This window comes from Pinus tabuliformis, chromosome 1_2, assembly GCF_031772625.1.
Source record: "Pinus tabuliformis cultivar Carrire ecotype Pingquan chromosome 1_2, CPIR1, whole genome shotgun sequence".
NCBI classification, from domain to species: domain Eukaryota; kingdom Viridiplantae; phylum Streptophyta; class Pinopsida; order Pinales; family Pinaceae; genus Pinus; species Pinus tabuliformis.
In genome coordinates this window covers 824156438-824228526 of record NC_142298.1, presented here as the reverse complement: position 1 = coordinate 824228526, position 72089 = coordinate 824156438, and positions in this window count along the sequence as shown.

Below are 72089 nucleotides of genomic sequence, written 5' to 3'. Positions count from 1 at the left end.
TTTGAGCTGGTGGAATTCGAATTTGTAGCAGTGTTTTCTTGGTGTCGAAGTTGAAATGTATTTCAACGGATTATGATTGGAGTATGCCCTTGAAGGAAACTCGAATTATATTGCATGGAAAGATAGGGTGGAGGCGGTGTTAGATGAAAATGGGTTGAAGGAGTTCATAGAGGCTGAGGTCCCAAAGCCTACTGATGCTGCTCACGTTGAGGCTTGGCAAAAGAAGACATCAAAGTGTCAAAGGATTCTGTTGGAGGGCGTGAAGGATCACATTGTATCCAGTCTGCATGGAAAGGCTTCTCCATACTTGCTATGGAAAGCATTGACAGATTTATTCCAAAGCAAGAGCGACCAGAGGAAGTTGGTGCTCAAGGATAAACTCAGAAACATTAAGTGTGAGAAAGGAGATAGTATGCCCAAGTATCTCACGAAGTTCACCCAATGCCGGGATGAGCTAGGAAGTGTGGGGGTGACTGTAGATGATGAGAACTTGGTGCACTTGGCTCTCCTTGGTCTTCCAAAGAGTTGGCATTCCTATCAAGACTCTGTCAAAGGTCGGGAGAAATTGCCAGGATGGGAGAGACTTCGGTCTGATCTTGTGCAAAAGGAGATCAGGCAGAATACCAGGGATGGATCTTCATCAAAGGCATCTGATGAAGAAAATTGTGCTTTGGCTGCCAAAGCAAAGAAGGGGAAGAACAATTAAGCTTCTCATTCTGGTGCGAAAGGCAAGAAGCAGGACATGTCCAAGGTGAAGTGCTTTCCCTGTCACTAGCATGGACATTATGCCACAAATTGTCCGCAAAAGAAGAAAAATAAGCAAGCTGCTGGATCTGCAGTGGGAGAGGCCTTAGCCTCGCAATTTGAGCTGGATTTTTTGCTTATCACATGCTTGGTATCAAGTGTGATGGGATCAGTATGGTTCTTGGACAGTGGTGCGTCTTTTCACATGACAGGAGATCGAGATTTGTTTTCTGATCTGGATGAGAAAGATCTTGGAGTGCACATCGAGATAGGCGATGATGGTAGATACAGTGCGACCGGTATTGGTACCATTTCCTTTGAGAGGGAGTCTGGTAAACCCTTCGTATTGAAGGAAGTGATGCATGTTCCAGGATTGAAGAAGAATCTTATCTCTATGGCGATGTTAGAAGACAAGGGATATGATGTTGTTTTCAGCGAGGGAAAGGCTTTCCTGCACAGTAAGACAACTGGAGAAACCCGGAAGATAGGGGTTCGAGTCAAGAAACTTTATCAATTGCATGTAGATGGCTGTGCAGAAATGGCATGCAAGGCAGTAGGATTGGTGAGCAAGGATGATGGCGAGCTGTGGCACCGGAGATTGGGCCACCTTCACCATGGAGCTTTGAAGATACTGCAACAGATTTCTACTAGGCTTCCTAAAGGCACTCTTGTGCAGTCATATTAGTGCAAGGGGTGTACTTTGGGAAAATTTGTGAAAGCCACCTTTCACGAGAAGGATAGCCACGCCACAACGATCCTTGAGAGAATTCACACAGACATGTGTGGACCATTCTCTGTAGCTTCGACAACAAAGAAAAAGTACTATGTGATCTTTGTTGATGATTTCTCTCGGAAGTGCTGGATCTTCTTCATGCAGAAGAAGAGCGAGACATACTCAAAGTTTTGTGAGTTCAAAGCACTAGTCGAGAAAGAATTGGGGAAGAAGGTGAAGGCTCTTAGGAGCGACAATGGTGGTGAATTCATCTCTAGCGAGTTCAAGGACTTCTGCAGGGCAGAAGGGATTCGAAGAGAGCTCATAGCTCCCCATAACCCACAGTAGAACGGGTTACTAAGTGGAAGAACAAAACGATCATGGGTGCTGCACGGGTGATGTTGCATGATCAGGGCCTACCCATTCACTTGCGGGCGGAGGCATGCAATACTGTAGTATATGTGCAGAACCGTTGTCCTCACAGGATACTTGGCATGAGTACACCCATGGAGGCTTATTCTGGTAAGAGGCCTGATCTTTCCCATTTGAGGATTTTTGGTTCTCCTGTTTACATGCATGTGACGAAGGATGCGAGGAAGAAGCTGGAGCTAACCGTAGAGGTTGGGATATTTTTGGGGTACACTGATACACCCCACAATTATTGTGTGTATTTGCCAGACAGTCGCAAGACTTTTGTGTGACGGGATATCAAATTTCAGGAGGAGAAAGCCATGAAGTGTTCGGTTGAGAGGAAGCCACACTTGCATGCAGATGAGGAGCTATTAGTTCCTAAGGATGAGCTTCAGGATGTGGAGTAGCCACATGATGAAGTTCATGGAGTGGAAGAGACCAGTCATGCAGCACCAACCATCAGAGGGTGAAAGCGCACTACATAAGCTGAGCGACTGGCTCAAGATGCAGAGAAGGTTGTAGGACCACCTATAGCGCAACACAAACAGAGACAGTCACCTGATTGGTACACTAGATACATGACTATTGTGAGAAAATGTTTCGTGACTGAGCCATCCTCTTTCGAGGAAGCTGTGGAGGATCCTGCATGGGTAGATGCCATGGTGGAAGAGTATGATTTGATTGTCAGAAATAGTGCATGGGAGATTGTCCCAAGACTGTAGGGGAAATCAGTGGTGGGTTCGAGATGGATCTACAAAGTGAAGCAGGTAGCTGATGGGAGTGTGGAGAAGTACAAGGCAAGATTTGTTGCCCGAGGCTTCTCACAGATAGAGGGGATCGATTATGAGGAGACCTTTGCACCTGTCACAGGGTATTCTTCCATACGAACGATTCTTGCTCTCTCAACATAGATGGGATGGCACATCCATCAGATGGATGTGAAGATTGCGTTCCTCAATGGAGTCATTTAGGAGGAGGTGTACATAGAGCAACCCGAAGGTTTCGAGATCTTCAGCAGCGAGTCGCTTGTGTGTAGGCTCAAGAGAGCACTGTATGGGTTGAAACAAGCACCTCGTGCTTGGTACACATGGATAGACAGTTATTTCACCAGACTTGGATTCTCCAAGAGTGAGGCATATCCTAACATATACTAGATTGTGGTGGAGGGTAAGTTGCTAATCATTGTACTTTATGTAGATGATTTGATTTTGACGGGAGATGAGCTGTTGATACTTTCATGCAAGGAGGATCTTGTTAGAGAGTTTGAGATGAAGGACTTGAGCCTCCTTCATTATTTCTTGGGATGGACTATTTGTTTCTCAGGGTAAGTATGCTCGGGAGATACTGGAGAAGTTCAACATGCATGGCTGCAAGCTTGTTGATACTCCTCTTCCTGGAGGTTGGAGGAAGGAGGATGCTACTTCAGCAGAGGTAGTGGATGCCACTGTTTATCAACAGTTGGTGGGGTCACATATGTATCTGGTCAATACACGACCCGATATATGCTATTATATTAACCAGCTTTCACAAGCTATGGTTAAGCCAACCAAGCTCTTCTGGAAGGCAGGCAAGCATGTATTGCGTTATCTTAGAGGCACATTGGGATATGGATTGTGGTACAGACATGAGGATGAGGTGAAGCTATGTGGCTTCACGGATGCAGATTGGGTAGGGAGCCCAACGAACAGAAAGAGCACATCTGGAGGGATCTTTAGTATCGGGTCGATAGCAGTTTCTTGGTACAGCAAGAAGCAGAGATCCGTGGCACTTAGTTCAGCAGAGGCCGAGTATATGGCAGCAAGTTTGGCTGCATGCGAGGCTATATGGATAAGGAAGATCCTGGTCGGGTTGTTCGGGTCACAATTGGAGCCTACTGTGATTTATTGTGATAACCAGAGTTGCATTAAACTCTCAGCTAATCCAGTATTTCATGATAGATCCAAGCACATCGACATTAGGTACCATCATATCAGAGATTGTGTGCAGCGGAGAATGATGTTACTTTCATACATTCCCATGGAGGATCAGGATGCTGATATCTTGACGAAGGTGCTCACCAGGAGCAAATTCGAATACCACAGAGGCAGGATAGAGGTTGTAGATAATCCATATCTTGTTGAGAGGGAGTGTTGAAAATGCAACAAGATGATGGAGCTTAGTGAAAAGAAGTCGCCTTCACTAAGTGTGCCCGCAGGCTATTTTTGGCGCAAAGTCTATTTTTAGACATATGGATCATGGTCTATGAATTGCAAGATGCTATTTATGGATTATTGGTCATGTTGGTAAAAATAGATGGACCTCTATTTTTAGACATATGGGCAGAGTCTATTTTTAGACTGCCAGTCTAAAAATAGAACAGTCGAATATTATTAGCTCTTAATAATATTTGGACTATAAACATTATCTTATCCTCTTGCATCACTTCAGTTCGAGCTACGGATGTGGCACATGCAACTGCCAGAAGGAAATACACTTTTCTTATGGGTTAGTTGAGCTATTGCATGATGGACTTCAATTAGAACTCAAGTGATTGATTTTGGTGGAGTTGATTGAGGAGTTGATGGAGTTGTGTTCAGTTTGACTTAGTTGAACTAGTTGTATCTAGTCTAACTGTCAAATACACTAGTGATGAGTGATGTGAATTAATTCAGTAATTATTAACTCATAAATCAACTAAAGAATACATCAATTAACTCAGTGCATGGACAATTCAGTGGAGACAAGTGTTAGAGGTGGGTGAAAGGGTGAGACTACTATCAGTTGTGACTATAGCTGTGCATGAGATTTGCACAATCATTGATTGGGATTGCCAATGAGGATTGTGTAGTACAAGCCAAGGGAAAACGAGCTTGGATCAGATCTATTCTCAACTTGGATTGCACAGTAGAGGCAGGCAAACAGTGGAGGAGATTTGAACTTGTGACTTGTTCAGATCTGAGTTAGTTTTTGTGTAGCAGGTGGAGATAGTACTGAGTACTTGTGAGGAGTATTGTACTATGTATTGTTACATGTTCTCTATCATTATAATATACAGATAGTTCAGGGTTTTCAGCTGTATGCTTTCCCCATTACATACTATGTTGATATGTGCGCATGTGTTTGATGTTTCATTGTTTTTAATTCCACAAATTGATGATCAATGTATAGGAGGTTATGTATTATGCATGCATTCCGTAAATAATGTATAATCATGATAATCTCTGTGAATAAGTGTTATATTATTCATAATTTCTACAGAGGATTTAAGTGAAAGTTACAGGTTGGTCTTTCATAGTCTCTTTCTTATCTGTCACTCATAGGAAAGATATTGAATTGCTTTAACTATTGTTTCTAGGTTAGCTACCAAACCTAGAGGGTTAGTCATTCGGCAAGACACTAATTTTCCCAAAAACAAATTGGCGACTCTGCTGGGGATACCAGATGATAGTTTTTTGCTATTTTTTGTTCTATGTTGAATTATATAAACTATAGATAGAGTCTGAAGATAGCCAGGAAGCCTTCGAAGTGCTCTTGTTATGCAATTGCCTAGTAGATAAATGCTGCTTCAGTCAATCTCTAGTTTAGTTTATGAATTAAACATTTGACTTGCAAACACATCTATATGCCCTTTTGGTAGCTCAGTAACCTCTTAGGACATTCCATCATACTTTGCTTATCATTGTTCATCAAAACCAAGCTTGATCCATTGAAAACTATTGCAAATTTGAGCCAAAACCATTTTAAGAAGTGCTCCCTGACCATCACACTGTCTTCCACTGTGACTTGATATGCATCTCACTTCCCGAGAATTTTCATGCATCTAAATATCTTCCTAGGCCAGGTGTGATGATTGACTGAACTCAATTTCCCATCTAGGAGTTGAGGGTTTTTGACTAGTTTTCAAACTTGTTTGGTTGTTTGCTGAATTTGAACAATACCTCATCACTGAAGCTAGCTTACATCACTTAGATCAGCCTGAATTTACATTAGGATTGGTAAATGTTTTTTTGTATTTGTTTTTTCATTTACAATCCATTGTAAAAAAGTAGTGTTAATCGATTGTCGCTTCGATAGAAAAAGTGTCGTAAAGTCTTAAATTTTCGTTGAAAAAGTGAAATTTTGTTAAGATCCTCCTTCATAGCTAATCGAATATCACTGGTTAATGGTGTGTCATGAACATGATCTCCAGAAGTTGATGACACAGGATGATGTGAATGGGAAGACCATTCTTCTAAGATATGAGGAATATCAAGACAACTTCGAAGAAGATGGTTTCCCGCACAAAGTTTGCATGGATGTCAAAGTTTGTGAGGCTTGACGGGTAGTTTATCATCATATGTTGGATTCAAAGCAATGGTTGCTTGGTTGACCCTATGCTAAATTTTCTTCTTCTTCTTCTTCTTCTTCTTCTTCCCTTTCTTCTTTTTCTTAGCCACCTGGTTACTAGTACCAATACTTTCACCAAGCGAAGAGGAAGAAGGGGAGGAAGAAACAAATGAGGAAGAAGGTAAAGGGTCAACTAAAGGATCAACTGGAAGTTGATTTTGTCCAGTTGGAGTTGTACTTGATTGCAGAGAAATCACGACATTTTGAACCAAGGAGTTTGAAAACAACCAGACTAGCAAGCCAATGGTAAATCCCGGAAGGGACAATGTAGCCATATAAGGAGCACCAATATTTCTGAAAGAAGGAAAAGGACTAGGATTCCCATCAAAAGGAATTCCTTGATCGGTGGATTCCGGATTTGTCGTCATATGTTTCAACGTAATATCAACTAAGGAATAGGGATGCTATTCGTGGTCAATTAATTTTAGCGACACTTGGACACAACTTCACTTTTTCAGTTTTAAAGAGTTGAGAAAAAGCTAAAGATGACTCTAGTCACCTTCGATTTTTAATGATCCTGAAAGGACAAATGCTTAGATGGACCTTTTCTTTTAAGGAGTCAAAAAGGAACGAAAGTGACTACTCTGGAGAATCTAGACAAAAAGGGTTACTAGACCAATCACAAAACTGCAATATACACATTGGTGAAAAATTAAAGAGAAATTACCAAGGACTTTACGTACGACAGTCAATCTTCCTGAATGTTGTGTTCAGTGCATTGCGATCGATAAGGCGGCAGACCCAGTTTCCTATGGATAAAGGATTTAAGCCTAATGGGGTCTCCCAATATATATGAAATGGTACGGGGAGCACAAGTCCATGCTAGCTCTTGCCGTATCAAATAGGAGGAATCACCCAACCTTCAATGAAAACAATAGCCACTAGGTTTAACGACGCCAAAACACATCTCTAGCCTAGACCTCTAAATGTGTTAAATTAGATTCTAAAGCATTGTTAAGTTTATTGAGTTTCATTTTAAGTTGATCTTTATTAAAAGTTCTCCTTTAAAGGTTCACCAGGTGATATATGTTCGCAATTCCTAAAATGCAACTATCATGATAAACAGACTTTTGATTTAGTTTGAACGATGAAAACCTCAGCTACTAAAGGATAGAGCAATTAGATCTTGGACAAAGAGCAAAGAGCACACCTAATGCAATTTCCCTAGCTATTCCTATCAAGCATTCACAAACCTTAATATGCACAATGCAAAATGCATGTATTTGTTTTCAGTTTTCCTTAATGTGAATGATTCAAGAAGGAAAACTAAATGCAGCGATGACTCAAAATGTTCTAGACAAAATGACAATTTTCAACAATTTTTGCTTCAAAGAGAGAAAGGAAGACTCAAAATGACACTTTCAAGATTGAAGAAATATCTTTTCGACACTTTGAATGGAAACGAATCAAATCAAATGCACAAAAATAGATTGATCATTTATCTATGAAGGAGGACTTTACGACACTTCACTTTTTTCGATGAAAATGGAAGACTTTACGATACTTTTTCTATCGAAATGACAATCAATCAACACTACTTTTTGACAATAGATTGCAAATGATAAACAAATACACAAAAAACATTCAACAACCCAGTCTATGTGAGGCCAAACTAAGGAGATTGGGAGGCTGATTTCAGAAATGAGACGTCATTCATATCCAACAAGCAGTCCAATAAATAATGAAAATTGACAAAAATTTAGTTCCTAGATGGGAAAATTGAGCTTCAGTCAATCATCGCACTTTCCTTTTGAAGACAGTGCTATGCATAACACCTTGCCCATTCAGGAACTGAGATGCATCTCAGGTCACAGTTCAAGACAGTCAATCATCGCACTTGCCCTTTGAAGATAGTGAGATTCATAGCACTTTTCCCATTCGAGAACTGAGATGCATCTCACTTTACAGTTCAAGACAGTGTGATGGTCCAGGGAGCAATTTCTGAAAGTGTTTTTGGCTCAAATTTGTAGCAGTTTTCAATGGATTAAGCTTGATTTTGATGAACAATAATAAGAAAAGTGTGAGGGAATGTCCTAAGAGGTTACTAAGCTAACAACAAGGGCATTTTGATGCTTTTTCAAATCAAATGCTCAAGATATAAACTAAACTAGAGATTGATTGAAGTAGCATTTATCTACTACGCAATTGTGTAACAAAAGCGGTTCAAAAGCTTCCTGGCTAGCTGTAGACTCTGTCTATAGTTTATATAATTCAACATAGAGCAAGAAATAGCAAAAAATAATCAGCATTCACCTTTGTACCTATCTGGATGAAGCCAAGAAAGTGTTGGATAACTATCCTGCTTCACTGCAGCGACTTCCATCTGGTTACAGGAAACTTTCCCTAAATCCTTCACTAGTTGATAATTTGATTGACAAAAATCAACCATCAGTCAAATCAACTCTCTTTGAAAGTGAATCATATGAGTCTATGCCTGACCCAAATCAACAAGTCGAGGTATTAATTGACTCGATTTCACCTTCAGTAAATCGTACCTTTTCCGAAGAGAGTGAACACGATACCATTCAAGTTCTTTTTGTTTCTTTAGATTCAAATGAGCTTGGGGGAAATCCACCTGTTCCATCAAGATAGGAGAAAACCCTCCAGTTCTCATAACTCAAGGGGTTAATTCTCCCGTTTCTATGGTATTCTTCCAAGTAGTCTAGTCACTTCCTTTGATTGGAATCGATTGGCAGGATTCTGCCTTCTTTCTTATGTGCCTTTCCAGATCATAGTACATGTTTGTAAAATGATTGTATCTGGCACTATTATAGATGAAGGTGCATCAGTGAGTATCCTTTCCTCAACTGCTTGGCCAGCGCTTGGGTCACCACCGCTTGTGCCGGTTACACAAAATCTGTTGGGCTTTAACAGAGAAACCAGTTGACCATTAGGAATCCTTCCTCAGTTACCTATTACTTTGGAAGGGAAAAATGTTTATCTAAACGTGATGGTAGTTCCAGGACCATTAGATTACAATTTACTTCTTGGGCATGACTATGTTTATGACATGGGAGCTATTGTTTCAACACTCTTTCGAGTGATTTGTTTGCCACATGAAGGTAGCATTGTCATCGTTGACCAGCTTTCATTTCCTAGTCCAAATATGGCTCCTAGTCAACCATCTTCCCTAAATGGTCCTTTTGTACCAATGGTATCATCCCCACCATGAGTTAATTATGTGGCAACCTGTTCCATACCTACATTGATTGACGATCAATTCAGTGATGTTGTACATTGGAACCAGATCTCTTCTTCACGATTGTGATCAAGTCCGAGGATAGTTCGTTGTCTTGTGTCAAACTTGTTAAAAAATGAAACAAGGGTATCCGAGGATGGTTCGTCATCTTGTGTCAACCTCATTAAAAAATGAAACAAGAATAATCCAAGGATAGTTCGTTGTCTTGTGTCAACCTCGTTTAAAAATGAAACAAGAGTCTTCGAGGATGGTTTGTTGTCTTGTGTCAACCTCGTTAAAAAATGAAACAAAGGTCTGAGGATAGTTCCTTGTCTTTTTTCAACCTCGTTAAAAAATGAAACCAAGGAGTATGAGGATAGTTCTTTTACTGTGTCAACTTCGTTAAAAAATGAAACATACCCGAGAATAGTTCTTTGTCTTGGGTCAACCTCATTAAAAAAACAAAACAAGGGTGTCCGCGGATAGTTCCTTGTCTTGTTTCAACCTTGTTAAAAAATGAAACCAAGGAGTATGCGGATAGTTATTTTACTGTGTTAACCTCATTAAAAAATAAAACATACTCGAGGACAGTTCCTGGTCTTGTGTCAATCTCGTTAAAAAATGAAACCAAGGATATGAGCATAGTTCCTTGTCTTGTGTTGAGCTCGTTAAAAAATGAAACAAGGAATTTGAGCAGAGTTCCTTGTCTTGTGTCAAGCTCGTTAAAAAAATAAAATGAAACAAGGTCCCAAGTTGAGTCTTTGATTAGATTTCGTAAAATCCCAGTTGAGTCTTTCACCCGATTTCATAAAATAACCTTCATTCCATCCACCTGATAGCCATGAGTAGTCTACTTAGGTGAATGTAATGAAGCTTGGGGGTCATGCACCTAGTTGTAAAGTTAAGCTTCCCTGTATGTTATGTGAAGGGAATCACCCAATTCACCTTTGTCCCTATCTGGACAAAGCCAAAAATGTGTTGGATAACTGTCTTGCTTCACCACGGTGACTTCCATCTGGTTACACAAGACTCTCCCTTTCATCATGCTGGGGGCATGCAAACCATTTTCAAGCATAGTTTTTCGTTTCGAGCTTGTGTAAAAATGAAACTGAATCCAAGCATATTTTTTCATTTCAAGCTTGTGTAAACATGAAACTGAATCCAAGCATAGTTCCCTATGGTTCAATCTTGTCTAAAAATGAACCCATTTCCATTTTAACCCTCGTGATTGCCATCTTATCAGCCTCTTTTATCAGATGAGCCTTGATTGTTTCATTCCATCACCACCATCTCTTTGGCCGATATTACACTTTCACTTGGTTGTTTTACCCTTTTTTGAGGAACAATTGCAATGAGTGGTCTTATTAGCCAGCCTCTTCACATAAATCAACATGTTTTGAGAAGTTCCAACATCACCAGAACTAGTTGCTACCCTAGACACCACTCGTTCCTCAAAATGGAGTCATCTTTAAACTCTTTTCAGACTCTCTAAATAAGAAAAGATTGTCGAGTGCTTGTCTCTTCCAGCTCATTAAAGTATTGGAAACGACATCCCTCTTGTATTATTTTATCCCTTTCGGACCTGAGGGACTATTTTACGAAAAGAACTTATGGAGTTTTCTTTTTGTCTCTTTTCAAACTCTCTAAACATGAAAAGGACCAAGTTATCCTTGTCGTTAAACTCATTATGATAATAGCGACAAACTTGTCCATCTAGACAAGACTGAGTTTCACCATCGCTAGACTCGTTAAAACATCAAATAGCGATGGGTTTGCCCAAAGGACGAATTATAGAACAAGAATATGTTATCCTATTCAAGCTTGATAAAAAATAAATAGGTACTGGTTAGCAATGACTGGGGAAAAAGGGGAAAAAATCTTGAAAACTTATGGTAGCGAGTTTCTCTTGAACATGACACATTCACTTCATCACCATGACTAAACTAGGTTGGGTTATTTTGTTTGATGGTCATCATACCGTTGGTCTATCACACCATCCATCATTCTTATTTTGGGTCAAACACTACCAATTCATCTTAGTGTCACCGATATGTTCAAGAGAAGTCATCCAGTTAAAGTCTCATATGTTGCAACACTACAAACCTTCATTTTCATGACTGCCATTCCTGAACCTTGTGTCGTCAATTCATTTTCACCTCCAGAAATCATTTGCTTCGTTTCGTGTTATAGATGTGGGATACATCAAGGCCCTCCTACGACGAGTCGTTTCTTGTCAACATCAGCTCATTATTGAAGAATTTGACTTAGAGACGCCCTTCTAGTGCTTTGAAGCTTGTTTACATCAATGGAAAGTTTCTCTCTTCTGGCGACAGGTTGACATCAATGGCCTTCGACCAAAAGATTTTATGTGTTGTTTGACATCGGATCATGCATTCACACCACGTGAAATGTACTATAGTACCTTGAGGATCATTATCATTATCGGTGATCCCTCTCTGATTTATTGACATCTCACATCATTGGCTGGTAATTAGGCAATGCCTTTCCATGTTCGACCTCAGAAAATCTCTTCTCATGGTTTGACTTGTACATCAAGTGAAGATTGAACAATTTTGAAGACCTCAGATCTAGTTTCATCCATCCGGGTTGCGATATATTCAGGGATACCAAAACATCAAATGTACAAAGGCTCTACACAGATGGTCATCCTAATCATGGATTATGACTCTATATTTGTAGAATCACAACTCTATATCTGCAGACGACTATCTGGTCTATGTACATGAAATGAAAATTTATAAAGCTGAGCATGGGAATGCCTTCCTCAACTAGTTCATGAAAAATCATATTATCATGATGTATTGTGTTGTAATTTATGCAGGTCACCTTCTAGTTCGAAACTTCCAATCCTCATGATAAAGCATTTCACCCAACATGAACATTTATGACCTCATGCTTTAAGGGGTAACTGCTATAGGCATATTTGGGCACATCAACCCCAAACTCATATGTCGATGATATTAGGGCTCATCAACCCCTAAAAGATTTGTTTTATACCCTAAAGAAACTTAGTCATCTGAAGGTCTCATTCCTCAAAAGTTCCATATCTGAAAGCCCTGTGTTAGGGTGAGATGCATCTCACTTGCTATACTGTCTAAGTGAGATGCATCGCAGTTTGACCCTTTAGTAAGTGCGATGGGCGAGGATGGACAAAATTCTAGGACAGTTTGTTAGTTGGTTGCTCATGGAATCTTCTAGAAACTTCTCCTATGACACTTGCCTCTCTAAATTCGACCAAGGATGACCAAGGGAACTAGGAGACCATCTCCAATTCCCCTCTCTTGTTGAACTAATTTCAGCAAATGGAATGACATTCATCATCCCTGTTACACAGTAATTTGTCACCGTTTTTCACCGTCCCTGTTACCCCTCTCCCACACTTTGGAGGACTCATTCCGGGACTTGTGAGAAGTGACACAACTTGAAAACACTTGCATCATATTCCCCTAAGTATGGACTTCATATGCCCTGAAGACATCTCCTGCAGAATACCCTTAAAAATCCCCTTTTTCCATTTGCGCGGTTTCCCAATGTACTGCTCGCGCTAATGGGGGAAATCCAACAAAGAGGGCGTGCCAGTTGGCGCTCTGTCTCAGTGTCGGACCCGCGCCAACCAAATTTGGTAAAGTTTTTAACAAACATGCACGTGAAGGTTCTTTCCAACTCATGAACTCTATCTGTGAATGCTTTCCAAGGGTAAAGCATCTCTCTCTTTGGTTACAAGAATCTCCTTACTCCTTGCAGCAATCTCTTGATCTTCTGAAAGTATGATTCTCCTTCTGCTAGAAATGGAGCTATCACTATCACTTACTAGCACTATTACCGCCACTATTACCATTAGCCTGTCAAAGGCAATAGAACAAGCTTTTATAGATAGGGGAAGGAGATGGGATTGGCTTCATCCTTAAGGAGATAAGATCAGTCTTGCATTTTTGGTTTTTCTTGTTTCGCTTGCTTGATCGGCCTTCTGAGTTGATTTCTTCAGCTGTCTCTTACTCCCTGGTTTATCTAAGTACTGTTACCCAGGTCCTGGGCCGCTTATTTTTATTTTTGACCTAGCAAACTCGGTTAGCGCGCTTTTTGGCCTGACAGTCACGCCAGTGGGCGCATGTTGCACACAGGCAACCCGCGCCAATCCCAGAATAGCACGAGTTGCAGCCTGACAGTCGCGCCAGGACTGTCAACTTTCCCAGTTTGCATGTTTGTGAACTTTCTAAGCCTGGATCTTGTGCCTAGATACTTTTTCAATCACCTGGGTGTGTCAGAGCTTTGTTTGACTGGTTTTTGGCCCTCATCCTTCGGGTGTTCGCTTGTTTCCATCGATTTCACATTGTAGCCCTAGGGCATCTAGTGGCTTTGTGCATCGAGCCTTCCACAGGAGTTTCGGTCTTCTCTTGGTCCAGTCAACTTTTTGGTTACTCTTTTGCACCTGTTTGGTGGTTGTTAAAGCTTGTTATTGGGTTATTCGAGCAATTTACTTCTTTTTTGCTTGGATTCCGTTTGGCTTCGTTTTGAGCCTAGATCACATGGCTCATTGAGGTCTTTGGCATTTTTCTTGGTTTGAAGGACTGCCTTTCTGTTCAGGGATTTGATTGTGTTCCCATTGAGTGAAATTTTCTTTTTGCTCTTTGTTATTGTTTCTCAAAATTTGTTTAGTGCGCTTTGCCATCAAAAAGAAACAAACAATCTCTTTTGCTTTGCATTAGTTAATGGAAATTAAAGCTTTTCGTTGTTATTAGTGATTAGTAACCTTGGAGAGAAGTCTTGTTAATTGCCATTAGCTGCATTAGAGTTATTGTTGATTGTTTTTGGTCATTTTGTTTGTGTGAAAGCTCTCAACTCTTTCGTAGCTAGCGTTCATCGAATGAAATGATGTATTTTGGCATATAGCTTGCATTTAGGAAATTGTGAGAAATTACATATGGTAAGGCCTGAAAATCGAAACCTAATCCAAGATCAACCGTAAAATGAACTGAATAAATCTAACAACGCATTGGAACTTAACGCACACATCTAGAGGTCTAGGCTAGAGACGTGTTCCGGCGTCGTTAAACCTAGTCACTGTTGTTTCACATTAAGGTTGGGTGATTCCTCCTTTTGTGACTCAATAGTGGTCTAACACGGATTTGTGCTCCCATGTACCATCGAGTATATGGGGAGACCCCACTAGGTTATCATCCTTTATCCACAGGAAGCTGTGTCTGCCGCCTTACAAGCTGTAACGCACTGAACACAACATTCGGGAAGATTGACTGTCGTACGGAAAGTCCTTGGTTTTCATATGATTGCCAAGGTGTATATGCTGTTTTACGGATTTGTTTGGTAAACCCTTTGCCTAGTTCTCAAGAGTAGTCACTTTTGATCCTTTTTGGACTCCTTAAAAGAAAAGGCTCAGCTGAGCATTTTGTCACTTCGGGCTCATTAAACATTCGAAGGAGACTAGAGTCATCTTTTTGTCCTTTTCTCGACTCTTAAAAAGTGAAAAGGTCAAGTTCAATTCCTTTGTCTTAAAATTTATTCAGCCGCGATTCACATTTACCCGGTTAGATCTTGTTTGCGTTATCTTGAGTAGGCTTCTTTCTTCGATGGCAACCTTTCTAGGGTTCACCAACCCAGGGATCCCCTCTGATGGAAACCCTCGTCATTTCGCTCCTTTTGGGAATGTTGGTGCTCCTTACATGGCAACGTTGTCCCTCCCAGGGTTAACTGTTGGGTTACCTGTTTGGTTGTTCCCAACCTCTTTGGTCCCTGCCGTCTCAAATTCTGGTCAATCAGTCCCTCCACCTGAACAACATCATGTTGATTCTAAGGTGGACCTCTCCCCTTCTTTGCCTGCTTCTACGTCCTCATCTTCTACCTCGCCTGGTGAAAGTCTCGATTCGAGTAACCAGGTGGCTAAGAAGAAGAAGAAGAAGACGAAGAAGAAGAAATATCCTAAGGGAGAGGCTAAAAGTGCCGCTACTCCTCCGAGTACACCTGAAGTCGGGCCACCTTCTACTCCTCCGCGGAAGGTCAAGTTTCCTTGTAGATTGTGCAAGGAAGATCATCTTCTTCATGATTGTCCTGGCATTCCAAAGATCTTAGAAGTATGGTCTCGTGATCCGGCTCGCCCCTCATCGTCCTCTGGAGCTCACGACGATGCTACCTTATCGACTCGCAATGGTAAGGAGAAAGGGAAGATTCGAATCCCCTATAGACTTTGTGAAGGCAATCATCCCCTTTACCTTTGTTCGCTCATGGATAAAGCCTCTGTTGTCTTGTAAAGTCTTACAACTCCCTCACCCCAACTTCCCGTTGGATATCGATGTCTCTCTGCAACCGCAGATCGTCCCCCTGTTGACAAAGAGATTGACTTAGATTCTTCTCTTGTCTAGGATCCTCTTCCCAAACCTGGCTGTGCCACACCCATTCCAGCCCAACCATTGGTCGGAAAGAGTGTCGACTCGAGCTCACCTCCCGTCGATCACTCTGTTTCGGGAGAGCATAATTCCCATGTTCTTCTCGTCTCCTCAGATTCTCCTGCGTCCAGAAATGACTCTCCTATCCCAGCTACTCCCGAGAGTCCTGCTTCGGTCCCTTTAGAGCAGGGGGGCAATCATACAATTCCCCCACCAAGGATTTGATGTCAGAACTATAGTTGTATTCTTCTTTGTTGATTATCAATAATAGATGACTATCATTATGGTTCCACTCTTGTCGTTCATTGTAATGATGTTTGAGTTATGTCTTTTCTGACCGATAAAGCCTCTGTTGTCTTGGAAAGTCTTACAACTCCCTCACCCCAACTTCCCGTTGGATATCAATGTCTCTCTGCAACCGCAGATCGTCCCCCTGTTGACAAAGAGATTGACTTAGATTCTTCTCTTGTCCAGAATCCTCTTCCCGAACCTGGCTGTGCCACACCCATTCCAGCCCAACCATTGGTCGGAAAGAGTGTCAACTCGAGCTCACCTCCCGTCGATCACTCTGTTTCGGGAGAGCATAATTCCCATGTTCTTCTCGTCTCCTCAGATTCTCCTGCGTCCGGAAATGACTCTCCTATCCGAGCTACTCCCGAGAGTCCTGCTTCGGTCCCTTTAGAGCAGGGGGGCAATCATACGATTCCCCCACCAAGTAGTTTAGTCGTTTCCTTCGACTAGAGTCATTTGACCACCTCCCGCCTTCCATCCCATGTGCCTTTCTGGGTCACGGTACATGCCTATAATAAGGCAATACCTGGCACTGTCTTGGATGAGGGTGCATCTGTCAGTCTTATGCCTGCCACTACTTGGCAAGCTTTGGGTTCCCCACAGCTTGTGCCGGTCGCACCGAATCTGACGGCTTTTGACGGAGGAACTAGTCAACCATTAGGGATCCTTCCAAAGTTCCCATATTACTTTGGGAGGCAAAACCGTCTATATAGACGTATCGGTTACCCAAGGGGCTTTAGATTTCAGTCTTCTCCTTGACCGTGACTATGTATATGCCATGGGGGCCCTTGTCTCTTCACTTTTCCGTGTGGTTTGCTTTCCACACGATGGAAGAATTGTAACTATCGATCAATTATTGTTCGTTCGTCCACGGGTCCCTCCTGCGCAGTTGTCATCCCCTCCTGGTTTTCATCCCCCAGTTGCATCTGCCCCACCACAGATCAACTACGTGGCCACTTATCCCATGCCTGGATCCAGTGATGCCGCCGTTGTGCATAGTGTCCTGGGGGCATTGGACCCTGACTTCTAAGTTGTTGGCCTTCCATCGGGAGTGGTATTCTTGGAAGAACCAACTTCCTATTCATTATGATGAAGTTCAGTTGGAGCATAGTTCGTCTTCCTGTGTCAAGCTCCTTAAAAAATGAAACTAGGTGTCCGAGGATAATTTTGATCTTGTAGCGACCTCGTTAAAAAACGAAACAACGTGTGTCGAGCATAGTTCCTGATCTTGTGTCAAGCTCGTTAAAAAATGAAATAAGGGTTATGAGGATAGTTCTTTTACTGTGTCAACCTCATTAAAAAATGAAACAACTCCTCTTTTCCCAATCGAGTCTTTGATTAAGATCTCGTAAAATACAAGTCGAGTCTTTCATAGATCTTGAGAGTGAACCTTCATTCCATCCACCTCGTTGAATGCAATGAAGCTTGGGGGGCATGCACCTCGATTTGTGTTATTATGCTGGAGGCATGCGAACTTGTAACAAGCATAGTTTTTGTTTCAAGCTTGTGTAAACATGAAACCAAATCCAAGCAGAGTTCTCCATGGTTCAAGCTTGTGTAAAAATGAACCCATACCTGATTTACATCTTGTGATTGCCGCCTATCCGCTACATTTTGCTATATGAGCCTTGGTTGTTTCATTCCATTGACACCATCTCTTTGGCTGATCATATGCTTTCACTTGGTTGTTTATCCTTTCCTGAGGAACCGTAGCGATGAGTGGTTTTATTAGCCAGCCTCTTGACCATTACATGTTTTGAGCAATTCCACCATTGCTGGAACCAGTTGCTACCCTTTATACCACTCGTTCCTCTAGGAAGAGTCTCCTTTAAGCTCTTTTCTGACTCGTAAAATATGAAAAGATTGCCGAGTATTTTTCCCCTTTTTGACTCGTTAAAGAGAATAAAAATGGAGGTCTACTTTCAGCTCTTTTCCGACCATTTAAAGACGAAAAGGTTTCCGAGTTTTTTCTCTTGACTCGTTAAACATAAATAAGAGGAAATCGTCTTTAAACTCTTTTCCGACCGTGTAAAAAACGAAAAGATTGTCGGGCCCTTGTCATTTCAGGCTCGTTAATGGTTACGAAACGACGTGATATCAATCGCTTTTTTACTTTTTTCAGGTCGACGTCACTAACCATGAAAAGTACTCCTCGATCGTAATGGTTGGGCGGTTCTTTCAAGCATTGTTTTATACTTTTTCGGGCTCGCGAGACACAACTTCACGAAAAAGGACACCCCTGGAGTTTTCTTTTCTGTTGTCTTTTCAAACTCTCTAAACATGAAAAGACGCCGAGTTTTTCCTCTGTCAGACTCGTTAAAACTTGATGACATTGGAGTTCGTCGAGATGACGCTTCACAAGCATATGCTATCCCCGTCAAGCTTGTTAAAAATAACTGGGGTACTCTCCAGAAATGGTGAGGAAAATGGAACCATAATTATTGTCGTGTTGGCAGTATGTCGCTCTTGAACATGGCACTTGTTTTCATTCGTATCTGGGTGGGGACATCTCATCTCGTTTTTCACTTGCCTCCATGGGTTTGGGTGATCCTGTTTGACCTCTCATCTGCTCATTGCCTTGTCACCATGACCCTTGATCCATTGATGTCAAATACTGCCAAATCCACTATCGTGCCGCCGATATGTTCAAGAGAAGTTGACCTCTGCACAATAACAACCTCCCTCTGCTATCTCACATAATCCTGATTCATAATATTCTCCCTCTGTCTCGTGTTGATGATGTGGGAAACACTATGGCCCACCTTCGATCAAGATCACTTCCTGTCGAATTCAACTCACTATCCAGGAAGCTGATCTAGATACTCCTTTCCGGTGCCTTAGAGTCTGCATGCCTCAATGGCAGGTTCTTCGTGTTTGACGTGAGGTTTTCATCATTGACCTCCGATCGAATGATTCTACGGGTGTTCGATGCTAGCTCACTGATTCACACGCCGTAGATTGTACCTATAGTACCTTGAGGACCATTGTCATTATTGGTGGTACCTCTCGCGTCTGTTAACATTTTTCATCATTGGCTGGTAATCAGACGATTTTCATGCATGTTCGACTTCAACTCCTGTATTTGCATGCTTGAAATTGTACTTTTGTTCGGGTCGAGATGGAGCGCAAGACCCTGGATTTTGTCTGTTAGAATCCAGGCTGCGATTTTGTGGATTATCATGATTATTACATGACTCATTTACTGGATGGCTGCAACCATGCCTAAGTCTATTCATCGATCCTCACCGGATGGCTGCGCCCATGCCTTGGATCTAGATTATTATATACTCTGTTATGGATATACTCTGCGCCCATACCACATATATCATGTACTTGAGATATCAGTTGTACTTCTCTATGCAGGTTCTCCGACGACAGCATTTTCAGTTGCGCATGTTCCTGTAAAGCATTTCACCCCTCTCTCTCTCGGGCCTCATGTTTTAGGGGGCATCTGTTACACAATAATTTGTCACCGTTTGTCACCATCCCTGTTACCCCTCTCCCGCACTTTGGAGGACTCATTCCGGGACCTGTGAGAAGTGACACAACTTGAAAACACTTGCATCATATTCCCCTAAGTATGGACTTCATATGCCCTGAAGACATCTCCTGCAGAATACCCTTAAAAAGTCCCCTTTTTCCATTGGCGCGGTTTCCCAATGTACTGCTCGCGCCAATGGGGGAAATCCAACAAAGAGGGCGCGCCAGTTGGCGCTCTGTCTCAGTGTCGGACCCGCGCCAACCAAATTTGGTAAAGTTTTTAACAAACAGGCACGTGAAGGTTCTTTCCAACTCATGAACTCTATCTGTGAACACTTTCCGAGGGTAAAGCCAACTCGATCGATGATAGAGCCAACTCGATCGATGTTGTCGTTGATCTTATCTCCTTAAGGATGAAGCCAATCCCATCTCCTTCCCCTATCTATAAAAGCTTGTTCTGTTGCCTTTGACAAGCTAATGGTAATAGTGGCGGTAATAGTGCTAGTAAGTGATAGTGATAGCTCCATTTCCAGCATAAGGAGAATCATACTTTCAGAAGATCAAGAGATTGTTGCAAGGAGTAAGGAGATTCTTGTAACCAAAGAGAGAGAGGCTTGTTCCCCATCCCAACAAGCTTTGCAAGGCATGTGTACCTGATCACCCAGCCAAAGGAGGATTTGACGTCAGAACTATGGTTGTATTCTTCTTTGTTGATTATCAATAATAGATGACTATCATTATGGTTCCACTCTTGTCGTTCATTGTAATGATGTTTGAGTTATGTCTTTTTTGACCGATATATAGTTGCATCTATTTGTTTCTATGCTTGTATTCGTGTTGTTCTTTGCATGTGCAGGTGTCCATTCACGGAGATCATGGGGATTGTGACCGACTGGAGCAAAGGATGGACTCTTTTGTAATACTAGCGTTGGAATCCAAGTAAGCTCTCATCGCTTACCCGAAATTTGCAATTAGGAACTTTCATGATAACATTGTTTGATTGTTGCTATACCCGATCTAGGCTAGTAGGGATCGCCTCTGTCCACAGAGGGGATTTACCTCCACAACAATACCCATTGATGACTAACCCTCTTGCAATCATCTATAAAAGGATCTCCCATCCAAGAGATCAGAAGGCTGAATTGTTCTAAGTTGTAAGGAAGTGCTGCTCTTTTTAGTATTGTGGTGAGAACATTGTGTCATTGTTGGTGTGTTCTTACTGATTCATGAGGTTAAGAAGGCTTGAAGCTAGGAGGATGGTGCTGGATCAGACTTCTTATGGGTTGTAATTCTCCTTGATATCAATAAATTTCTTCAAGATTTTTCCCAATTGATTGTGTTAACTGTAAATGCATTCATTTGTTTATCATATTTTTGATTCTATGATGTTTATTCTATGATGGATCATTATTCTTTGACAGGTCTTTGTTCTATAGTTGTGTAGGTACTCTCCAAGCATGTTAAGTACAGGGAGGAGTTACGGGATCAGCCAAAGGAGAGGGAGATCAAGCAAGGATTTAAGAGAAAGTTACAGGTTAGTCTTTCATAATCTCTTTCTTATCTGTCACTCATAGGAAAGATATTGAATTGCTTTAACTGTTGTTTCTAGGTTAGCTACCAAACCTAGAGGGTTAGTCATTCGACAAGACACTAATTTTCTCAGAAACAAAGACCATCATGACTAGAGAAGCATTAAATCAAAAGAATGTGACAGGGATCAAGAAAAGTTCCTACAATAACGTTTCTCTTCTTGAAAATGAAATAGAATGCTCAATTTGTAACAACTTCAGCCATGAAGAATCTAAATGTAGGATTAAATTTTGGAAAATATCTCAAAAGGAGCAAACTCCATTAAATCCCAAAATATGGAGAAAGAAATAACTGCAAATAGAAATATGTGGTATATCCTTGTATGTAGAAGGACAAGAAAACCAGTGGTACATCGACAGTGGATGCTCAAAACACATGATAGGTGACAAAGAAAAACTACACTCATATAATGCCTTAGAAAAGGAAAAGAATGTCTCTTTTGAAAATGAAACTCCTACTATCATAAAAGGTAAAGGCTCTGTTTTCTTGAAAGAAAAAGTTAGAGCTGGGAATGCTATGTATGTTAATGGTTTAAATCATAACCTGTTGAGTGTGAGTCAAATGTGTGATCAAGGAAATGAAGTGGTGTTTCAATCAAATGGATGTGTTTTTCGTGAGCTTGATATGGGAGAAACCGTGATCAAAGGTACAAGAAATCCAAACAACTTATACATACTCAAGGGAGGACAACAATAGTGCTATCTAAGAAAAAATGATGAAAACTGGCTATGGCATAGAAGATTGGGACATCTAAGCTTCTCTCAAATAAGAAAAGCATTTAGATTCCAGGCAGTTCGTGATCTTACAGATATCAACATTCCTGAAAATACTATATGTAAATCATGTCAATTTGGTAAGCAAACTAGATCTCACTTCGTCGAAATGGAAGGGTCAGCTAGTAAGCCTCTTGAACTTGTTCATATTAATTTATGTGGACCATCAAGGAAAAAGTCACCTCGAGGAGAATAATACTTTATATTATTCATTGATGATTTTTCCAAAATGTGTTGGATAGGTCGTCTAAAGCATAAAGATGACGCATTTAAAAAGTTCAAAGCCTTCAAAGCATTGGTTGAAAATGAATCAGATCGCAAAATCAATTGCCTTAGATCTGATCGAGGAGGGGAATTTACCTCAGATGAATTCTTTGACTTTTTTGAACAACATGGAATGAAAAGGCAGTTCTCCACCACAAGGACTCCTCAGAAGAATGGAGTGGTAGAAAGGATGAACAAAACTATTCAACAAATGGCTCGAGCTATGCTAGATGAATCTAGAACTCCTGCAATCTTCTGGGGTGAAGCTGCATTCGCCGCCATCACTATTCTCAGCCAAGCAAATGTTCGGGTAAATAGCACTCAAACTCCACATGAAATTTGGTATGGTAATACTCCTACTATAAAATAATTCAAAGTTTTTGGAAGCAAATGCTACATCAAAAGGACTGATGAAAAACTTAGTAAGTTCGAACCCAGAGCAGATGAGGGTATTCTTCTTGGCTACTTTTCCGGAAGTAAAGGATATAAATGCTATAATAAAAGACTTGGAAAAATTATTGAATGTATTGATGTTGTGGTTGATGAAGCATGCAAAAATCCAAAACAGATAAAAACCGAAGATTATGAAGAAGATGAGGATCATTTTCCCACATCAAATCACACTGATTTTGAAGAAGAAACAAATGAAACACCAGAAGAAGAGATAATGGTAGAAGAAAAGACTTTGTCCAGGTATGTTCAAAAAAATCATCTAGAAACACAAATCTTAGGGGAAAAAGGTGTAGGTGTGCAGACAAGAAGAACTATTGCAGAAGCCTCAAGCTATCTAGCATTACTATCTTCCACCGAACCTCAAAATGTAAATGAAGCATGCAAAGATGAATGTTGGGTCAAGGCCATGAATGAAGAACTTGATCAAATTGAAAAGAATAATACTTGGCAATTTGTTCCTAGACCTTATGATAAAAATATCATAGGAACTAAATGGATATTCAAAAACAAGTTGAACGAAAATGGAGAAGTTATTAGAAACAAGGCCAGACTTGTTTGTAAAGGATATGCTCAACAAGAAGGTATAGATTTTGAAGAAACTTTTGCACTTGTTGCTAGACTTTAAGCCATAAGAATGTTTCTTGCTCTTTCTAGTCTTCAGAAATTCAAAGTATACCAAATGTATGTAAAATCCACCTTTCTTAATGGAGACTTAGAAGAATAAGTCTATATTGAGCAACCAGAAGGATTCATTCTTGGAAATGATGCAAAACTTGTATGCAAACTCAGAAAGGCTCTCTATGGTCTAAAACAAGCTCCAAGGGTCTGGTATTACCGTCTTGACAGATATCTCTACCAATAGGGTTTTTCAAAGGGATCAACAGATAGCAATCTATATACAAAAATTGACATTGATAAATTGCTAATAATTGTTGCTTATGTTGATGATATCATATTTGGTAGCTGAAGAATACATGAGTCAGAATTTTTCTTCAATAATGCAACAAGAATTTGAAATGTCCCTGCTTGGTGAGCTTACCTATTTTCTTGGTCGACAAGTTCAACAAAATAAAGATGGTATTTTTCTTTCACAAACCAAATATATCAAACAGATCTTGAAAAAGTACGACATGGAAGATTCTAAACCAGTATGTACCCCAATGGTAACAGGATGCAGTCTCAACTCAAATGATGAATCAGCAGTAGTACATCAACCAACTTATAGATCCATGATTGGTAGTCTACTTTATCTAACAGGTACTCGACCTGACATCATGCATACAGTAGGAATAGTTTGAAGATTCCAAGCAAATCTAAAGGAATCACACCTTCAGGCAGTCAAGAATATTTTCAAATATCTTGAAGGAACATAGAACTTTGGTTTATGGTATCCTAGAGATATAGATATTACACTTCATTCATATGTTGGCATTATGATTCTGACTTGGCTCTATGATAGAGGTGTTGTACTTGATGGCAACTCTTACAGGTGGCAAAGCTCTGATCAGGCTCTCAAAATGATGGAAAATAAGAGGTCCGCAGGTGCATAGTTCAGAAGGTGTGGACCCGCAGGTTCCCCGACCAAGAAGTGCGTATATACCCGCAGGTGCCCCGTTCAGAAGGTGCGGTCCCCCATTTCACTCACTCCAAGGCAGAGAAGCGCACTCACGTGGGGTTTCTTATGTTTGGCCCGTGGTATTTAGCCCGTTGATCATGATCCTACGGTTTTGATCCATGGTATTGTTTCTATATTATTATTATTATTGAGCCCAAGGTTTTTGGGTCCCTTGTATTGGTTCTCTATGGTTTTGATTCATGGTTTTAGTAAGGGCTCACCTATAAAAGGGAAAGGAGATCACTTGGCTAGACAGACTTGAATCTTGAATATCTTTAGATCTGAAATTTTGGGTTATCGGTTTAAAAGCTTGATCTACATAAAAGTGAAGTTGGAAGTGAACCTATGAAGTGTGATCTCTCGGGCACAAGATCAGATCTGTGAATCTGACTGTCAGTGGCACATAGGAGGACTGCTACTTGGGTTCTAATCCGATGTACGCAGACCATTCACTGTGAAAGTGCGGGCGTACGCAGTACAAAAAAAGTCCCGGTGCGGAGGTACGCAGGCGATACACTATGAAGCTGCGAAGGTACACAGTGAAGAAAACGTCCCAGTGCGGAGGTTCACGGCGTTATAGAGGTTCTGGTGTGGAGGCACAGTAAATGTACGTGGCGCGGTAGAAGCCCCAGGTGTGTAGGTACGCGGCGCGATAGAAGCAGAGGGTGCAAGGGCACAGTAGAAGTACGCGGCGCGATAGAAGCAGAGGGTGCGGGGGCACAGTAGAAGTACGCAGTGCGATTGAAGGCACAAGTGCATGGGTACGCGGTTCAGTAGAAGTCTCTTTGCGAGTATACGCAAAGGCGCAGAAGCTGAAGTGCGGAGCCACGCAGGGCATATAAAGAGAAACTGCGGATCTGTCTTAAGGCATTTATTGGCTGACTTTTCTCTATTGATAAGGTGTTTTGGGTTTAGTTTACTGTTACTGTTGATCTGGTTACTGCAACTGACTGGGTGATTTACATGTATTTGATGATCATTTGATGTTCATAGATCCAGTTTGAAAATTTATGAAAAGTGGTCCTTGAAAGAAAAGAAGTAGGGGGTTGTAGCTCCCTTCCAGGAGAGACTGGAAAACGAGAGAGAGTTGTGGCTCTTTGCAGGTTGCAGCCTGCGTACTAGTAAAGGACTGCACCAGTACAAAACCATTGTAAAAGAAGTTTCTAATTGAAAGAAGAAGAGACATATTGCAGCAGGTGGTTTTCACCGACATTGGGTTTCCACCTTATATCTGGTGTTCTATGGTGTGACTATCTGTATTTCATGTTCTTGTTCATTATTATGCATAAGTTAATCATCAATATCTGAAGAATAAATTAAAGTATAAATTTGGATGGTATATTGAAAAGTTTTAATAATACTGATTCACCCCCCCTCTCAGTATTATTTCCAACAATTGGTATCGGAGCCAGGTTCTTCAGAGAAGCTTGATCACTTGGAGGTTGATCATTCATCATGAGAAACTATGAGAGGGAAGCATCAATCAGGCCACCAATTTTTGATGGGACAAACTTCAATTATTGGAAGGTAAGAGTTACTGCCTATCTGCAATCTCTTGGTACAGAAGTTTGGGATATCATAGAGACAGGCTACACCTTTCCTTCAGCTACTCCTATAGATTCGGCCGAGAATAAGAAATATGAAACAAATGCTAAAGCAGTCAATACTCTGTTGGGATGCTTATCTCAATCAGAATTCGTGAAGGTTATGCAATATAAATCCGCAAAAGAAATATGGGACAAGATTGTCTTGAGCTACGAAGGAGATGAACAGGTAAAGCGTGCTAAACTTCAAACCCTCAGGATTCAATATGAGAATCTCAGAATGTATAATGATGAAAGTGTGGCTAACTATTTCCTTAGGGTAGATGAGATTGTTAATTGCATGAAAAACTTGGGTGAAGAAATAAAAGAGGCTATTGTGGTTGAAAAAGTTCTAAGATCTTTGTCCCCCAAGTTTGAATCTAAAGTGTCTGCCATAGAAGAAAAGGAGAATCTACGAACTCTCACCATGTCACAGCTGCATGGGATTCTAACTGCTTATGAAATGAGAAAAGGAGGTCCTTCAGATAGGAGAGAAGTTGCCTTCAAGGCTTCAGGCAAAGGAGAGTACTTTGAATCAATTCATGTGTCAGAAGAAGAAGAAGAATCAAATTTTGTCAGAAATCTTAAATGAGGTACTGGTAGATTCAGAGGTAAGTTACCCTTCAAATGTTTTGCTTGTGGAAGAGTAGGTCACTATGTTGCCAAATGTCCTCATAAGGATAATATTGACAAGGGAAAGGAACCTGTTAGATGGAACAAGAAACAGAATGCAAATAAGAAGAGCTATTACACCCATGAAGACAGTGATGGTCTATCAAATAGCGATGAAGATGAACGAGGTAATCCCTATAAAATTTTAATGGCTTTTGAAGATCATGATTACATGGATGCTCTAGATATAGATAGCTATTATGAGGAGATGTCTAGACTCAAGACATGCTTAGAAGAAAAGAATGTGATCATTGAGACTCTGCAAATCCAACTTGATGAAAAGGAACAATCTCTTGAAAAATTAGAATATGAAATTGTTGGGCTTCGAAAAGAAATTGAGAAAACAAAGGCTCTCAATCTTAAATTTGTTAAAGGATCTGAAACTCTGGATGAGATCATCAATGTACAACGCTCTCCTCTAATTAAGACAGGTCTGGGGTATAATGGAGAAGCATCTCAAGCATCCACCTCAAAGAGTTATCTCAACGCAGCAAGCAGATATGAGCAAAAGCCAAATGGAGATCATCAGGTAAAACAGGGTCAAATTCCATCAAGAATAAACAAAGACTACCAGGCAAATCAGGGACAATTCACCTGAAGGGAAAACAAAAGCTACAATCAGCCACAGGTAAGATCTTCTCAATTTACCTCAAGAATGGATGAAAATAGAAATTACAATCATATGGCTGGTAGAGTTGATAATCGTAGAAGTTTCTTCAATGGCCAATGTTTCTCTTGCCATAAATTCGGTCACAAAGCAGCTCAATGTGTTGCCTACAAGACAATCATGACTAGAGAAGCTCAAAAGCAAAGAAGTATGACTGGGATTAAAAAAAGGACCTATAACAACTTATTGGCTCTTGAAAATGAAATTGAATGCTCTATCTGTAATAACTTTGGTCATGAAGACTCTTAATGTAGGAGCAGGTTTCGCCAGACAAAGGAACAAGATTCAAGCACCAGAACATGGAGAATAAAGGAACCTCAAGGATGTGGGATAGCTTTTATGCAGAAGGACAGGAAAATCAATGGTACATCGACAGTGGATGTTCGAAGCATATGACAGGTGATAAAGAAAAATTTGAATCATATACTACTTTAGAAAAAGGAAAGAAAGTTTCATTTGGGAATGATACTCCTACTTCCATAAAAGGAAAAGGTATTGCTCAATTGAAAGAAAAGGTCAAAGCTGGAAATGTTTTGTACGTTGATGGATTGAAACATAATCTTCTAAGTGTCAGTCAGATGTGCGATCAAGGAACCGAGGTAATATTTAGATCTAATGGATGCCGTGTTCGTGATCTTGATACAGGTGAAATAGTGATCAAAGGTAGAAGAACTCCAAATAATCTATACATATTTGAAGAAGGACAACAAAAATGCTATATGAGCAAGGATGATGAGCACTGGTTATGGCACCGGAGGTTGGGGCATCTAAGTTGTTCACAAATAAGGAAAGCATGCAAGTATCAGGCAATTCGTGATCTTCCAGATATCAAAATTCCAAACAACACAATATGAAAATCATGTCAGTTTGGTAAGAAAACTAGGACTAACTTCCCTGAGAAGGAAGGATCAGCCAACAAATCTCTTGAACTTATTCATACAGATGTATGTGGTCCATTTAGGACAAGGACACCTCGAGGAGAGGAATACCTTATATTATTCATTGACGACTTCTCCAGGTTTGTTTGGTTAGGACTTATGAAGCACAAAGACGAAGCATTTGAAAAATTCAAATCCTTCAAAGCCTTGGTCGAAAATGAATTAGATCACAAAATTAAGTGCCTCAGGTCTGACAGAGGTGGGGAGTTTACCTCAAATTAATTTTTCGATTTCTGTGAAGAACATGGAATAAAAATGGAATTCTCTACAGCAAGGACTCCTCAGCAAAATGGAGTGGTGGAAAGGATGAACAGAACAATCCAACAAATGGCCCGTGCCATGCTTGATGAGTCTGGAACTCCTGCAACCTTCTGGGGTGAAGCTGCATATGCTTCGGTTGTTATTCTCAACAAAACAAATGTCCGAGTGAACAACACTCAAATCCTCATGAGCTCTGGTATGGTAAGAGTCCTTCGGTAAAGCATTTTAAAATTTTTGGAAGCAAATGCTATATTAAGAATACTGATGAACAGCTTGGAAAACTTGAGCCTAGAGCAGATGAAGGCATTCTCCTTGGTTATTCGCCTTATAGCAAAGCATATAAGTGTTACAATAAAAGACTTGGAAGAATTGTTGACAGCATTGATGTAGTGGTTCATGAAAAGGGATACATTCCTAGGCAAGTAAATCATGAAGATATCGAAGAGGATGAAGACTACCCTCCAAATTAGACTGATAATGAAGAAGAAGAACCTCAAGAGGCTCCAGAGGAACAGATAAGGATAGAAGAGAAGACTCCATCCAGGTATGTTCAAAAGAATCATCCAGAATCTCAGATTTTAGGGTAGAAAGAGGCAGGTGTACAAACAAGAAGAACAATAGCAGAAGCCTCAAGTTATTTGGCATTGCTCTCCTCCACCAAGCCACAAAATGTAAAAGAAGCATGCAAAGATGAATGTTGGGTCAAGGCTATGGATGAAGAACTTGAGCAGATTGAAAAGAACAACACTTGGGAGTTGGTTCCTAGACCAAAAGATAAAAATGTCATAGGGACAAAGTGGGTTTTTAAAAATAAGTTGAATGAAAATGGAGAAGTGATCAGAAATAAGGCCCGACTTTTGTGTAAAGGGTATGCTCAACAAGAAATAATAGACTTTGAAGAAAATTTTGCTCCAGTTGCTAGACTTGAGGCCATCTGAATGTTCCTTGCTCTCTCAAGCTATCAAAACTTCAAAGTATTTCAAATGGATGTGAAATCAGCCTTTCTGAATGGAGATTTAGAAGAAGAAGTATACATTGAGCAGCCAGATGGGTTCATCCTTGGGAATGATCCAAACCTTGTATGCAGACTAAAAAAGGCTCTCTATGGTCTTAAATAAGCTCCAAGGGCTTGGTACTATCGTTTGGACAAATATCTTCATCAACAAGGTTTTTCAAAAGGGTCAGCAGATAGCAATCTCTATATAAAACTCGAAAATGACAAATTGCTAATACTTGTTGTATATGTAGACGATATCATCTTTGGCAGCAATGAAGAAGCTATGAGTCAAAACTTTGCTTTGGTGATGCAGAAAGAATTCGAAATGTCCTTGCTTGGAGAATTGACATACTTCCTTGGATTGCAAATCCAACAAAATGAAGACGGTATCTTCTTGTCTCAAACTAAGTACCTCAAGCAGATTCTGAAAAAGTATGGCATGGAAGATTCGAAACCAGTATGTACCCCTATGGTGACAAGATGCAGTCTTAGTGCGAATGATGAATTAGCGGCAGTTCATCAACCAACCTACAGATCTATGATTGGAAGTCTACTTTACTTGACAGGTACCCGACCATACATTATGCATGTAGTGGGAATAGTTGGAATATTTCAGGCAAATCCAAAGGAAACTCATCTTCAGGCAATGAAGAGAATTTTCAAGTATCTTCAAGGAACTCAAAACTATGGCTTATGGTATCCTAGAGATACAGATCTCACACTTCATGCTTACACAGATGCAGATTGGGCTGGAAGTGTGGATGATAGGAAAAGCACAAGTGGTGGTGCTTTCTTTATGGGTTCCAGATTAGTATCTTGGTTCAGCAAGAAACAGAGTTCGATTGCTTTATCTATAGCTGAAGCAGAATATGTTGCTGCTGCATCTTATTGCACTCAACTTCTTTGGATGATGCAGACCTTGCAGGATTTTCAAATCACTTGTACTCCACCTATCTCCATCTTATGTGATAATACAAGTGCAATCAGCATCTCAAAGAACCCTGTCATGCATTCAAAGACTAAGCACATACCGATCAAGTATCATTTTCTCAGGGAACAAGTGCTTGAACAAAAGGTCAAATTGGAATATGTTCCTTCTAAGGAACAAGTTGCTGATATTCTCACCAAACCATTGCCCAGGGAGACCTTTGAATACCTCAGGCAAAAGCTGGGGGTTGTTGATGCATCATCTTGTTGTTGAATCTCATCTGTTTCAGAGATTGTTGGTTGTACGCGAGGTTGATATGGGGTATACATTTGCTGGTTTATGGTTTGGTCGAAGATCGAATGGCACAGGTTCAGGGGGAGCATATAATGCATTGTTGGCATTATGGTAGAAGATCTTGGAGAAAGTACAAAAGGAGATCATGGATGCTGATCCAAATATCGCTGCAATATGTCTCTATCTCTTTCATGGTCATTTATGGTGTTTGGTGATCATTCTTTTGCAGATCTGGTCTATAATCAGGGGGAGCATGTTCTCAGGGGGAGCATAACCCTTTGCCCTTGATGTCAAAGGGGGAGAATGACGTGGAGGATCTTGAGGTTGCCATCAAGTCCAAAGGGGGAGATTGTTGGCATTATGATTCTAGCTTGGCTCTATGATACAGGTGTTGTACTTGATGGCAACTCATACAGGTGGCAAAACTCTGATCAGGCTCTCAAAATGATGGAAAATAAGAGGTCCGCAGGTGCATAGTTCAGAAGGTGCGGACCCGCAGGTTCCCCGACCAAGAAGTGCGTATATACCCGCAGGTTCCCCGTTCAGAAGGTGCGGTCCCCCATTTCACTCACTCCAAGGCAGAGAAGCGCGCTCACGTGGGGTTTCTTATGTTTGGCCCGTGGTATTTAGCCCGTCGATCATGATCCTACGGTTTTGATCCGTGGTATTGTTTCTATATTATTATTATTATTGAGCCCAAGGTTTTTGGGTCCCTTGTATTGGTTCTCTATGGTTTTGATTCATGGTTTTAGTAAGGGCTCACCTATAAAAGGGAAAGGAGATCACTTGGCTAGACAGACTTGAATCTTGAATATCTTTAGATCTGAAATTTTGGGTTATCGGTTTAAAAGCTTGATCTACATAAAAGTGAAGTTGGAAGTGAACCTATGAAGTGTGATCTCTCGGGCACAAGATCAGATCTGTGAATCTGACTGTCAGTGGCACATAGGAGGACTGTTACTTGGGTTCTAATCCGAGGTACGCAGACCATTCACTGTGAAAGTGCGGGCGTACGCAGTACAGAAAAAGTCCCGGTGCGGAGGTACGCAGGTGATACACTGTGAAGCTGCGAGGGTACGCAGTGCAGAAAACGTCCCAGTGCGGAGGTTCGCGGTGTTATAGAAGTTCTGGTGCAGAGGCACAGTAAATGTACGCGGCGCGGTAGAAGCCCCAGGTGCGTAGGTACGCGGCGCGATAGAAGCAGAGGGTGCGAGGGCACAGTAGAAGTACGCGGCGCGATAGAAGCAGAGGGTGCCGGGGCACAGTAGAAGTACGCGGCGTGATTGAAGGCACAAGTGCATGGGTACGCGGTTCAGTAGAAGTCTCTTTGCGGGTATACGCAGAGGTGCAGAAGCTGAAGTGCGGAGCCACGCAGGGCATATAAAGAGAAACTGCGGATCTGTCTTAAGGCATTTATTGGCTGACTTTTCTCTGTTGATAAGGTCTTCTGGGTTTAGTTTACTGTTACTGTTGATCTGGTTACTGTAGCTGACTGGGTGATTTACATGTATTTGATGATCATTTGATGTTCATAGATCTAGTTTGAAAATTTATGAAAAGTGGTCCTTGAAAGAAAAGAAGTAGGGGGTTGTAGCTCCCTTCCAGGAGAGACTGGAAAACGAGAGAGAGTTGTGGCTCTCTGCAGGTTGCAGCCTGCGTACTGGTAAAGGACTGCATCAGTACAAAACCATTGTAAAAGAAGTTTCTAATTGAAAGAAGATAGAGACATATTGCAGCAGGTGGTTTTCACCCACATTGGGTTTCCACCTTATATCTGGTGTTCTATGGTGTGACTATCTGTTTTTCATGTTCTTGGTCATTATTATGCATAAGTTAATCATCAATATTTGAATAATAAATTAAAGTATAAATTTGGATGGTATATTGAAAAGTTTTAATAATACTGATTCACCCCCCCTCTCAGTATTCTTTCCAACATCATATATAGATGCAGATAGGGCAGGAAGTGTTGATGATAGAAAAAGCACTAGTGGTGGTGCATTCTATATGGGTTCCAAGTTAGTGTCTTGGTTCAGCAAGAAACAAAGTTCAATTGCATTATCTACAGCTGAAGCAGAATATGTGGCTGTTGCATCTTGCTGCACACAACTACTTTGGATGATGCAAACCTTACGAGACATTCAAATCACATGTACTCCACCCATTTCCATTCTGTGTGATAATACACGCGCCATCAGTATTTCAAAGAGTCCAGTCATGCATTCCAAGACCAAGCACATACCCATCAAATATCATTTTCTACGTGAACAAGTGCTTGAACAAAAGGTTAAATTAGAGTATGTTCCATCCAAAGAACATGTTTCTGATATATTCACTAAAGCACTGCCCAAAGAGACATTTGAATATCTCATACAAAAGCCTGGAGTAGTTGTTGCATCATCCTATTATTAAATCATACTTTTTTCAAAGAAATATTGTTATACGCGAGTTTCATGAAGCAAAGTCACGTACATACACAAGTTTCTGTGGGCACAGTCGCGTATATGTTGGTTTGAATAATAGCAGTGGGCCAGACTCAAGAAAAAAGGGGTCTGCTATGATATGAAAGTGAACAGGTGGAACAATTTCAGGAGAAGAACATGGTTTGCTTCTAATAAAGCATTGTTGGCATTATGTCTAGAAGTCTTTGGTACCTAATAAGTTCTTAATTTATGAGAACATGGTCGATACTCACATATGTTGATTATCATGGTTGATGATATGGGATGTTCCCTAGTGATGATATAATCAAGGTTCTTGTAGAAAGATCATGATTATTTTGTGCTATTGCTTGGATATATGACATATGCTTTGTTGATTCATGGAAGGTTATGATAAGGTAATGAAGCAAGTTGATCTTGATGAGATCAAGAGGATGAGTTGATATATGCTGACATACTTTGACACAGGTTGATGATATTTTAGGAACTAATAATGGACATTTACAGGTTGTTATTCTGGATGCTGATTGACAAATGCTGTTGATGATAGTTGTTGATGACTATCATGGTCTTGTTAAAGATATTTGGTCTCTGTTATATATGTCATGTATATCATTTAATGTAAAGTTCATGAAAAGACCTAATTTGTAACCCTTATGCATGGGATGGATGATGTAATGTTTCTTGTTTTTGTCATGTATAAACAATTGGTATATCCCCACTTGGTTGGGTGGATGAGTCAAATTTGGTATAACCCCACTTGGTTGGGAGATGGATGTATGTGTGAGTCGTTGGTGATAGGAAGGTCATTGGTGATGTATGTATAGAGTCATGTTATTCTTTTAGAACATCTTTTTTCAAAACTTACTTGTGCTCAGGGGGAGCATAGACTCGATCATAGGAGCTCAATCAACACACTTCAGCGTATCAGAGAATTCAGCGTGTACTCAGGGGGAGCATGACCCTTTGCCCTTGATGTCAAAGGGGGAGAGTGACTTGGTGTTTTCATCAAGTCCAATAGGGGAGATTGTTGGTATTATAATAAAGGTATTTTCCTTGATGGCAACTCACTCAGATGATAGATCACAGTACAACAGGTTAACATCACAGAGTTACAGAATAGACTACACAGAATGAAGAAAGAGAGGTATACATGCAGGTTCACTGTATACAAGTCACGTATATGTACACACACACTTTCACAAAAGGAAAAGCGCGTATACCTTGGAAAACTAAGTTCTTGGTCCAAAGTATTTGGTCCATGGTATTTTGATCCATGGTATTGGTCCAAGGTATCTGGTTTGAGGTATCGACCCTAGGTATTTGGTCCAAGGTATTGATTCTAAGTGGTTTTGGTCCATGGTATTGAGAAAGGCCTACAAACAATAAAAGGAGGAGAATATCATTAGGCCAAGGTGTGCAAGTATCAAATATATGATGAGGTGTGAGATCTAGTATGCAGGTTATTGGGTTATGGTGCATTGCTGGATTTGAACCAAGGATGAACCTTAGATGATGATGAGAGATCAGATATAATGATGAATCAGGATCTTAAGGCGTAAAATGAAATATCATTATGTGTTGATGCTCATGTATATTCTAGATCTGAATACTGATGCATATATTATTCTGTAAATGATATGATCTGGGTATAACTAAAGTCTAGAATAGTTGCAGAACCCTAAATTTATATTTGCAGATGTATACACTAGTTGGCTTTGAGAAAAGCATGTGTACACACAGGTTTGACATATGTATTTGTTTTAGTTGCAGATGCTTGCTATTGCAGAGTTCTGGGTTTTGGTTTGGTTTCTAGTTACTGTAGTCTCGTGATAGTACTCTGAATTATCAGATTGATGGGTTGTCAAAGTGATTGATTGATAGGTTCAAAAGGTGATTGGTTAATGCAAATATATTTTGAATTACACTTATCATGTTGTTGATGGATCTAGTCTGAAAATTTACGAAACGTGGTCCCTAGACGAAGAAAGAAGGTCGTAGCCTTCTGTAGGTCGGCACCTACGTACTAGTAATCATATCGGCTAGTACAAGAGATAGGGGGTTGCAGATCCCTTCCAGTAGAAGCCGAAGAATGAGAGAAGGTTGTAGCCTTCTGCAGGTAGAAGCCTACGTACTGGTATAAGTCTACACCAGTACAAAAATTGTAAACAAAATTTTATTATTATTAAAAGAAGATAGAGACGACAGCAGTGGGTGGTTTTCACCCACAATGGGTTTCCACCTTATATCTTGGTGTTCATGTGTGTTTCTTATGTGTGATGCTTTATTCTGATTTTACTGCACTGTCTAATGAATTCTTGATATACTAGTTAAAGTTCAATGCATGATAATTTGGGTAAATGAAAAGATTTCTTCATATATGCTGGTTTCCTTAAGTACAATTGCGTATACATGCTAGTTCACTTAGCTGAAGTAGCGTATACAAATCAGTTTTGAAAATTAAATTATTGATATGATAATAATGATTCACCCCCCCTCTCAGTATTATTTCCAACAATCTTCCCCTTTCGCCTAAGTATAGGAAACAAACTTTTCCTACCTTAGCACCTTGCCCTTACAATGATTCTTCATTACAATACCATGGTCTGCGGACCATGGGCAGGTCTCAAAACTCTCCTATCACCTACCCATACAAGGGACTAATTCCGCTTTGAATCTTACTTAGCTTCATGCTCCGCTTCCAGATTTCGTAGAAGACTTTACATTCTTTAACAAAACTATTACAAAAATTGACTTACCTGACAAAATTTGACCCCAGGGACCCCATTCCAACAAAGACATACATAAAACAACATTTAGGACATGCTATGGACATTATGAGTTCTTTGCCCTATGATTCAGAATCACCAAGACTCTAGAAACATTCATGACTATGATGAACATGATTTTTCACCCTTTCCTAGATAAGATTGTTCTCATTTTTATTGATGATATCTGTAGATTTTCCTGTATATTCAAAAACTCATGTAATTTTCTAAAACATAAGACAAGAATCTACTCTACTTTCGACAACGGAAACTAATAGATCGATGAAAACAATAATCAGCAAGAGGAAGATAATTAATCGCACATAACACAATATTTTTGTGGTGAAAGAAACTACTCAAAACCTTGACTATCTATATTGCATTAATTAGAAATCCAAGATGAATATACAATGCTTATTCTCACTAGAACAATGCCTACACGAGTATAATCAACTCTCTACCTCACAAGCCCAATCTAGCCAACACTTAGCCAATTTTGTTTTTTACCAAGACCCTATTTCCTGGCACAATCCCTAAGAGGACCAACCCATATTTAATTGTGAAATCCTTCTTCCAAAACTGTGCAATCCAAACTTAGGTCCATAACTGATTCCATGTGTGATCTGTACAACTTAGAAAATCGTACAACTAATAGTACATTGTCCCCGCACTTTAGAATCAACTGGGCCTTTCTCTAAAATGACATGCATGAGTTTCTCTTGAGTGATTCTGTGGTTAGTTGGAGTAGCACTGAGGATGCACCATTGCAACAACTCACTACTAGACCTCTACTAGTTCCTCCAACAGTTAGAACTATTTTAACTGACCATAACTCATTCAAACTCAACTCTGTAATTACAACTCAAATAAACTCATCCTGGAACCTGAAATTTAGGGATCACACATAAATCACTGGAGAACGACTTCCAAGTTGAAATTCCTAAGTTAATTAAGTCAATTAAACTTAATAAAGTGTTTACAAGTTTATATTAGACTATAATTCGATTTTAATTCACAATTTAATTCAAGGAAAAATTAAAGTAGAATTTTATGTTGCCATTTCTCGACACTCCCTCTTAATAAGAAATGGATTATCATCTACCCTTATCCCGTCTCTGTGAAACTTTAATTCACACCTTGAAAATTCCTGATCCAGGTGGATATTCGTGGCCACCTGCCAATTCCACTTGGACCGCCACCATTGCATCTTTCAGTTTTTCAATTTCCTTAATTGTAGCATAGTTTACTATTTTTAGTAGTTTTTTGGGTCCTAAATTTCCGGAGCTGTTTTGAGGCCCTAAACGACATTTTTTTGGAAATCTACCCAACGATTTTCTATCTAAACTCATCTTTTTTGTCGTAGTCCCCAGAGAGATATTTCTAATGGGTTATCATGCACTTCAAACGGTGATAATATGACCAAGTCATGACCCCGGGAAGTTGGTTTTCCAACTCACCCCAACGAGGCCCATAAACTTTTGGTGTTACATCTCCTCGGGTTAGGGTTTTGGTTGTTTAGGGTTTTCTCTTATTGTTCAGTAATAAAATGGCCCTTGAGCCTTATTTTAAGGTAGTTCAGAGGCATGTATCCACCACATCTCTTCTCATAGATAAGCTACTATTGCCTTAGCTGGTTTATTTTCCATTTCTGCTTGTAAGCATATTTCAGTATTTTACATTAATGAAATGAAGTATTATTTCCGATGCATCTCCGTGTTTATGGTTATCTCTATAATTTGTTGTGTTCCCGTTTAAATTTGGATCAATGGTATCAAAGCGGCCTGCTTTCCTTTTTTCTCTATTTTTCTTTGCATGTCCCCAACGAGGTCAGGTTATAAGGAGTTAGGGATTGAACTGGCTGAACCTTTGCAAGATCAGCCTCACAAATCCCGACGGCCTCCCATGGCAGATGAAAAGAAAGACAAGGGGGTAGGAGTTCCTATCAAAATCTTTCTCGAAGAAGCCCTCGAGCGAGAAAGGAATGTGATGATGGACAAAATTACCCACCCAGGGGAAATGCATCGACTTCCAACAACTACTCTGGAAACACCACACCGTTTAAGGTACAAGTCAATTTTGAAATCCCCATATTCGAGGGTTAGATAGATGCAAATGCCGTCGTTAATGGTTAAATCTGCTAGAGGGTTATTTTTCTGTTCATGATTTTTCCAGTCTAGAAAAGATTATTTTCGCTCTTCTCAAAGCAACCCCCCACATCAAGGACTGGTGGGAAAACTACTGCGAAAAGAAGGATGAAAGTACAGGCTCACTATTTTTATCCAAACCCACTTGGAATTCATTACGAGATTCCATCAAGGAGAATTACCACCCTGTCGGAAGCTATGAGGAACAATACATAAAGTGGACCACGCTGTGGCAGGGAAGGGACCAAGACGTGCCGGAGTTTACCAATATTTTCCATACCCTTCGCATAAAGTTGGGTATCAAGGATTTGGAGCAGCATTTGGTACTCAAATACCATGGCTGCCTACACAAGTACATCCAGAAAGAAATATAATTTCTAAACATCTCCTCGCTTGGCACGACATACCGATATGCCGTCAAGGTTGAGCAAAAGTTTAAACAGAAGAAGTGAGACTTTGGAGCTGTGAATCTGAGGCAACGGAAAGGTGCCCCCAAACAACAGAACAAAGGACAAAGCCAAGGCAGGCTGGCCCAAGACAACCTGCTAAATTTGCAAGCAAAAAACAACACCGCGAAGCCGAAAAAGGACACTAGAAAGTGGTGTGAGTTCCATAAGAGGTCCACTCACAACACAAGTGAGTATCAGGCCAAGCAGTCATTCGTGGACAAGCTAAAGGTTTCAGAATCAGATGCATGTTCTGACTCTGAGTCAGAACCCGACATGGGGAATGAAAAAGGGAAGCAGATATTGATGCGGAGCCCAATGCCACCATCACCACCACAAAGATCCAGAAGGAGGAACAAGAAGATACAAAGGAGAAGGAGCGTCTCTTCCACTCCCAGATGTGGGTAAAGGGCTCCCCACTACAGTTCATTGTCGAAAGTGGGAGCCAAAAGAACCTCATTTCGGTAGAGGTCATGAAGTGGCTAGGCTTACCGACCACAACACATCCACAACCATACACCATCGGGTGGCTTCACCAAGGACAGGATCTTCGCATGAGCCAACAATGTCGCCTTCCATACAACATCAAGCCCTTCATGGATGAGGTATTGTGTGACATTGCTTGCCTTGAAGTTTGTGATGTATTATTAGGAAAACCATACTTGTGGAAGTGACATGTGTATGAATCAAGGTCCTGTGTTATTATTGTTACTTTGGTAATTAAGTTGTACATGATACCGGAGGTAGCAACGCCTACCGCCATTTCTTTGATTACTGCAAAACAATTCAGTAATCTCATTTCCAAAACCGGGAAATTTGTTTTCCTGAGGATATGCCCTTAAGGAAAGAAAAAGATTATCGCCACGACCTCCAGACAGGGCCCCTCTGTACGACAACTAAAGATGGACAAGGTTGTGGAGGAGTACGAGGACATCTCATCTCCCCCACAGGGGTTCCTCTGCACTCTTAGGTCAAGCACTCCATCGATCTAACCCCAGGTGTGTTACACTAAAAAATGTCACCTTGACTACTTACAGTTAGTATGGCTCAAATCAACAGTCATGCTACCCTCTTAGGCAAGTCTTTATGCCTCTGTTATCCATCTCAAACTCAAAGAAGAGAGAAAGTCTTGTAAAAACTATGTTTATCTCTGGGGTCGCAGGTTCTCTCTAGCCTTACCTGCGGGGACGCAGGCCATGTTCACAAAAACTGCGTCCATGGACGCTCTGTATGTTAAAGGACAGGTGCGTCCTTCTGTAAAAGGCAAAATGCGCAAGTTTTATCTTGAAAAAGTTACTTGTGGTTACTTCTAGAACATTCTAGAGGTCGGTTTGATGAAATGGATGCGCCTCCAGTTGGTTCATGTATCTCTATTAAGAGGGAGCTTATCCCATCAATAAGGGAGCTATCCCACCCATAGAGGGGGATGATCCCATTGATAGTGGACCTGAATAACCTCTTTACAGCACTATAAATAAAGGCATTGAGCCAGAAGGAGGAGAGGTTGGAGCTATACATTTTCTTTGGGTAAATGCTGCAGGATTTAGGTCTTCCATTAGAACCTTTGTGAGGAGAGATTGTCTTTACATGATTCTACTTGGAAGTGGGTGAGCTTTGTCAAAGTAGAGGAAAACACTTGATGGACCCTGGGAGGAACTTGCACAACACCAAGGCCAGGTTGTAAGAGTTTCTTTGTTTCGTTATTAATACAAACTGGTTTATTTTTCTCAATAGCTTGTGTTAATGAGTTATTTCATGTGTTCCTTGGTCTGCATGTTGAATGTATGTTTTATTATATGAAATACAAGTGCTCGGTAATTGTTTGATTGTTTGTGGTTGCAGGAATTGACTTGAAGGAAGAGCTCATCCGGATTGGCAAGGACGAACTACAACAACAGCGTTTTGGAATAAGGTAAGCCTAAACACTTGTACTTTTCATGTTGTAAAAGGTATATTTAGAGAAAGATCACTCCATTTTGTCTTGTTTGTTGCTAGCGAGTTTAGACTCCTAGGGAGGTCAGTTGTGTCAGCCCAAATGACTTTTTCCGCCACGACAAATTGGCGACTCCGCTGGGGAATCCATTAATGAGAGAGTCTTTTCCTTTATATGAACTTTTCTTTGAGAAAATCATTTTTATTTTCTGGTTTTTGACTGTGAGAATTAGTATTTGGGTGGCTTAGCTTTAGATTTAGTTAGATTTGGTTTTTCTTCCTTTTTCCAGAAGGACGCACCCTCTGAGTACTGCACAGTGCGTCCTTGGACGCGCTGTTGCCGTCTGCACAGAGCGGGCCCGCACCTGTGACAACGGGTGGCCTGCGTCTTCCTGTAAAAGTTAAGAAAATTCCATTTTGCTTTAAATTGCTTTTAGATTTTGGTTTTTCTTAGTGTTTTCTGCCCAGATCCTTTAGTACCCTGTCAAGAATTCTCACCTGAACTGGTTTTGTGAGCTTTGAGTGTTTTAGTGGATTTCAACGAAGTTTAGACCTAGGGTTTGATTTTTGGATAGGTTCTGTAGTGACTTTGAGCGTAGAAAGTTGTCCAGCCTTAGATCTCTCTGGTTAGTCAACCTTCTTAGAAGTCGGGCCTGTCGTAAAGTCTCCTTGTTTGAGCAGCTTGCCATTTAAGTTGTTTTGGGTCAAATTTCGAATTGCTTGTTTATAAAGTATTGATTTCCATTTTACAAAAAGAACAAAAAGATTAGAATTTTGTTTTGACTAGTTTTTGGTTCTGCAATAAGCTAGTCCTTGATTTGATTGTGATCAAGTAAAACACCTTAGAATAATCATTGTTAGTTTTGGCCTTGTTAGAATTGCTTAGAATAAATTTGCCTTTAGTTTGCTTATGAGTGGATTTTCATAGATTTTGATAGTTGTTAAAGATTGCTTTTTGGTTATATTAGTTTTATTTGCTTTATTAAAAGAAAAATACAAAAACATCTTCTTTAAAAGTCTTGTTTCAAGTAGCTTTTTGTTTTTCAAAGAAGAAAAGAGTTTTTTTCGTGCATGTAAAGAGAAGTTATGTTTTTATGCTTGGAAAAGAAAATCGAATTGTTTCTTTGATTGTCTTCAATTAAGAAGTTGCTTTTATAAAGATTGCATTCTCTCAACTTTTTAGTTAAAACAATTCATCGAAAAAGCAAAGTAGTGGATAAATCATCCTAGGTGCATTTTGTAGTGGTTTTGAGTCGAGTCAACACACCACTAGTTTCACTTCCATCACCTTTTGACTTAAAGAACAACCTTAAAAGTAACGCTTAAATTAAAATTGAACTAGTAACTTTTATTTTCTAGGGTTCTGAAGCACCAACATAGCTTAGGCTAGGGTCTTGGAGTAGGTGAGTACTTAACTCTCCAAGACTATAAAACCAAACAGTTAGTCTATCTTGAGTAGAACAAATCCAATTGTTTCAGTTACATTCTGGGAAAGCTCCTCTTAAAGGAGAAGCACGAGCTCGTGTCCGAACCAGTGAGGGGATCATTCCTCCCTCGTTGGGAACGACGCCAGACAGTACGTATTAAAAACGGTAAACCTCGGATTAACCATTGTCGAGGAGCCAGGGGTCACTTATCGGTAAACCTTGGATTACTGTCAAGGAGCCGGTAAGGGGATTGAGCTTGTTACTCTGCCCTTGCGTGCTGTCGGAGTTTAGACTGTTCCCCCAGGTGTAATTGTTGTGATTGGTAACCTTAGTGGCCATAATATCTAGGATTCTACCCAAGGTGACGGTGGAGGGAAGGTCCCACTGTACCTGGAGCAGACGTCGGCTATACTCACTTGGATTTTCTGGGGGGTACGCTTCACTTCGAGACGGTTAAAGTGGAGGAACTTGGTCCAGTCTATTCATTAAGCAGGTTGTCGGCGTAACTGTTCCACCCGCCATTTCTGTACTGAATCCTGCGAGGTTGGACCTAATCACCAACTAGCGCTTTTGGTCCGGAAGATACTGTTTGTGTGTGCTTTGACGCTCTAGATTATTTAGGCGTGTGCTTCAAATTTGTTTGGTTCTTTAGAAGACTTAGGTGGTTTGATTTGAAATTTTTTACTTTGTTTTCGTGTGTTGTAGTTAAAAATCATTAATTGTGGCGGAATTACCGAGACGGTCCCGTCGCATTGCGGGCCAGTCTCCTGAAGTTGTTTCTGTGGCCGAATTGTTGAGAAGATCCCGTGAACTCAGGGGTTCACCTCCTCGAGACGACCCCAGTAATTTAGAAGGTTTAAAGGTCCTTGTAACTCCTCCTAGTGACAGTAGAGTAGGTTCACCTGAAGAAGGAGAATCTTCCTTGGTAGTCCATCCAGATTACCAAAGTTTAGAAACAGGTTACAATCCCGAAGCTGTTACAGTTTCCGAGCTTGCTGGTAGTTTTTCATCTGCCAGTGAAACAGGCGAAGAACCTGAAATTTCCGAACCTGTTACTCCAACTCCTAGTGTTCCTGATTCACCAAGAATAGAAAGAATTATCACCGAAAATCTTCCTGTTGGATTAATTGCTATAGAAGAACTTGTTCCAGAGGAAGAAATAGGCGTTTCTGATTCTGAAGATCTAATTACCCTTGATCTAAGGGAGCGTGAATCCATCTTTTACAGTCCTCCTAGAAGTGAATCTTGGTACCTTGCATTAACCAATTTTTTAGACAACTCAGTAGGTTTTTCTACACCTCGTACTCCTTTTCCACCTAGAGGAATTCATAATCCTGTAAATATGTCTGGTCAGTCATCTGTGTTTACGCAAAGTCCTGAATCATTTTTACATGGCGGTCCTTCTGTTCCTACTGGGTATCAATCACTTTCTGGTACCTTTGCGGGAGCATCTCCTCAACCCATTGATCATGGGTTATTAGTTGGAAACAGTGGTAATGTACCATTGAGTATAGGTGATGTTTATATGATGTCAGGTTCAACTCCCATTAACCAACCTCAAGGTGGCCAATTACCGCCTGGGGGGCAACCTTCGTTAATGCCTGGGGGGCAACCTCAAGGTACTTCATTCGTGTCTGGGGGGCAACCTCAAGGGTATCAACCCCAAGGGTATCAACCCCAGCCTCAATATGTACCCCAAAGTCAACCTCAGTATCAATATCAACCTCAAGGATGGCAACCTCAAGGATGGCAACCTCAAGGGTATCAACCCCAAGGGTATCAACCCCAAGGGTACCAACCTCAAGGATACCAACCTCAAGGTCAAGGTCAACCCCAGTACTCGTATTTACCTCAAGGTTATCAACCTACGGGTCAATACCCTGGTCAAAGTTATCAACCACCTCAAGGGCAATCATATGGGACTGCACCTTACAGTTATCAACCCTATCCTCAATACGGCTATGGATCTCAGTATCCTCAACCTGTTACGAGTCAATACCCTGGAATGTTAACATGGGATCCGTCACAGGGTCAACAGATGTCGCAACCAAGTATACAGTCGGTACCTCAAGCAGGACAACCTGTAGTTCCTGGTCCACCCCAGCAACCGCAACCTGTCCAGTCAAGTGTTCAGACCCCTGTAACTTCGGTAGTTACTCAGCCGCCAATTGCACCTGGTACTCCACCTCACACGGCTGCAGCAACTACCGCTTCATCTACCATGCTTACTTCTGGAGTATCGGCAGCTCCGGTTTCTACTGTCCCTGTAACCACTCCTCAGACATCTGTACCGTTGTCTGGATCTACGGTTCAAACCACAGTCCAGATGCCTGTAGGCCACCTGGTACAAGTACGGTTGTTACTACTCAACCTCAATTTGTTCAACCTCCGTACCAGGGACAGTATCAACCTGGGCAAGCTGCCCAACAACCGGTTTACCAGTATCAACCGTATCCTGGGTACACTTATCAACAACCTCAGCAACCCCAGTACGGTCCGGTTAATCCTGGTTTTCCAGGAGGATATAATATCCCCAATGCGATTCCTGTTCCTAGTTATCCTGGATATCCTCCTCCTGGGGCTGGTATTGTGACTCAGAGTTTTAGAGATCCTAACCGGCAGTTACCGTTTATTGCAACTTTAGATTTACCCGACTTGACGCGCCTAACGAACGATCCAATTCAATATCTTCAGTTCTGGCCGCCAATGCCAAATAAGTTGCCCAGCGATATACCCAAGTTCGAAGGTAAGTCTGGAGAGGATCCGTCCAATCACGTGATGACTTACCACCTCTGGTGTGCATCAAATTCCATCTCAGATGATTCCATCCGCTTACGTCTTTTCCAGCGTACACTCATTGGTCTCGCAGCCAAGTGGTACATTGAGTTGCCACGGGCCTCTTTTTACAACTTTAGCCAGTTAGCTACCTCGTTCTTAACTCATTTTCAGTTACCAGTCAGATACGATAATGGTACAGAATTATTAACTTCGCTAAAACAATCGACATCCACGTACATTTCTGATCACATCCATGAGTGGAGACGTCGAAGGAGATTAGTGAAAGTTTTTATCCCGGACCAAATCTTAGCTGAATGGTTTGTCAAATCATTATTACCAAGAATTACTGAAGATGTAGCTAAGGCCGGAGTAGTTACTGAGGAGCAAGTCATTGCTCAGGCACAATACCTTGACTTAGTTTACACTCAGTCGGGTACGTTACACGAGAAAATTCCGGATCTTCCCAAGTCAAACCAAATCGCTGCTGCTCCTTCGGGATCTCATGCCGCTGATGGTATGATTGGTATCGTGACTACGAAGAGCAAGAAGAAGTCTTCCAAGGCTTCAACTACTCCAATTATCACTTTGCCTGATTCTCCGACAGGAGAGTCTTCTCCTGAACTCACCGCCGACATTCACGCCGTAGAGTCATCTACGGCCAAACCAAAAAACGGTGGAAAGAAGAAAGGAAAGAAGAAGGCCAAAGCAGACAAGGCTCCAAAGGAGAAAACGGAAAAGTCGGAAACCAATGACGAAAAGCGCAAACCTCGTTATCCTTGTCTCATTTGTGAAGAAGATCATTTTACGAGAGACTGCCCTCATCGGGCCGAGGTAGTGAAAATAGTCAAAGGTTCTCCCACTCCTGCTGTGTTAAAGAATCCATTTCCAGAGCAGGAGAATAAGATGATAGGTTCTTCTTCGAATGCCAGTGAAGAACCCATTTTGATGATGTCTCATGTCAGGATTGCGACTCGATCGCAAGATTATGGTAGTAAGGCTCCTGTTGATGGTAAAGAAGCAGAATCTTCTCACTCTAACCCATCAACCTCAACTCCTGGTTCCGATCCACTACAGATCGAAAAACCTAACCCAGACTTAGTGATTAAGCCGCCCGCCAAGGGTGTACTTCGAAGGTCTGCTTTCAATCCACATGCGAGAGCAGCCCAGAATTACAACATTGTTGAAGACTTAGCTGTTTCACCTTCAGCAATGTCGGCACTCGAAGTGCTGCAATCATGTCCAGCGCAACGAAAATTGCTTTTGTCGGCTATTGGAGCTGTCGATGTTCAGGACCCGAACCTAATGATCTTTGATCTAGAAAATAGTACACCACGTCTCCCCCATCAAATGGCTTTCCAAATCCCAGTGATAGTCAAAAACAGGCCTATTCATCGGACTGTGATTGATGAGGGAGCTTCTACGTGTATTATGTCGATTCAATGTTGGAGATCGCTTGGTTCTCCTTCGTTGAACCAATCCCCCACCATCCTTAAGGCCTTTGATGGCCGTGGGTTCCGTCCGTTTGGTATTCTACAAGAATTGCCTATAGGGGTCGAAGGTAAAACCGTTAGTCTGGATGTGGAAGTGGTTGATGCCCCTCTAGACTACAACCTTCTTTTGGGTCGAAGTTGGTCATATGCTATGACAGCGGTCGTTTCATCGGTCTTCAGAGTCATTAAGTTTCCACATAACGGTAAGATCGTGACTATTGATCAGCTGACATACTTTTCATCCGACCCATCCTCTTCAGAAACTATCCAACATGTTGGTAAAACGACAATCCCTTATAGGGACATTGGTGTAGGTTTAGTTAAGGATTCCGGTTTACTGGGAACTTTTCCTCTCCCTCCACTCAATGTAGATCCTTCGTTTGCAACAATTCATATGATCACGTCAGAAAACATTATTCATGATGATCCTTGGTATGTTCCCTCTGACTCTGAGCTAGATTCACTCGGTGATGTTATGCCGTTGAGTCCGTATGAAATTGCTTATGAAGCTCTTATGTCTTTTACCGATTTTCATTCAACCGAAACCGACCAAATGAATGTGGTCAGTGAAGAGTCACTTTTCACCTCACCTTTAGAACGGATAACGTTTCCCGAAGAAGTGTCATCTGACGAACAACTTCGCGAAATCCTAAGTGTAGATGATCTACCATGGGAAGATCTCCATCACAGATCTTCGTTTTTACCTAAGGGCGATGCATTTGAAAATGATTTTTCATCTATCTTTACCGCTGAATATGTCAAAGACGCTCAGGATCCAACGAAACATTCTGATTCAGAGCTGAATTTAGGGAATATTTCTCGTACTATTCCCATTGATATTTCAGTGAAGCCCGGAATCGAGGAGAACATTCATATAGGTGCCGCATGTACTGAAGAAGAAATCCAAACTTACAAGGCCCTATTCCAAGAATTCCGCGACGTGTTTGCCTGGTCCTACGAGGAAATGCCAGGAATCGATCCTGCCATTGTTGTTCATGAAATCAAAACCTACCCGGATGCTAAACCCATTCGGCAACGGTTGCGTCAGATTCACCCTCGAAAAGCAGCTGCAATTAAAGCAGAAGTCGAAAAGCTGTTGAAAGCAGGTTTCATTTATCCGATCCCGTTAACGGATTGGGTATCGAATATTGTTCCCGTCAATAAAAAACAAGGAACAATAAGAATCTGTATCGACTATAGGGATATCAATCGAGCTTGTCCAAAAGACAACTATCCTACGCCTTATATCGATCAAATAATTGATGATTGTGCCGGAAGTGAGATGTTTTCCTTCATGGATGGTTTCTCAGGCTATAATCAAATCAATATTCTACCTGCCGACCAACCAAAAACGGCATTCATTTGTCCATGGGGGACATTTGCTTATTGCAAATTACCTTTTGGGCTTAAGAATGCCGGCGCTACTTTTCAACGGGCCATGTCTTATGCATTTCATGACATCAAGCACATTGTGCAACCCTATCTCGATGATTTGCCTGCTCATTCTTTACACCGAGCTGATCACCTTGTCCATTTACGAGCAATCTTTATGAGGTGTAGGCATTATCGAATTCGGTTGAATCCCCACAAGTGTGTTTTCTGTATAGAAACAGGTCGATTGCTGGGATTTGTTGTTTCCAAAGCCGGCATTCGCGTCGATCCCTCGAAAGTCGAGGCTATCATCCAATTGCCTCCTCCTTCGAGTTTGCGCCAACTCCAAAGTTTGCAAGGGAAAGCGAACTTTTTACGCCGATTCATCCCTAACTACGCCGAGGTCACTAAAGGTTTTACACGGTTGTTGAAACAGAACGTACAATTCTTTTGGGACGAGATTGCCCAACAATCTTTTGATGCATTAAAACACGCGTTGACCCATGCACCGTTATTGCATCCTCCCAACTACAACCAGGACTACTTCTTATACCTCGCAGCTTCGCATTCCACCATTGGAATGGTGTTAGTTCAAGAAGATGAATTCAAGGCAGAGCATGTGATATATTACCTTAGCAGAACCTTAAATCCAACTGAGTTAAAATATTCGCATGTGGAGAAATTGGCCCTGGCAGCCGTTCAAGCTGTCCAGCGTTTTCGTCACTACATTCTTCTCCGCAAAACTACTGTTATTTCGGATTGCAACCCTATGATTTATATCTTGACAAAACAACTGCTAGGGGGCAAGTACTCTAAATGGATCGTCATCCTGCAAGAGTTCGACTTGGAGTTTGAGAAGTCCAAGTCTAAGAAATCTTTAGTCTTCGCGGAATTGATGTGTGATTTCCCGAGTGCTGACACAGAGACTGTGGCAGAGGAGTCCATTGCGGACGAATCTTTGTTTCTTATTAGCACTGTAGATCCGTGGTATGGGGATATAATCATCTATCTCCAAACCCAAACCTTTCGGCCTGAAGCTTCCAAGGAAGACCGTCGAAAAATTCGGTTTCAATCCCAGCAATACAGAATTATTGGAGATACACTTTATCGCTGGGGGCAGACTTAGTTTTTCGACGTTGTTTAACTCACGACGAGGCTGAGAGAGTTTTGAATGATTGTCACTCTGGAGCATGTGGCGGTCATATGTCTGGGTATGCCACAGCTCAGAAGGTGTTGCGCGCTGGCTATTTCTGGCCGTCTATGTTTAAAGATTGTATCCTTGCCGTCAGAAAATGCCACAACTGTCAAGTGTTTGATCGAAAGATGCGCGCTCCACCTGCTCCTCTCCACCCTATAATTGCCGCTGGTCCATTCGCCAAATGGGGTATTGACTTTATTACTTGTAACCCTCACTCGGCCGGGGGGCATGCGTATATCATCCTCGCGGTTGATTATTTTACTAAGTGGGCCGAGGCGATGCCTACATTCGACGCAAGCGGCAAGACAGCTGCAGTTTTCGTATTCAATCATATCATAACTAGGTTTGGTGTCCCACAAGCAATCATTACTGACCATGGGAGCCATTTTCGAAATGTCATGATGACTGAGCTTACAAGCCAGCTTGGTTTGCGCCACGATAGCTCTACTCCTTATTATCCGCAAGCCAACGGTTTGGTTGAGTCAATCAACAAAGTTCTAGTCATCATGATTCGACGGATCATTGGTATCCATCGAACGAATTGGCATAACATGTTATTTTCGGCGCTATGGGCATATCGAACTTCAGTGAAAAATTCAACAGGTTTCACCCCTTTCCAGCTAGTTTATGGCTTAGAAGCTGTGTTACCTATTGAATGCGAAATCCCATCACTTCAAATGGCTGTCGAATTACTTCCAGCTACTTCCGAAGAGGAGAAACGGTTGTTATACTTGGCTAAATTAGATGAGACTCGACGTGACGCTACTTTAGCTATCGAGACTCACGCAAAACGAATGAAAGCTCAGTACGATAAAAATGTAACTCCTCGAAGTTTTTCGGAAGGAGACCTAGTACTATTATATGATCAAGCTAACGATAAGCTAGGTGCCGGAAAATTCGTTCCCATGTGGCATGGGCCCTACATTGTAAAGCGAAAGCTAGCAAAAGGGGCTTATGAGTTAGTTGATTTTGATGGGGACTCTTTGGGTAAACCCAGAAATGGACTTTACCTAAAGAGGTATTATGCTTAAAATGATGGGTATGGAGAAATTTTTAGATAGGTTAGATTTTCTTTCTAGCTAGCAAGTGTGTTAGTTTAGTCAGTGTGCTTAGCTTAGCGAGTGTGGTTTTTCGTCATTATTCTGGCTTATCTTGGTTTTACTCTTGATATTGTAGATGTCGACGCCTCTCCAAACATACATTGGATTTGCTGATGGTGCTTGTCGTAGTACACGGAATATCTCTTCCGCAGCTTGGGTTATCTATTCACCCTCTGACGAGTTAGTTTCTATGCATGGGGTAAGCCTCGGTCAAACAACGAATAACATTGCAGAATACAGTGCAGTGGTTGAATTATTATCCGAATCTATTTCATTTGGAATTCGACGTTTGATTGTGAGGTTAGATTCTGAACTTGTTGTATTACAGCTTAATAGAGTTTATGCCATTAGAAATCCTGTGTTGTTAAGGTTGTTTTTGAGAGTGCGTCTCTTGGAACGTGAATTTGATTACATTGAATATCAACATATTCCAAGGTCCCTGAATACATTAGCAGATGCAATTGCTTCTCGAGTGTTGGACAGACATTTATAATAATCATGCAAGTAAATTTAAAGACATTTCATCATACATGTTAAACAAGATAAGCCGGTAATAGTGATATATATAGATAGAAGTGTGTCCAAAAAATATATACATCGTCTTCGATCATAGGTTGAAAACACCTTATGATCGGCAAAATGATAGTACAAAAAGTCAAAAATGTCACATGTGACTACAAAAGTGACTAGTCAATCACTGGTGGTGCTCTCTGTACGACACCACTGCGCGGGCTACCTTACGCAGAAATCTCCTAAACGGTCCAGGGACCGCGACTACAAAACGCTGAAGCCTGATAGGAATGTCGTCCATAGTAGTCTCAGGTATGTCTACCGTGAGACGATCTAGGTCATGCTCCAACTCAGCTAGTACGTCTGCAGCCGCGTCCTGTGGGGCCGGTGCCGGTGCAGCTGGATGTCATCTATCATAAGGCCGGAGATTGGCTGGACGCTGTGGGCCAACATCTGCATTTTGAAAATTTTACTGTTAGTTTGAGACGATATATATGAAAAATAAAAAATACATAACTAGAAAACTTGTGAAAATAAAAGTACCTCTGTCGTCCCATTGTTCTCCCTGTGGAAGAACCATGTCCGGATCACCTCTGAAATCCATTCCGGCATATGGAAAGTCTTGTATCACAAAAAGCTGGCCCTCTAACCAGTCAAAGTAACTGTCTGAGAATCGAACCACTGCCGCGCCCTCGTCAGGATGCCGGGCCATCACCGCAACCCATCGAATCAGCTTTGGCTGCCGAGGACCCAAATCATCAACAGTGAGTTGCTGAGGGATCAGCATTGGAACTCTCTCCAAGGCAAAGCTCACGACTATAGGCCCATATCCAAAAGTCTTTAGTCGTCCGTTCTTTGCCTTGGTCAGTTGGCTCTTCATATGAGCCGACACAGCTTCACACCAGTTGAAGATGGTGCCTTGGTAACAGTCAACTGCCATCCGCATTTGGGATCCGGAAGCAATGTGTAAAGCGGCCGCGCCGCAAATTCTGGTGACCGTGAACGCAATGACCTTGAGTTCCGGCAGAGTGATGTGTTTTATCTCTACGCCTTTTTTATGGCGAGTCCCAGGTCTGCACCACTCCTCGCGGAGATCATCAAGGGATTGGCCACCCGGCCTGGTCCCCGCAAGATTGAGTTGCTCACCTCTGTTTGGCAAGCCAGTAAGAAAGTATACATCCGAGGGCTCTATCTCGAGCTGGTGCCCTCCTATGTAAAAGCATTGATCTTGAACGTTCCATCGCTCAACCAGCCATTCCAAGAATCTTACCTGGCCCCTCATGCCCGGTATGGTCCAATATTTGTATAACCCGCATGTTCTTAGGGCATCCAGAGAGGGTTGGTGGTTTATTGCAGCTTCATCTTCCTCTACGTGCTCTCTCTCTCTCCAGTCTAACATGATTAATGCCCTGCATATCAAAAAAGACAATTAGAAATTGATTTGAAGAATTTTGGTGGTTTTTTGAGGGAGTTGGGGTTTTGAAATGCGCACTTCTCGGAGGACGCACCCCAGCTTTGTAGCACAGGGCGTCCGGACGCAGCTGGCCTGAAGGCGGGCTGCGTCCCCTGACCATTTTCCCGTGTGAGAAAAAGTCGGGGGACGCAGGTCACCCGAAGGGCACCTGCGTCCGCCGAGAGGCGCATTTTGAACCCAAAACCCCCCCAAAAAATGAAACAGAGACCTAAAACTTAATTCTAAACGGATAGAAATGCAGAGTAGGATGTGTAAAATACCTGGATGAAGCGGCGTTCGATTCCGACGGTCAGATTTTCCGCAGCGACCACGGGAAGTTTCTTGTCAAAAGCTCCTTTTTCAACCTCCAAAGTCAAACGGTAAAAATGACATGGTAAAAGGTCTTTTTATAGGTTTTTTGGGTGAATGAGTTCATTTTTTACCATGAAAAGATGTTTTTCGACGTATTTTTGCCTATTTTAAACAGGTATGAGTAATGTGTCGCTTTTGTGCAGGACAAAGGGATTTCGAGGGAAATTGTAATTTTCACAAATAAAAATATCAGAGTCATCTTTTAAGCCCTTTTCTGACTCCTAAAACATGAAAAGATCGCCGAGTGTTTCTTTTACACTCGTTAAAACGGAATTAAAAGACGGTCCCCTTTTAGCTCTTTTCTGACCGTAAAATCAGGAAAAGATTGCCGGGTTTTTGTCGTTTCAAACTCGATAAGGAAATAAAACGACGTGTCCTTGATCGCTTTTTACTTTTCAGGTCGACGACACTATCATGAAAGTACTCCTTGGTCGCAAGATCAAGCGGTTCCCCCAGGTATTATTTTATACTTTTTCGGGCTTGAGGGACACAAATTTACGAAAAAGTTCAACGTGGAGTTTCCTTAAGTTTTTCAGACTCTCTAAAATTGAAAAACACCGAGTTGTTCCTATACTGGGCTCGTTAAACTTTTACAGTAAAGGACCTGTTCAATTACAAACAGGAACGAACCACTCCTTCCTAGGGTTCGAATTTAAACTAGGTTGGACTCGTCCGAAGGATGAGCTTATAATCAAGCATATGTTATCCTCCTCAAGCTTGTTAAAAATAAAGAGGTACTTGCCAGAAATGGTGGGGGAAAAGAGAGAAGAATGAACCTATTTGTCACCTTTTGTCTCAAATGAAACTTTATTACCACTCTTGAACACGACACTTTTGCATTTCACCTGGGTTGGGAAATCTTTTACCTCACAGTTGACCAAATCACTTTGAAAATCTTTAACCGGGTTCAGGGATTAACTTTGAGTTATTCGTCACCAAACCATCTGTTGTGTCGTTATGTGTTCAAGAGGTCTGCAAGCAAAACTTTCATCTGCAAAATACTTATCATCCATTTGACCATCCCTGAGTCAGTCCTTACAGAAACATTTCTTCAACTTGAACAATGATTTCGTGTTGCAGGCTTGCCTGCAACGAGTCGCTTTCTATCGACATCGACACATTATCTAGAAAGATGACTTAGGAATCGACAGTACCTTGAAGTCTGCATGCATCAATGGCAGGTTTCTCGCCTTTGACGACAGTTTACATCATTGACTTTCGATCAAAGGATTCCGTGAAGTGTTCGACATCAGAACATCTATTCACATTTCACGGGTTGTGCTTGGTACTTTGAGAACCATTGACATTACTGGTGGTCTCTCTCACGCTTGTTAACAGTTCACATCATCGACTGGTAATCAAGTGGTTTCTAACATGTTCAACATCAAATCATTTAATCACATGCTTAGAATCGTACCAATTCGGGAAGTAGAAGTGAAGACCCTGGATCTAGTTTCTACCATCCAGGCTGCGAGGAGTTTTGTATTCATTATCTATGTAGACTAATCATAAACAGATGGCTGCGTCCATACTGTGTCTACAAAAGTCTATAAAAATGATGTACTGCAAGATCATTCCTGTATCAGAATAGTTAGTCCATTAGTTAAAGTTTTGAATCTGAGTATGGGAATGCCTACCTCAGTGATGATATAATCTTATACATGTATTTTGTGTTGAAAATTGCAGGTTCCAACCAGGTCATCCACAAGTCAATCCTTGAAATGATAAAGCGCTTCACCCTTCCTAGAATTACAAAACACCAATCTATTCCAGGCTTCGCACTTTAGGGGGCAATCTGTTACACTAAAAAATGTCACCTTGACTACTTACAGTTAGTATGGCTCAAATCAACAGTCATGCTACCCTCTTAGGCAAGTCTTTATGCCTCTGTTATCCATCTCAAACTCAAAGAAGAGAGAAAGTCTTGTAAAAACTATGTTTATCTCTGGGGTCACAGGTTCTCTCTAGCCTTACCTGCGGGGACACAGGCCATGTTCACAAAAACTGCGTCCATGGACGCTCTGTATGTTAAAGGACAGGTGCGTCCTTCTGTAAAAGGCAAAATGCGCAAGTTTTATCTTGAAAAAGTTACTTGTGGTTACTTCTAGAACATTCTAGAGGTCGGTTTGATGAAATGGATGCGCCTCCAGTTGGTTCATGTATCTCTATTAAGAGGGAGCTTATCCCATCAATAAGGGAGCTATCCCACCCATAGAGGGGGATGATCCCATTGATAGTGGACCTGAATAACCTCTTTACAACACTATAAATAAAGGCATTGAGCCAGAAGGAGGAGAGGTTGGAGCTATACATTTTCTTTGGGTAAATGCTGCAGGATTTAGGTCTTCCATTAGAACCTTTGTGAGGAGAGATTGTCTTTACATGATTCTACTTGGAAGTGGGTGAGCTTTGTCAAAGTAGAGGAAAACACTTGATGGACCCTGGGAGGAACTTGCATAACACCAAGGCCAGGTTGTAAGAGTTTCTTTGTTTCGTTATTAATACAAACTGGTTTATTTTTCTCAATAGCTTGTGTTAATGAGTTATTTCATGTGTTCCTTGGTCTGCATGTTGAATGTATGTTTTATTATATGAAATACAAGTGCTCGGTAATTGTTTGATTGTTTGTGGTTGCAGGAATTGACTTGAAGGAAGAGCTCATCCGGATTGGCAAGGACGAACTACAACAACAGCGTTTTGGAATAAGGTAAGCCTAAACACTTGTACTTTTCATGTTGTAAAAGGTATATTTAGAGAAAGATCACTCCATTTTGTCTTGTTTGTCGCTAGCGAGTTTAGACTCCTAGGGAGGTCAGTTGTGTCAGCCCAAATGACTTTTTCCGCCACGACAAGGTGCATCGTTGCCCAATGGACCAATCTATCGGCACTCCATTCTGGAGAATGACGAAATCAAGAGGCAGATTTAGGAGCTTCTGCAGAAAGGTCACATCCATCTGAGTTCATCGCCCTGTGGGAGCCCGATCGTGTTAGTACAAAAGAAGGATGAGAATTGGAGACTCTGTATTGACTATCGAGTGCTGAAAAAGATCACTATCCGTAATAGGTACCCGATCCCACAGATTGATGACCTCCTGGACCAACTGAAGGGGGAAAAATATTTCAGCAAGATTGATTTGAAGTCAGGATATCACTAGGTACCAATCTAACCCTCTGATGTGTGGAAGAATGCCTTCAAAGCTAAGGAGTGCCTTTTCAAATGGTTGGTTATGCCTTTCGGATTCATGAATGCTCCTGAAACCTTCATGAGACTAATGGATGACACCTTGTGGCCATTCAACAGCTCATTTGTAGTGGTATACTTGGATGACATCCTGATCTTCAGCCAGAGTTGGGAAGAGCACCTCCACCACATCCGACAGGTTCTCCAAACACTATGGCAACACAAGTTATCTGCTAATTTGGAGAAATTCACTTTTGGCATGACCCAGGTTCAGTATTTGGGATACATTATTAATGAACAAGGGGTGCATATGGATCCAACCAAGATCCAAGTCATTCAGGATTGACCATCTCCAACCACACTGACAGAGCTCTGTAGATTTCTAGGTCTTTCCAACTTCTACCGTAGGTTCTTATTCTCATATCACTTAGCCCTTGAGTCAAGTCACCAAGGGAGGAATGAAAGAAAAACTCTTTTGGTCTAAATCTCAACAAAAGGCATTCACAGATTTGAAAGATTGCCTCTACTCAGCACCAATGCTCACATTACTAGACTTGGAACAACCATTTGAGGTCAAGACAGATGCCTCTGACTATGCTATTGGGGTAGTGCTTACTCAACACGGGCATCTAGTGGCATATCACAGTGAGACACTTTCAGACATAGTTCAGAAGTATCCCACTTATGACAAAGAGATGTATCCATTATGCAAGCCTACTGACAATGGAAGAATTACATTTTGGGGAAGGAAATGGTTGTCCACATAGACCACTGACCCCTACAGTTCATACAGACCCAAGGGAAATTGTAGAATGATCGCCATCAAAAGTGGCCCACATACCTACAACAGTTCCATTTGAATATCAAGTATAAGAAGGGCAGCACCAACAATGTTGCAGATTGCCTCAATCGACCACCAATCATGGTGTTAACCATCATGGTCAAGTCTTGTGGGCACGAGACTTTTGATTGGCCACTTCTCTACAAAAGCGAGCCAGAATTTGGCCGCACATACCAGACACTCTTGGAGGGTCAACATGTTCTAGATTTTCACCTCTAGGATGCCCTGTTATACCACCTGGGTCACCTTTGTGTTCCTTCAAGCGAGCGTGCCAAGATGATTTGGGAAGCACACTACAGTCGGGCTGCTGGGCAATTCAGGGTTGAGAAAATAGTGGTATTACTACAGAAGTATTTTTATTGGCCGAATCTTTGACAGGATGTCAGGAAGTACATCAGATCATGCACTGCCTGTGCCATTGCCAAACTGACCATTAATAAGCAAGTCCTCTATACCCCACTGCCTACCTCTAGTTGACCTAGGAATCCATCTCCATGGATTACATGTTAGGCCTTCCTTCCACTAAGCATGGAAATGATTGTGTTTTTGTGGTCGTTGATAGGTTCTCGAAGATGGCCATTATGGTGGCTTGCAAGAAGAATATCGCAACAGAATCCACTGCCAAACTCTTTTTTCAATGAGTGTGGGTACACTTTGGGATCCCACAGTCTATCATCTCAGATTGGGACAACAGGTTCCTTAGTACATTTTGGTCTAGTCTCTGGTCGATGCTAGACACCAAACTGACTAAGTCCACAGCCTTCCATCCTCAAACGGATGGCCAGATAGAGGTTGTCAGTAGGATGATTGTACACATTCTGAGCATGTACGACTCAAAGCATCCATGCACATGGGACGAGAGCCCCCCCCATGTTTAGCACAACTACAACCCGGCTCTGCACATCTCGACTGGCCACAACCCTTTTCAGGTGGGCTTGGGATTCCACCCACTATGTCCCATTGATGTGGCCATGCCATTTGCAACTACTCACGCAGATTCGACTCATGTCCAGTCTAAAACAAATAAGGAAGATGGCTTCATTTAGCACATCCAACATATTCACCAGCAGGTCCATGACATTCTGGAGAAATCAAATGCCAAGTACAAGCAACAACATGATCAACATCAGGTGCCACACAAGTTTTAGGTGGGCGACAAAGTCTGGTTGCATTTGCAAAAAGAACACCTTACCGAAGCCTATCAGAAACTCAGACCACTCAGATATGGTCCCTACACTATTACCAAGGTTGTGGTAGACAATGCATTTGAGCTCAACATTCCCCCATTCCTTGGCCTGCACCCAATGTTCAATGTGGATCGCCTTCAGCCATACTTTCCACCATTACTAGACACATCTGACATTGCAAAATAACTCTCACCCACAGAATTAGATCCAGATTGCATGGAACAAGCTGCAACTGATCAGATCATGGACACATAGATCAAGCACACTCTCCAACAAAATATCCAACTATATTGAGTTGTTAAAGCAGGCCAACTCCTTCACCAGGGCAAGTGGCTCACCAGGGACCAAGTTCAATGCAATGGGGACCATTGCTTCCTAACGGGGGAGGAATGATCCAGGTGGATATTGGTGGCCACCCGCCAATTCCACTTGGATGCCCACCATTGCTTCTTTTGGTTTTTTAGTTTCCTTAATTGTAGCATAGTTTACTGTTTTCAGCAAATTTTCGGGTCCTAAACTTCTAGAGCCATTTTGAGGCCCTAAACGACATTTTTTTGGAAATCTACCTAACATTTGTTTTGTATAAAATCATATTTTTTGTTGTAGTCCTTGGAAAGATCTTTCCAACGGGTTATCATGCACATCAAATAGAGATAATATGACCAAGTCACAACCCTATGAAGTTGGCTGTCGAACTCACCCCAACGGGGCTCATAAAATCTTGGTGTTACATCTCCTCAAGTTAGGGTTTTAGTTGTTTAGGGTTTGCTCTTATCATTCAATAATAAAAAGGCCCTTGAACCTCATTGTAAGGCAGTTTAGAGGCATGTAGCCGACACATCTCTTCTCAGAGATAAGCTACCATCACTCTAGCTGGTTTATTTTCCATTTCTGTTTGTAATCATATTTCAGTATTTTACATTAATGAAATGAAGTATTATTTCCATTACATCTCTGTGTTTATGGTTATCTCTATAATTTATTGCGTTTCTGTTTAAATCCAGATCAATTCCATTGTAAAAATTTTAGCATCTTGCTCCTCTATGGGAATGTACTCCAACATAATCCGCCTCAATACACAATCTCGAAGATGATGATATCATATATCAATATGATTGGAACGATCATGAAAAACTGGATTTTTAGAAATTTTGATACAACTCTGATTATCACAGTAAATCACAGTTGGATCCATTTTCTTACCAAACAAACCAACTAGAATCTTCCTCATTGAAATGACCTCACATGTTGCTTGACTTGCAGCCATGTACTCTACCTTTGTCGAACTGAGTGAAACCAATGCTGAATATCCCTCCTAATGTTCTCTTCCCGTTGGATGGAATTCCCTACCCAATTTGCATTGGTGAAACCTTGAAGCTTCACTCCCTTTGTCCTTCTATACCAAAATCCCTACTGAGTAGTGCCTGTAAGGTATCTCAACACATGCTTGGCTGCTTTCCAATAAAGCTTGATAGGCCTAGCCATCACTTGACTAAGATGGTTAATTGCATAGCACATGTCTAGTCATGTGTTCACCAAATACATGAGTGAACCCACAAGCTACTTGTAAATGGTAGTTTCCACTACTTCACCCGAAGTAGCATCCTACTTACTCTAGTTAGCTACTAGAGGAGTCTCTATGGGTGTAATGCTCTCCATGTGGAACCTTTTCAGTATCTCATTGGCATACTTGCCCCGAGAGACAAAATGTTCCCCATCACCTTGTCATACCTCCATGCCTAGAAAATAATGGATGATCCCCAAGTCCTTCATAAAAAATTCTCTTGCAAGATCCTCCTTGCAAGACTTGATCAACTTATCATAACCTATGAGAATCAAATCGTTGACATATAAAACAATTATCAACAATTCACCTTCCACCATAATATGGTACAGGTTCACATCTTCTTCACTTTTGGTGAAGCCAAACCCAATGAAGTAGCTATCGATCCTGGTGTACCAAGCACATGGTGCTTGCTTCAACCCATACAACACTCGCTTGAGTCAACGCACATGCGACTCATGATCAAAGGTCTCAAAACCTTCAGATTTCTCAATATACCTCTTCCTTAATTGTTCCATTAAGGAACTTTGTCTTTAAATCCATCTAATGTATCTTCCAACCCATCTGTGTTGATAGTGCCAATATGGATCTTATCGATGAGTACCTTCCAATAGGAGAAAAGGTCTCATCATAGTCAATCCCCTCAACCTGTGAAAAGCCACAGGCCAAAAACCTAGCCTTATGCTTTTTCACACTACCATCCATTGCTTGCTTTACCTTGTAAAGCCATCAGGAGCTCACAACTAACTTGTTTGCTGGTCTTGGGACCACATCCCAAACACTATTACGAACAATGGAGTCATAATCCTCCACCATGGCATCAACCCAAACCAGTTGCTACACTGCCTCCTCAAAGGAAGATGGCTCTATATCAACACATCCGCTCATAAGAGCCATGTATCTAGTGTACCACTTAGGTGACCACCTTTGCCTACGTTGTGATGTGGGTTCTCCCACATACTCTCTTGCATCCTGCAATAAACCGTTAGTCTCTCTAGTGCATTTTCTCCCATCTCTAGAAGACTCTGCCCGAGTGGATGTCTCCACTCTTGGATCCTCTGCATGTGGTTGCTCCACATAAATCTGAGGCTCGTCTTTAGGAGCTAAAATCTCCTCAACAACATGTAGCTAAAAATCCCTCTCAGGGGAACATCACATGGCTTTCTCCTCATCGAATCTGATATCCCTGCGAACCACTGTCATCCTGCTAGTCGAAAGGTACACTCGATAGTTGTGAGGTGTATTAGTGTACCCCCCAAATATCCCCAACTTTGTTGTTGTCTCAAGATTCTTCCATCCATATTTTGTCACATGGAAATATACTGATGACCGAAAAATCTTGAAGTGACAAACATCTGGTCTCTTCCCTGAGAAAGCCTCCTCTGGTGTACTCATCCAAAGAATCTGATGTGGGATTCTAATATGTAAATAAACAGTTGTGTTGCATGCCTCAGCCCACAAGTGTAGTGGTAGGCCCTGATCATGTAAATTTTTTTGTGCTTCCCCTACAATGCTTCTGTTCTTCCTTTCAGCCACCCCATTCTGTTGTGGGTTATGGGGTGTCGTCAACTCTCATTTAATCCCTTCTTCCACGTAGAAGTTGTTAAAATAATTTGAGACACACTCACCACTATTATCACTCCTCAGAACTTTAACCTTCTTTCCAGACTCTTTCTCGACTAATTCTTTAAATTCACAAAAATTTGCGAAATTTTGATCTTTCTTTTGCATGAAAAAGATCTAACATTTATGAGAAAAATTGTGAAAAAATATAACATAATACTTGTGTTTGGCCGTGGATGTTTTCGAGAATGGTCCACACACATCTTAATGGACTCACTCTAGAATCACCTGTGCTCGACTGTCTCTTTCGTGAAAGGAAGATTTGGTGAATTTTTCCAAAGTACACCCCTTAGATGTATAAACTTGATCTAGCATACCTTTGGGAAGACCGATAGAAATCCACTGCATGATTTTCAAAGCCCCATGATGCAAGTGACCCAACCGCCTATGCCACAACTCATTGATGTCTCGGCTTTTCACCTTTTCTTCTTTCATGCTCAAGGAAGCACAATATTCTACTTCCAAATTGTAGAGATTATTCACCCAAGTCCCTATCTTCGTTAACTGTCCCATGGTTATGCAATGAAGGAACGCCTTTCCTTCACTAAATATCACATCCTAGCCTCTATCCTCTATCATGGTAACCAATTTATTCTTCGACCCAGGAACATACATAACATCTCTCGAGGTGAGAGGAGCACTTAACTCCCTCTAAAAGGTAAACGTACCCAATCCAATAGCACTATATCTCCCATCATCACCCATCTCAATATGCATCTGGAGATCCTTCTCATCCAAGTGACTGAAGAGCTCCGTGTTTTCAGTCATGTGGAATGAAGCTCCACTGTCTAGGTACCATACAATACCCATAATTTATGACACCATGCATGCAATGAGGGTAAAGTACAATTCGAATTGAGAGGAAAGAGCCTTACCCTCCACTCCTCCTGAGGACTTCTTCTTGGACTTCTTGAGCATACAATTTGTATAAAAATGTCCCAGCTCATGACAATGAAAGCAATTGAATTTCGACATTTATTTCTTCTTGCCTCCATAACAAGAATTCAATTTTGAATGGGACGCCTTCCCCTTCCCTTTCTTTTCCTTACTTGCTAAGGCCCAATTTTCCTTATCATCAGTCTTTGATGAGGAACAATATTTGGTGTTCCTTTTGATCTCTTCCTTAATCAAATACGACCACAGTTGTTCCCAATCTGACATCTTCTCCCTCCCATTGATAGAGTCCTGATAACTATGCCAACTCTTGGGGAGTCATAGAAGAGCTAGGCTCACCATATCATCCTCAGAAATGGTAATCCCAAGACTTCCAAGCTCATCTCAATAATGAATGAACTTGGTGAAGAATGTCTAAATTGAGTCGCCCTTCTCCATCTTGATCCATCTTAGTTTGTCCTTCAGTGCCAACTTCCTATGGTCACTGCTATTCTGAAACATGTGTGTCAATGTCTTCCACATTGAGCATGGAGTTTCCTTGCCATGGAGACTTGAGAAAATGTGGTCTTGAACTCCCTTAAGAATAATCTGACTCACCTTTTCCACACATTTCTTCAATTTTGCCAGATCATTAGCATCTGATGTTGGTGGCTTAGGAATATCTTGATCAATGAATTCCTTGAGGCCATTTCCCTCTAACACTTATTCCATCTTTTCCTTCCAAGCTATGTAATTCGAGTTTCCTTCCAAGGCATACTCGAGTCTCAAACCATAGAAATCCATTTTCTGATCTTGAAGTATGAATTGAAAATTCGAATTTCACCTATAACCCCAAACTCAAAATTTCCTCTAGTATACTGTCTTCTACTCCGATACCATGTTGATTTTCCTATAGATTCAACAACTCATGTGATTTTCTAAAACACAAGACAAGATTCTACTCAACTTTCAACAGCAGAAACCAATAGATCGATGAAAATAATAATCATCAATAGGAAGATAATCAATCGCACATCACATAATATTTCTTTGGGGAAAAAAAATGATCAAAGCCTTGAATATCTATATTACATTAACTAGAAATCCAATATGAAAATAAAATGGTTGTTCTCACTAGAACAATCCCTTCACAAGTATAATCAACTCTCTGCCTCACAAGCCCGCTCTAGCCAACACTTAGCCAATTCTACTTCCTGCCAAGCCCCTATTTACCTGTGAAATCCCTAAGAGGAGAAACCCATATTTAGTTGGGAAATCATTCTTCCAAAACTGTGCAATCCAAACTTAAGTCCATAATTGATTGCATGCATGATCTGTACAACTCAGAAAATCATACAACTGATAGTACACTGTCCCTGCACTCTAGATTCAGCTGGGTCTTTCTCAGAACTAACATGCATGAGTTTCTCTTGAGTGAATCTCTATTTAGCTAGAGTAGCATTGAGGGTGCACTAGTGCACCAACTGACTAATAGACCTCTACTAGTTCCTCCAATAGTTAGAAGTAGTTTAACTGATCATCATTCAATCAAACTGGGTTATCTAATTACAACTCAAATAAACTCATCCTGGACCCCTAAAATTTAGGAATCACACATACATGACTACAAAAAGACTTCCAAATCAAAATTCCTAAGTTAATTAACTCAATTAAACTTAATTAACTATTTACAAGTTACTATGAGAATAAAATTTGATTTTAATTCACAATTTAATTCAAGGACAAATTAAACTGGAATTTCTTGTTGGCATTTCTCAACAATATCCTGTTCTATTCTAAGAGCATAAAGGAGCATAAGGAACACCTTCGACTAGTATTCAAAACTTTAAGAGAAAATTAGCTTTATGCTAATTTAGCAAATGTGACTTTTATAAGGATCAAATTCAGTATCTAGGACACATTATCTCCTCTGAGGGTATAGTTGTGGACCCAGAGAAAATGAAAACCATTATGGAATGGCCTGTTTCAACAAGTGTGGCAGATATACGCTCCTTTATCTGTGTGGATGGATATTATCATTGATTTATAAAGGGGTTTTCTAAAGTTTCATACCTGATCACCTCATTACAAAAGAAAGGGAAAAGTTTCAGGTGGTCAAAGGAGTGTTTGTTGGACAACTGGTGGTGTCTACATGGTTAGTGGCTGCATTAGTGTTGGCAATGATTTCAACTAGGGTTAGAATGATGATTGATGTCAACCAGAGTCAATATGATGATGGGGCATCCAGAAGGAATCCCATGGTAGCAGCAGGCTTCATGTAGAAGCTAACCATAGTAGAAGGCTTACTAGAGAAGCCATAAAATGATGACTATGGTGGCTGGGAGTTTAACATTCGAAGCACAAGAAGAAGAGTCAAGGAGAATTGAGTGGCAAAGAGTTTGCATCCATCTTAGAGGTAGAATATGAGCTCAAATACTACGTCATACCCTTTCCATTAGAAAGTGCTCTAGAAGATGTTTCAATGGTTTGTGGAAGTCTAGAAATGGACTTCTAGATCAAAAGATATGGTCTGCCGAAGTCATGGACTTGAAGTCCTAAGAAGGATGAAATATTGGATGATAGAGCCCATCGAGACCTGATATCAGAACCTCAAAGAGAAGGATATTGGAACCTCAGAGACAAGGATATTAGAACCTTGGAGATAAAGATATTAGAACCTCATAGATTGGAGAAAATTGGAGCAAGTGGCACATTGGAGGTTGGCGCCTTAGAATATCGGAAGCATGAAGCCATCAAGGCCTTGTAGCATAAGTTCATTGGGGATCAGAACCTTGTAAGGTATTAATATTTTCATTTCTTTGGAATCAATGAGGTTTGCGAAAAATAAGAAAGTCAAGTCAAATTAACAAAGGATTTGATGCAAAACTGCGTGCTCTTCCTTTTTTGAACAAGTGGGGAAAACAAGAAGTGATGTATACACCACAACAGCTAGGACTACACAAAATCAAAATATCATCTATATATGTAACTATGAAATCATATTTAGCAAAAATATAATCCATCCTCCTTTGGAAGAAGGCTGGAGCGTTCTTCAAACCGAATGGAACAACTTTCCACTGATAAAATCCTGCTGGACATATGAAAACTGTTTTATGTCTGTCTTCTGGCTGAATCTATATTTGATCGTAACCCAACTTCATATCAAATTTACTGAACAACTTACTATGCTGAATTTTTTGCATAATTACTTCTGGTCTTGGCAATGGGTAGTTAAAATTCTGAGTAATTGCATTAAGAGGTTTGTAGTTAATGACCATCCGTGGTTTACCTCTTACTATCTTCGAATGATTTCTAACTAAAAATGCAGAGCATGCATAATGAGATTCACTGGGTTCTATGAGCTGCATCTTCAGTAGTTCTTGAATTTGATTTCTCATCTCTTGTTCATCAGATGGTGTGCAAGGAATCACTTTTCCTTTTACTCCATTGTCATGTAAGGTGACTATTTCTTGCATCGGACTCTCAGTTTCCCAAAACTGCTGTGGGTTGTCTGAATAGCTTTTTAGAAGTCTCTGGTAGATATCTTTCTGTTCTGTAGACCAATTTTCTTCAATGCATGTTGATTGTTTATTTATCTTTTCTGCTCTAGCTTCATAGATTTGTAGGACCTCTTGCCAGTCATTTGAATCTTTAGACGGCCTTCTAGTTCCTACTTTCTTTTGGCTATTCTCGCACCTTGCTTCAGAGTTTGCAATACTTAGCCTAGGCACAAATATGGCTTTTCTCTTTAAGTTTATTATCAGTTTATCTTGGCTGATAGTTACTGGAAGCACAGATTTTATAAATGGCATGCCTAACATCAAACTTGCTGAAGGGTCATAGTGCTGAATTGCTGAAATTTTTACAATACTCCCCCCAACTTTTAAAGAAATATTGTCTACATAATGTGTGAGCTGAACAGATCCTCCAATTGTTTTTGAAACTAGTATATTCTTTAATGGTTTCCAAAGAGGTTTGAACAAAGATGGTCGAGCCAGATTATTTGATCCTCTAGTGTCTACAAATGCATCTACTGAAATCCATTCATTTTTTACTTGTACTTGCACTGGGATATAAATCAAGCTTTCTGTTTTGACAATCTTTTTTAGCAATGTGTTTTGTTCATTCCTTGAAAACTCTGGGAAAGGTATACTAGTTGATGGTGCAATTTTCTTTTCGAATGGACACAAAGAATTTAGCTGAGGCAAAGATGATGCAATTTGTTTACCTTTGTCTGGTTTTTCTGATATTTCTGCTTCTTCTGATTCTTCTTCAGAATTGGATTCTGGATCTGAATCATCTTCTGTCTCACTTGATGACACAACAGTTGAAGAACTTTCAATTTCACTATAGTGCTGTTCACTAGAAAAATCATCTTCAGAACAATTTAAACAAATATTCATTTTCTGTACAGGTTCTTCATCTTCATTATCTGAAACTTCTGTAAGAATATATACATCAGAAATTTCTTCATCCGATTCTACTACAGACCAATCATCTTGAAATTCTTCAATATCTATACAAGCTTTGAGTTTACTGGATGATTTCTGAGGACACTTTCTGGCAAAATGTCCTTCCTTTTTACAAATAAAACAACAATTGTTATTTCTTGGTGCAGTTCTCTTTTTCAAAAACCTGTATTTTTTGAAAGGTCTTTTTGGGTTCGATACTATTTTGGGTTTGTATCTACCATACCTTTTGTATTTTTTCTTCTTTGATTTAAAAGGCGTCCATGGTAGTATAGTTTTGCAGACATCTGAACTTGGGGTGATGTCATGTGCTTTCTTCTGCCAACATAAATATTTAACTTTTTCTGACACTCTAAACAGAAGATCAACCCAATAAACTTGTTCTAGACTTTTCATTTGAAACTCAAGATCTTTCATAATCAAATCTCCTATATTTCCTGGTAATTTTGATAAAAAAAAAACTTTTTGGGCAATGTCATTGAACAGATTAGCTTTAAAGACTTTAGCCATAAAATCTTTACCGAATTGATCTAAATATTTTAGATCTTTTAATTCCATGCGGCTAAGGTTAGTCAATAGCTGTTTCTTTTCATCTTTTGGTTCTGGCATAAATTGAGTTTTCAGCAACATCTCAAATGTAGCTAATCCTGCTTCCATGACCGCTACTCTCTCTGCTTCTGTTCCTCCCATCCACCAGTCAAAAACTATTCCTGCCATCCTCTTTTCTTCTAGAATCATAATAGACACATTGTCTAATCTTGTTGTGACCTGCATTTGATATAAGGCTCCTATCCAGATTCTAATAGACTCACCAGGATTGGATGAGTTATCTAGATCTAGAATGTAACCACTAGAATTTGTAGCAAATAGATCTTCTTCGATTCTAGGGTACTTGACAGCTTCTTTCAGGATGTGAGCTTTATTCTGATTTTTTATTGATGGCATTATAAAGGATGGAAATTTTATTGCAGCTTGTTCTAGAGACATGACCTCCTTTTTTGATTCAAAAGGTTTTTCTGCTTTGAACGTTCTAGAAGATCCACTGGTTAATTTTCCAGTGTCTTTAGAAGTCCCTTCTCCATCACTTGTTTCTGGTGCTTCTTCTTCTAAATCCCAGTAATTTCGGGCTGTCATATCTATATGAAATTTAGGGATTTTCTTACCTTTTTTCTTCATTTTTCTTTTTCTCCTCTCCTCTCTTTCTCTTTTTTCTTCCTGTTGCTCTTCATACAACAATTTCAAATTTGCATTTATTAACTCTGCTTGTTGTCCTAAATTATCTAGAACATCTTCAGCATGGGAACACCAGGTAGTCAAATAATTTCCTACTTGATATACCTGCTCCAAATCATTGGGCTCTTGAGAGTCATGTTCTAGCAAAGGTGCACAGTCTGCTCTTGTAGCGGGCTGTTTGGACAATGATGAAGAGACACAAAATTTTGTTTTTGGTGGCCATTTTCCTCCTCTAACAAATCTTTTATTAGCATACCTATATTCTTCCATAGGTGGAAAAGTATGTACATGAGTTCTAAACATTTTATTTACAGCTAAAAATGGTTTTTCTTCAGGTATATACAATTGTTTTTCAGACCGGGGTGTACTTGTGGAAGTAGACGGCTGTTCTTCTGGTATGGATAACTGTCTATAAAAGGACTTTCTTCCACTTTGGACTGGGCTTTCTACTGGTAATACATGTTTCTCTGGCTCAATAAATCTATTTTCTACTTCAGATATTGACCTTTTATCAATGGTAGAGAAAGATCTTAAAAACTTGGCTATCCTAGAATGGTATAATTCTATTCCAGAAATTGACTGATAGAGCTTTTATTTACTCAACACAATGTATAACAGAGATGCTTTTCAAAGGTTTCCTGGCTCGTCTCAGGTTCTGTCTATAGAATTATACAGGGTCGTTTTCAGGCTCTGATACCAAATGGGGTGACCGTCCTAACAGAGCAATTCAACAGGATATAAACAAAATGAAGCTTTTAGTATGCAGAACTTACTTCTTAAAATCTCGGTATCAGAGATGAGAGTGAATTCTTGTCTGTAATTGTTCAAACTTCTTTTCAGTTAACAAATACAGTGCATCCCAAACTAAAACAGCTGGTGTTAAAAGACTGTGTGACAGTCGGGATAGGAAATGCACAGATTGAAGGTGTGCATTATGATAAAGAAACACTACCCGATCACTGGTACATCCAATATAAGTCTTTGGCTTCAGATAATGCTAGTAGCAAAGTTAAAAGATTGGCTCTTGAAGATGGAGGGGTAAAAATTATTCCTAATCAGTCTATTTACCCAAGGATTCCCAAGCCAATAGTATTGCCAGAGAAACATGTATTACCAGTAGAAAGCCCAGTCCAAAGTGGAAGAAACTCCTTTTATAGACAGTTATTTATACTAGAAGAACAGTCGTCTACTTCCACAAGTACACCCAGGTTTGAAAAACAACTATATATACCTGAAGAAAAACCATTTTTAGCTGTAAATAAAATGTTTAGAACTCATGTACATACTTTTCCCCCTATGGAAGAATATAGGTATGCTAATAAAAGATTTGTTAGAGGAGGAAAATGGCCACCAAAAACAAAATTCTGTGTCTCTTCATCATTGTCCAAACAGCCCGCTACAAGAGCAGACTGTGCACCTTTGCTAGAACATGACTCTCAAGAGCCCAATGATTTGGAGCAGGTATATCAAGTAGGAAATTATTTGACTACTTGGTGTTCCCATGCTGAAGATGTTCTAGATAATTTAGGACAACAAGCAGAATTGATAAATGCAAATTTAAAATTGTTGTATGAAGAGCAACAGGAAGAAAAAAGAGAAAGAGAGGAGAGAAGAAAAAGAAAAATGAAGAAAAAAGGTAAGAAAATCCCTAAATTTCATATAGATATGACAACCCCAAATTACTGGGATTTAGAAGAAGAAGCACCAGAAACAAGTGATGGAGAAGGGACTTCTAAAGACACTGGAAAATTAACCAGTGGATCTTCTAGAACGTTCAAAGCAGAAAAATCTTTTGAATCAAAAAAGGAGGTCATGTCTTTAGAACAAGCTGCAATAAAATTTCCATCCTTTATAATGCCATCAATAAAAAATCAGAATAAAGCTCACATCCTGAAAGAAGCTGTCAAGTACCCTAGAATCGAAGAAGATCTGTTTGATACAAATTCTAGTGGTTACATTCTAGATCTAGATAACTCATCCAATCCTGGTGAGTCTATTAGAATCTGGATAGGAGCCTTATATCAAATGCAGGTCACAACAAGATTATACAATGTGTCTATTATGATTCTAGCAGAAAAGAGGATGGCAGGAATAGTTTTTGACTGGTGGATGGGAGGAACAGAAGCAGAGAGAGTAGCGGTCATGGAAGCAGGATTAGCTACATTTGAGATGTTGCTGAAAACTCAATTTATGCCAGAACCAAAAGATGAAAAGAAATAGCTATTGACTGACCTTAGCCGCATGGAATTAAAAGATCTAAAATATTTAGATCAATTCGGTAAAGATTTTATGGCTAAAGTCTTTAAAGCTAATCTGTTCAATGACATTGCCCAAAAAGTTTCTTTTTTATCAAAATTACCAGGAAATCTAGGAGATTTGATTATGAAAAATCTTGAGGTTCAAATGAAAAGTCTAGAACAAGTTTATTGGGTTGATCTTCTATTTAGAGTGTCAGAAAAAGTTAAATATTTATGTTGGCAGAAGAAAGCACATGACATCACCCCAAGTTTAGATGTCTGCAAAACTGTACTACCATGGACGCCTTTTAAATCAAAGAAGAAAAAATACAAAAGGTATGGTAGATACAAACCCAAAAGAGTATCGAACCCAAAAAGACCTTTCAAAAAATACAGGTTTTTGAAAAAGAGAACTGCACCAAGAAATAACAATTGTTGTTTTATTTGTAAAAAGGAGGGACATTTTGCCAGAAAGTGCCCTCAGAAATCATCCAGTAAACTCAAAGCTTGTATAGATATTGAAGAATTTCAAGATGATTGGTCTGTAGTAGAATCAGATGAAGAAATTTCTGATGTATATATTCTTACAGAAGTTTCAGATAATGAAGATGAAGAATCGGTACAGAAAATGAATATTTTTTTGAATTGTTCTGAAGATGATTTTTCTAGTGAACAGCACTATAGTGAAATTGAAAGTTCTTCAACTGTTGTGTCATCAAGTGAGACAGAAGAAGATTCAGATCCAGAATCCAATTCTGAAGAAGAATCAGAAGAGGTAGAAATATCAGAAAAACTAGACAAAGGTAAACAAATTGCATCATCTTTGACTCAGCTAAATTCTTTGAGTCCATTCGAAAAGAAAATTGCACCATCAACTAGTATACCTTTGCCAGATTTTTCAAGGAATGAACAAAACACATTGCTGAAAAAGATTGTCAAAACAGAAAGCTTGATTTATATCCCAGTGCAAGTACAAGTAAAAAGTGAATGGATTTCAGTAGATGCATTTGTAGACACTGGAGGATCAAATAATCTGGCTCGACCATCTTTGTTCAAACCTCTTTGGAAACCATTAAAGAATATACTAGTTTCAGAAACAATTGGAGGATCTGTTCAGCTCACACATTATGTAGACAATATTTCTTTAAAAGTTGGGGGGAGTATTGTAAAAATTTCAGCAATTCAGCACTATGACCCTTCAGCAAGTTTGATGTTAGGCATGCCATTTATAAACTCTGTGCTTCCAGTAACTATCAGCCAAGATAAACTGATAATAAACTTAAAGAAAAAAGCCATATCTGTGCCTAGGCTAAGTATTGCAAACTCTGAAGCAAGGCGCGAGAATAGCCAAAAGAAAGTAGGAACTAGAAGGCCGTCTAAAGATTCAAATGACTGGCAAGAGGTCCTACAAATTTATGAAGCTAGAGCAGAAAAGATAAATAAACAATCAGCATGCATTGAAGAAAATTGGTCTACAGAACAGAAAGATATCTACCAGATACTTCTAAAAAGCTGTTCGAACAACCCACAACAGTTTTGGGAAACTGAGAGTCCGATGCAAGAAATAGTCACCTTACATGACAATGGAGTAAAAGGAAAAGTGATTCCTTGCACAGCATCTGATGAACAAGAGATGAGAAATCAAATTCAAGAACTACTGAAGATGCAGCTCATAGAACCCAGTGAATCTCATTATGCATGCTCTACATTTTTAGTTAGAAATCATTCTGAGATAGTAAGAGGTAAACCACGGATGGTCATTAACTACAAACCTCTTAATGCAATTACTCAGAATTTTAACTACCCATTGCCAAGACCAAAAGTAATTATGTAAAAAATTCAGCATAGTAAGGTGTTCAGTAAATTTGATATGAAGTCGGGTTACTATCAAATACAGATTCAGCCAGAAGACAGACATAAAACAACTTTCATATGTCCAGCAGGATTTTATCAGTGGAAAGTTGTTCCATTCGGTTTGAAGAACGCTCCAGCCTTCTTCCAAAGGAGGATGGATTATATTTTTGCTAAATATGATTTCATAGTTACATATATAGATGATATTTTGATTCATAGTCCAGATGTACATACTCATTTGAAACATCTAGAGATTTTTCTTGAAGAAGTTAAAAATCATGGCATTGTTTTGTCAAGCACCAAGATGTCCTTATTTCAGGATAGCATTGATTTTTTGGGGATAAATGTTGCAAATGGTTCTATTCAAATGCAGCCCCATGTGCTAACGAAATTGACACAGTTTCCTGATGAACTGAAGGACAAAAAGGCAATTCAAAGATTTATCGGAGTTCTGAATTACTTGCACAAATACATCCCAAATCTCTCAGAAAAGACAGCTCCTATAAGAAGATACAACAACGGAGGATGGTCAGATGAAGCTACTGAAGCAGTGAAGAAACTCAAAGAAGAATGTCAGCATCTACCAAAGCTTCAACCACCAGGTGATGGTTTATTAATTTTACAAACTGATGCATCACTTGATTTTTGGTCAGCTGTACTGTTAGAACAAAGAAGAAATAGTAAAGGAGAGATTGAAGAAAATTTGTGTGGATATGCTTCTGGGGAGTTTACAGCAAGTCAGAAAAACTACTTCATAGCTGAAAAGGAAACCTTAGCTATCTTCAATGGAATTCAGCGGTTTGAGGTATATCTAACCCCAGTAAAATTTTTAATCAAAACAGACTCCAAAAATTTTAAATATTTTTTGTCAGCAAAGATTTCAAGACAGCTTGCAAAAGGCAGAATTTTGGCTTGGCAAATCTGGTTTCAGCAATTTGAGTTTGACGTTGAGTGGATACCAG